The sequence below is a fragment of the Diorhabda carinulata genome, chromosome Y (genome assembly GCF_026250575.1).
Source record: "Diorhabda carinulata isolate Delta chromosome Y, icDioCari1.1, whole genome shotgun sequence".
NCBI lineage: Eukaryota > Metazoa > Arthropoda > Insecta > Coleoptera > Chrysomelidae > Diorhabda > Diorhabda carinulata.
The window spans coordinates 4605471-4677559 of NC_079473.1; the positions used below are offsets into that span (position 1 = coordinate 4605471).

Below are 72089 nucleotides of genomic sequence, written 5' to 3' on the forward strand. Positions count from 1 at the left end.
GTCAATAGATTTCGAGAATATGCAAGCAACACAAAGTGACAATCGATCTCAATTGGCTTGAATTCATCTATATCTAAAGTATCTGACACAAATTAACTCTAATATTCCCAAATATATGAGGAATGATGTGATTCGACTCCAATTGATGTCAATAGATTTCGAGAATATGCAATCAACACAAAGTGACAATCGATGACAATTGGCTTCAATTCATGTATATCGAATGTATCTGACACAAATAAACTCTAATAATTTCTTATATAGGAGGAATGATGTGATTCGATTTCAATTGATGTCAATAGATTTCGAGAATATGCAATCAACACAAAGTGACAATCGATCGCAAATGGCTTCAATTCATGTATATCGAATGAATCAGACACAAATGAACTCGAATACATCCAATTATATGAGAAATGATGTGATTCGACTCCAATCAATGTCAATAGATTTCGGAAATATGCAATCAACACAAAGTGATAATCGATCTCAATTGGCTTCAATTTATTTATATCGAATGTATCTGACACAAATAAACTCTAATAATTGCAAATATATAGGAAATGATGTGATTCGACTTCGATTGATGTCAATAGATTTCGGGAACATGCAATCAACACAAAGTGACAATCGATAACAATTGGCTTCAATTTATGTATATCGAATGTATCTGATACAAATAATTCTAATATTTCCAAATATATGAGAAATGATATGATTAGACTCCAATTGATGTCAATAGATTTCGAGAATATGCAATCATCACAAAGTGACAATCGATCACAATTGGCTTCAATTCATGTATATCGAATGTATTCGACACAAATAAACTCTAATAATTCCAAATATATGAGAAATGATCTGATTCGACTTCGATTGATGTCAATAGATTTCGAAAATATGCAATCAACACAAAGTGACAATCGATCACAATTGGCTTCAATTTATGTATATCGAATGTATCTGATACAAATAAATTCTAATATTTACAAATATATGAGAAATGATATGATTAGACTCCAATTGATGTCAATAGATTTCGAGAATATGCAATCATCACAAAGTGACAATCGATCACAATTGGCTTCAATCCATGTATATCGATTGTATCTGATACAAATAAACTCTAATATTACCAAATATATGAGAAATGATGTGATTCGACTTCGATTGATGTCAATAGATTTCGAAAATATGCAATCAACACAAAGTGACAATCGATCGCAAATGGCTTCAATTCATGTATATCGAATGAATCTGTCACAAATGAACTCGAATACATCCAAATATATGAGAAATGATGTGATTCGACTCCAATCAATGTCAATAGATTTCGGAAATATGCAATCAACACAAAGTGATAATCGATCTCAATTGGCTTGAATTCATTTATATCGAATATATCTGACACAAATAAACTCTAATAATTGCAAATATATAGGAAATGATGTGATTCGACTTCGATTGATGTCAATAGATTTCGGGAACATGCAATCAACACAAAGTGACAATCGATAACAATTGGCTTCAATTCATGTATATCGAATGTATCTGATACAAATAAATTCTAATATTACCAAATATATGAGAAATGATGTGATTCGACTCCAATTGATGTCAATAGATTTCGAGAATATGCAATCAACACAAAGTGACAATCGATCACAATTGGCTTCAATTTATGTATATCCAATGTATCTGATACAAATAAATTCTAATATTTCCAAATATATGAGAAATGATATGATTAGACTCCAATTAATGTCAATAGATTTTGAGAATATGCAATCAACACAAAGTGACAATCGATCACAATTGGCTTCAATTCATGTATATCGAATAAATTTGACACAAATAAACTCTAATAATTGCAAATATATGAGAAATGATGTGATTCGACTTCGAATGATGTCAATAGATTTCGAGAATATGCAATCAACACAAAGTGACAATCGATCACAATTGGCTTCAATTTATGTATATCGAATGTATCTGATACAAATAAATTCTAATATTTCCAAATATATGAGAAATGATATGATTAGACTCCAATTAATGTCAATAGATTTCGAGAATATGCAATCAACACAAAGTGACAATCGATCACAATTGGCTTCAATTCATGTATATCGAATAAATTTGACACAAATAAACTCCAATAATTGCAAATATATGAGAAATGATGTGATTCGACTTCGATTGATGTCAATAGATTTCGAGAATATGCAATCAACACAAAGTGACAATCGATCACAATTGGTTTCAATTCATGTATATCGAATATATCTGATACAAATAAACTCCAATATTTCCATATATATGAGAAATGATGTGATTCGACTCCAATTGATGTCAGTAGATTTCGAGAATATGCAATCAACACAAAGTGACAATCGATCTCAATTGGCTTGAATTCATCTATATCGAATGTATCTGACACAAATAAACTCTAATAATTCCAAATATATGAGAAATGATGTGATTCGACTTCGATTGATGTCAATAGATTTCGGGAACATGCAATCAACACAAAGTGACAATCGATAACAATTGGCTTCAATTCATGTATATCGAATGTATCTGATACAAATAAATTCTAATATTACCAAATATATGAGAAATGATGTGATTCGACTCCAATTGATGTCAATAGATTTCGAGAATATGCAATCAACACAAAGTGACAATCGATCGCAAATGGCTTCAATTCATGTATATCGAATGAATCTGTCACAAATGAACTCGAATACATCCAAATATATGAGAAATGATGTGATTCGACTCCAATCAATGTCAATAGATTTCGAGAATATGCAATCAACACAAAGTGATAATCGATCTCAATTGGCTTCAATTTATTTATATCGAATGTATCTGACACAAATAAACTCTAATAATTGCAAATATATAGGAAATGATGTGATTCGACTTCGATTGATGTCAATAGATTTCGGGAACATGCAATCAACACAAAGTGACAATCGATAACAATTGGCTTCAATTTATGTATATCGAATGTATCTGATACAAATAATTCTAATATTTCCAAATATATGAGAAATGATATGATTAGACTCCAATTGATGTCAATAGATTTCGAGAATATGCAATCATCACAAAGTGACAATCGATCACAATTGGCTTCAATTCATGTATATCGAATGTATTCGACACAAATAAACTCTAATAATTCCAAATATATGAGAAATGATCTGATTCGACTTCGATTGATGTCAATAGATTTCGAAAATATGCAATCAACACAAAGTGACAATCGATCACAATTGGCTTCAATTTATGTATATCGAATGTATCTGATACAAATAAATTCTAATATTTACAAATATATGAGAAATGATATGATTAGACTCCAATTGATGTCAATAGATTTCGAGAATATGCAATCATCACAAAGTGACAATCGATCACAATTGGCTTCAATCCATGTATATCGATTGTATCTGATACAAATAAACTCTAATATTACCAAATATATGAGAAATGATGTGATTCGACTTCGATTGATGTCAATAGATTTCGAAAATATGCAATCAACACAAAGTGACAATCGATCGCAAATGGCTTCAATTCATGTATATCGAATGAATCTGTCACAAATGAACTCGAATACATCCAAATATATGAGAAATGATGTGATTCGACTCCAATCAATGTCAATAGATTTCGGAAATATGCAATCAACACAAAGTGATAATCGATCTCAATTGGCTTGAATTCATTTATATCGAATATATCTGACACAAATAAACTCTAATAATTGCAAATATATAGGAAATGATGTGATTCGACTTCGATTGATGTCAATAGATTTCGGGAACATGCAATCAACACAAAGTGACAATCGATAACAATTGGCTTCAATTCATGTATATCGAATGTATCTGATACAAATAAATTCTAATATTACCAAATATATGAGAAATGATGTGATTCGACTCCAATTGATGTCAATAGATTTCGAGAATATGCAATCAACACAAAGTGACAATCGATCACAATTGGCTTCAATTTATGTATATCCAATGTATCTGATACAAATAAATTCTAATATTTCCAAATATATGAGAAATGATATGATTAGACTCCAATTAATGTCAATAGATTTTGAGAATATGCAATCAACACAAAGTGACAATCGATCACAATTGGCTTCAATTCATGTATATCGAATAAATTTGACACAAATAAACTCTAATAATTGCAAATATATGAGAAATGATGTGATTCGACTTCGAATGATGTCAATAGATTTCGAGAATATGCAATCAACACAAAGTGACAATCGATCACAATTGGCTTCAATTTATGTATATCGAATGTATCTGATACAAATAAATTCTAATATTTCCAAATATATGAGAAATGATATGATTAGACTCCAATTAATGTCAATAGATTTCGAGAATATGCAATCAACACAAAGTGACAATCGATCACAATTGGCTTCAATTCATGTATATCGAATAAATTTGACACAAATAAACTCCAATAATTGCAAATATATGAGAAATGATGTGATTCGACTTCGATTGATGTCAATAGATTTCGAGAATATGCAATCAACACAAAGTGACAATCGATCACAATTGGTTTCAATTCATGTATATCGAATATATCTGATACAAATAAACTCCAATATTTCCATATATATGAGAAATGATGTGATTCGACTCCAATTGATGTCAGTAGATTTCGAGAATATGCAATCAACACAAAGTGACAATCGATCTCAATTGGCTTGAATTCATCTATATCGAATGTATCTGACACAAATAAACTCTAATAATTCCAAATATATGAGAAATGATGTGATTCGACTTCGATTGATGTCAATAGATTTCGGGAACATGCAATCAACACAAAGTGACAATCGATAACAATTGGCTTCAATTCATGTATATCGAATGTATCTGATACAAATAAATTCTAATATTACCAAATATATGAGAAATGATGTGATTCGACTCCAATTGATGTCAATAGATTTCGAGAATATGCAATCAACACAAAGTGACAATCGATCACAGTTGGCTTCAATTTATGTATATCGAATGTATCTGATACAAATAAATTCTAATATTCCCAAATATATGAGAAATGATATGATTAGACTCCAATTAATGTCAATAGATTTCGAGAATATGCAATCAACACAAAGTGACAATCGATCACAATTGGCTTCAATTCATGTATATCGAATGTATTTGACACAAATAAACTCTAATAATTCCAAATATATGAGAAATGATGTGATTCGACTTCGATTGATGTCAATAGATTTCGGGAACATGCAATCAACACAAAGTGACAATCGATAACAATTGGCTTCAATTCATGTATATCGAATGTATCTGATACAAATAAATTCTAATATTACCAAATATATGAGAAATGATGTGATTCGACTCCAATTGATGTCAATAGATTTCGAGAATATGCAATCAACACAAAGTGACAGTCGATCACAATTGGCTTCAATTCATGTATATCGAATGTATCTGACACAAATAAACTCTTATAATTGCAGATATATGAGAAATGATGTAAATCGACTTCGATTGATGTCAATAGATTTCGAAAATATGCAATCAACAAAAAGTGACAATCGATCGCAAATGGCTTCAATTCATGTATATCGAATGAATCTGTCACAAATGAACACGAATACATCCAAATATATGAGAAATGATGTGATTCGACTCCAATCAATGGCAATAGATTTCGGAAATATGCAATCAACACAAGGTGACAATCGATCACAATTGGTTTCAATTCATGTATATCGAATATATCTGATACAAATAAACTCCAATATTTCCATATATATGAGAAATGATGGGATTCGACTCCAATTGATGTCAATAGATTTCGAGAATATGCAAGCAACACAAAGTGACAATCGATCTCAATTGGCTTGAATTCATCTATATCTAATGTATCTGACACAAATTAACTCTAATATTTCCAAATATATGAGAAATGATGTGATTCGACTCCAATTGATGTCAATAGATTTCGAGAATATGCAATCAACACAAAGTGACAATCGATCACAATTGGCTTCAATTCATGTATATCGAATGTATCTGACACAAATAAACTCTAATAATTCCAAATATATGATAAATGATGGGATTCGACTCCAATTGATGTCAATAGATTTCGAGAATATGCAAGCAACACAAAGTGACAATCGATCTCAATTGGCTTGAATTCATCTATATCTAATGTATCTGACACAAATTAACTCTAATATTTCCAAATATATGAGGAATGATGTGATTCGACTCCAATTGATGTCAATAGATTTCGAGAATATGCAATCAACACAAAGTGACAATCGATGACAATTGGCTTCAATTCATGTATATCGAATGTATCTGACACAAATAAACTCTAATAATTTCTTATATAGGAGGAATGATGTGATTCGATTTCAATTGATGTCAATAGATTTCGAGAATATGCAATCAACACAAAGTGACAATCGATCGCAAATGGCTTCAATTCATGTATATCGAATGAATCAGACACAAATGAACTCGAATACATCCAATTATATGAGAAATGATGTGATTCGACTCCAATCAATGTCAGTAGATTTCGGAAATATGCAATCAACACAAAGTGATAATCGATCTCAATTGGCTTCAATTTATTTATATCGAATGTATCTGACACAAATAAACTCTAATAATTGCAAATATATAGGAAATGATGTGATTCGACTTCGATTGATGTCAATAGATTTCGGGAACATGCAATCAACACAAAGTGACAATCGATAACAATTGGCTTCAATTTATGTATATCGAATGTATCTGATACAAATAATTCTAATATTTCCAAATATATGAGAAATGATATGATTAGACTCCAATTGATGTCAATAGATTTCGAGAATATGCAATCATCACAAAGTGACAATCGATCACAATTGGCTTCAATTCATGTATATCGAATGTATTTGACACAAATAAACTCTAATAATTCCAAATATATGAGAAATGATCTGATTCGACTTCGATTGATGTCAATAGATTTCGAAAATATGCAATCAACACAAAGTGACAATCGATCACAATTGGCTTCAATTTATGTATATCGAATGTATCTGATACAAATAAATTCTAATATTTACAAATATATGAGAAATGATATGATTAGACTCCAATTGATGTCAATAGATTTCGAGAATATGCAATCATCACAAAGTGACAATCGATCACAATTGGCTTCAATCCATGTATATCGATTGTATCTGATACAAATAAACTCTAATATTACCAAATATATGAGAAATGATGTGATTCGACTTCGATTGATGTCAATAGATTTCGAAAATATGCAATCAACACAAAGTGACAATCGATCGCAAATGGCTTCAATTCATGTATATCGAATGAATCTGTCACAAATGAACTCGAATACATCCAAATATATGAGAAATGATGTGATTCGACTCCAATCAATGTCAATAGATTTCGGAAATATGCAATCAACACAAAGTGATAATCGATCTCAATTGGCTTGAATTCATTTATATCGAATATATCTGACACAAATAAACTCTAATAATTGCAAATATATAGGAAATGATGTGATTCGACTTCGATTGATGTCAATAGATTTCGGGAACATGCAATCAACACAAAGTGACAATCGATAACAATTGGCTTCAATTCATGTATATCGAATGTATCTGATACAAATAAATTCTAATATTACCAAATATATGAGAAATGATGTGATTCGACTCCAATTGATGTCAATAGATTTCGAGAATATGCAATCAACACAAAGTGACAATCGATCACAATTGGCTTCAATTTATGTATATCCAATGTATCTGATACAAATAAAATCTAATATTTCCAAATATATGAGAAATGATATGATTAGACTCCAATTAATGTCAATAGATTTTGAGAATATGCAATCAACACAAAGTGACAATCGATCACAATTGGCTTCAATTCATGTATATCGAATAAATTTGACACAAATAAACTCTAATAATTGCAAATATATGAGAAATGATGTGATTCGACTTCGATTGATGTCAATAGATTTCGAGAATATGCAATCAACACAAAGTGACAATCGATCACAATTGGCTTCAATTTATGTATATCGAATGTATCTGATACAAATAAATTCTAATATTTCCAAATATATGAGAAATGATATGATTAGACTCCAATTAATGTCAATAGATTTCGAGAATATGCAATCAACACAAAGTGACAATCGATCACAATTGGCTTCAATTCATGTATATCGAATAAATTTGACACAAATAAACTCTAATAATTGCAAATATATGAGAAATGATGTGATTCGACTTCGATTGATGTCAATAGATTTCGAGAATATGCAATCAACACAAAGTGACAATCGATCACAATTGGTTTCAATTCATGTATATCGAATATATCTGATACAAATAAACTCCAATATTTCCATATATATGAGAAATGATGTGATTCGACTCCAATTGATGTCAGTAGATTTCGAGAATATGCAATCAACACAAAGTGACAATCGATCTCAATTGGCTTGAATTCATCTATATCGAATGTATCTGACACAAATAAACTCTAATAATTCCAAATATATGAGAAATGATGTGATTCGACTTCAATTGATGTCAATAGATTTCGGGAACATGCAATCAACACAAAGTGACAATCGATAACAATTGGCTTCAATTCATGTATATCGAATGTATCTGATACAAATAAATTCTAATATTACCAAATATATGAGAAATGATGTGATTCGACTCCAATTGATGTCAATAGATTTCGAGAATATGCAATCAACACAAAGTGACAATCGATCACAGTTGGCTTCAATTTATGTATATCGAATGTATCTGATACAAATAAATTCTAATATTCCCAAATATATGAGAAATGATATGATTAGACTCCAATTAATGTCAATAGATTTCGAGAATATGCAATCAACACAAAGTGACAATCGATCACAATTGGCTTCAATTCATGTATATCGAATGTATTTGACACAAATAAACTCTAATAATTCCAAATATATGAGAAATGATGTGATTCGACTTCGATTGATGTCAATAGATTTCGGGAACATGCAATCAACACAAAGTGACAATCGATAACAATTGGCTTCAATTCATGTATATCGAATGTATCTGATACAAATAAATTCTAATATTACCAAATATATGAGAAATGATGTGATTCGACTCCAATTGATGTCAATAGATTTCGAGAATATGCAATCAACACAAAGTGACAGTCGATCACAATTGGCTTCAATTCATGTATATCGAATGTATCTGACACAAATAAACTCTTATAATTGCAGATATATGAGAAATGATGTAAATCGACTTCGATTGATGTCAATAGATTTCGAAAATATGCAATCAACAAAAAGTGACAATCGATCGCAAATGGCTTCAATTCATGTATATCGAATGAATCTGTCACAAATGAACACGAATACATCCAAATATATGAGAAATGATGTGATTCGACTCCAATCAATGTCAATAGATTTCGGAAATATGCAATCAACACAAGGTGACAATCGATCACAATTGGTTTCAATTCATGTATATCGAATATATCTGATACAAATAAACTCCAATATTTCCATATATATGAGAAATGATGGGATTCGACTCCAATTGATGTCAATAGATTTCGAGAATATGCAAGCAACACAAAGTGACAATCGATCTCAATTGGCTTGAATTCATCTATATCTAATGTATCTGACACAAATTAACTCTAATATTTCCAAATATATGAGAAATGATGTGATTCGACTCCAATTGATGTCAATAGATTTCGAGAATATGCAATCAACACAAAGTGACAATCGATCACAATTGGCTTCAATTCATGTATATCGAATGTATCTGACACAAATAAACTCTAATAATTCCAAATATATGATAAATGATGGGATTCGACTCCAATTGATGTCAATAGATTTCGAGAATATGCAAGCAACACAAAGTGACAATCGATCTCAATTGGCTTGAATTCATCTATATCTAATGTATCTGACACAAATTAACTCTAATATTTCCAAATATATGAGGAATGATGTGATTCGACTCCAATTGATGTCAATAGATTTCGAGAATATGCAATCAACACAAAGTGACAATCGATGACAATTGGCTTCAATTCATGTATATCGAATGTATCTGACACAAATAAACTCTAATAATTTCTTATATAGGAGGAATGATGTGATTCGATTTCAATTGATGTCAATAGATTTCGAGAATATGCAATCAACACAAAGTGACAATCGATCGCAAATGGCTTCAATTCATGTATATCGAATGAATCAGACACAAATGAACTCGAATACATCCAATTATATGAGAAATGATGTGATTCGACTCCAATCAATGTCAGTAGATTTCGGAAATATGCAATCAACACAAAGTGATAATCGATCTCAATTGGCTTCAATTTATTTATATCGAATGTATCTGACACAAATAAACTCTAATAATTGCAAATATATAGGAAATGATGTGATTCGACTTCGATTGATGTCAATAGATTTCGGGAACATGCAATCAACACAAAGTGACAATCGATAACAATTGGCTTCAATTTATGTATATCGAATGTATCTGATACAAATAATTCTAATATTTCCAAATATATGAGAAATGATATGATTAGACTCCAATTGATGTCAATAGATTTCGAGAATATGCAATCATCACAAAGTGACAATCGATCACAATTGGCTTCAATTCATGTATATCGAATGTATTTGACACAAATAAACTCTAATAATTCCAAATATATGAGAAATGATCTGATTCGACTTCGATTGATGTCAATAGATTTCGAAAATATGCAATCAACACAAAGTGACAATCGATCACAATTGGCTTCAATTTATGTATATCGAATGTATCTGATACAAATAAATTCTAATATTTACAAATATATGAGAAATGATATGATTAGACTCCAATTGATGTCAATAGATTTCGAGAATATGCAATCATCACAAAGTGACAATCGATCACAATTGGCTTCAATCCATGTATATCGATTGTATCTGATACAAATAAACTCTAATATTACCAAATATATGAGAAATGATGTGATTCGACTTCGATTGATGTCAATAGATTTCGAAAATATGCAATCAACACAAAGTGACAATCGATCGCAAATGGCTTCAATTCATGTATATCGAATGAATCTGTCACAAATGAACTCGAATACATCCAAATATATGAGAAATGATGTGATTCGACTCCAATCAATGTCAATAGATTTCGGAAATATGCAATCAACACAAAGTGATAATCGATCTCAATTGGCTTGAATTCATTTATATCGAATATATCTGACACAAATAAACTCTAATAATTGCAAATATATAGGAAATGATGTGATTCGACTTCGATTGATGTCAATAGATTTCGGGAACATGCAATCAACACAAAGTGACAATCGATAACAATTGGCTTCAATTCATGTATATCGAATGTATCTGATACAAATAAATTCTAATATTACCAAATATATGAGAAATGATGTGATTCGACTCCAATTGATGTCAATAGATTTCGAGAATATGCAATCAACACAAAGTGACAATCGATCACAATTGGCTTCAATTTATGTATATCCAATGTATCTGATACAAATAAATTCTAATATTTCCAAATATATGAGAAATGATATGATTAGACTCCAATTAATGTCAATAGATTTCGAGAATATGCAATCAACACAAAGTGACAATCGATCACAATTGGCTTCAATTCATGTATATCGAATAAATTTGACACAAATAAACTCTAATAATTGCAAATATATGAGAAATGATGTGATTCGACTTCGATTGATGTCAATAGATTTCGAGAATATGCAATCAACACAAAGTGACAATCGATCACAATTGGCTTCAATTTATGTATATCGAATGTATCTGATACAAATAAATTCTAATATTTCCAAATATATGAGAAATGATATGATTAGACTCCAATTAATGTCAATAGATTTCGAGAATATGCAATCAACACAAAGTGACAATCGATCACAATTGGCTTCAATTCATGTATATCGAATAAATTTGACACAAATAAACTCTAATAATTGCAAATATATGAGAAATGATGTGATTCGATTTCGATTGATGTCAATAGATTTCGAGAATATGCAATCAACACAAAGTGACAATCGATCACAATTGGTTTCAATTCATGTATATCGAATATATCTGATACAAATAAACTCCAATATTTCCATATATATGAGAAATGATGTGATTCGACTCCAATTGATGTCAGTAGATTTCGAGAATATGCAATCAACACAAAGTGACAATCGATCTCAATTGGCTTGAATTCATCTATATCGAATGTATCTGACACAAATAAACTCTAATAATTCCAAATATATGAGAAATGATTTGATTCGACTTCAATTGATGTCAATAGATTTCGGGAACATGCAATCAACACAAAGTGACAATCGATAACAATTGGCTTCAATTCATGTAAATCGAATGTATCTGATATAAATAAACTCTAATATTACCAAATATATGAGAAATGATGTGATTCGACTCCAATTGATGTCAATAGATTTCGAGAATATGCAATCAACACAAAGTGACAATCGATCACAGTTGGCTTCAATTTATGTATATCGAATGTATCTGATACAAATAAATTCTAATATTCCCAAATATATGAGAAATGATATGATTAGACTCCAATTAATGTCAATAGATTTCGAGAATATGCAATCAACACAAAGTGACAATCGATCACAATTGGCTTCAATTCATGTATATCGAATGTATTTGACACAAATAAACTCTAATAGTTCCAAATATATGAGAAATGATGTGATTCGACTTCGATTGATGTCAATAGATTTCGGGAACATGCAATCAACACAAAGTGACAATCGATAACAATTGGCTTCAATTCATGTATATCGAATGTATCTGATACAAATAAATTCTAATATTACCAAATATATGAGAAATGATGTGATTCGACTCCAATTGATGTCAATAGATTTCGAGAATATGCAATCAACACAAAGTGACAATCGATCACAATTGGCTTCAATTTATGTATATCGAATGTATCTGATACAAATAAATTCTAATATTTCCAAATATATGAGAAATGATATGATTAGACTCCAATTAATGTCAATAGATTTCGAGAATATGCAATCAACACAAAGTGACAATCGATCGCAATTGGCTTCAATTCATGTATATCGAATGTATTTGACACAAATAAACTCTAATAATTCCAAATATATGAGAAATGATGTGATTCGACTCCAATCAATGTCAATAGATTTCGGAAATATGCAATCAACACAAGGTGACAATCGATCACTATTGGCTTCAATTCATGTATATCGAATGTATCTGATACAAATAAATTCTAATATTACCAAATATATGAGAAATGATGTGATTCGACTCCAATTGATGTCAATAGATTTCGAGAATATGCAATCAACACAAAGTGACAATCGATCACAATTGGCTTCAATTTATGTATATCCAATGTATCTGATACAAATAAATTCTAATATTTCCAAATATATGAGAAATGATATGATTAGACTCCAATTAATGTCAATAGATTTCGAGAATATGCAATCAACACAAAGTGACAATCGATCACAATTGGCTTCAATTCATGTATATCGAATAAATTTGACACAAATAAACTCTAATAATTGCAAATATATGAGAAATGATGTGATTCGACTTCGATTGATGTCAATAGATTTCGAGAATATGCAATCAACACAAAGTGACAATCGATCACAATTGGCTTCAATTTATGTATATCGAATGTATCTGATACAAATAAATTCTAATATTTCCAAATATATGAGAAATGATATGATTAGACTCCAATTAATGTCAATAGATTTCGAGAATATGCAATCAACACAAAGTGACAATCGATCACAATTGGCTTCAATTCATGTATATCGAATAAATTTGACACAAATAAACTCTAATAATTGCAAATATATGAGAAATGATGTGATTCGATTTCGATTGATGTCAATAGATTTCGAGAATATGCAATCAACACAAAGTGACAATCGATCACAATTGGTTTCAATTCATGTATATCGAATATATCTGATACAAATAAACTCCAATATTTCCATATATATGAGAAATGATGTGATTCGACTCCAATTGATGTCAGTAGATTTCGAGAATATGCAATCAACACAAAGTGACAATCGATCTCAATTGGCTTGAATTCATCTATATCGAATGTATCTGACACAAATAAACTCTAATAATTCCAAATATATGAGAAATGATTTGATTCGACTTCAATTGATGTCAATAGATTTCGGGAACATGCAATCAACACAAAGTGACAATCGATAACAATTGGCTTCAATTCATGTAAATCGAATGTATCTGATATAAATAAACTCTAATATTACCAAATATATGAGAAATGATGTGATTCGACTCCAATTGATGTCAATAGATTTCGAGAATATGCAATCAACACAAAGTGACAATCGATCACAGTTGGCTTCAATTTATGTATATCGAATGTATCTGATACAAATAAATTCTAATATTCCCAAATATATGAGAAATGATATGATTAGACTCCAATTAATGTCAATAGATTTCGAGAATATGCAATCAACACAAAGTGACAATCGATCACAATTGGCTTCAATTCATGTATATCGAATGTATTTGACACAAATAAACTCTAATAGTTCCAAATATATGAGAAATGATGTGATTCGACTTCGATTGATGTCAATAGATTTCGGGAACATGCAATCAACACAAAGTGACAATCGATAACAATTGGCTTCAATTCATGTATATCGAATGTATCTGATACAAATAAATTCTAATATTACCAAATATATGAGAAATGATGTGATTCGACTCCAATTGATGTCAATAGATTTCGAGAATATGCAATCAACACAAAGTGACAATCGATCACAATTGGCTTCAATTTATGTATATCGAATGTATCTGATACAAATAAATTCTAATATTTCCAAATATATGAGAAATGATATGATTAGACTCCAATTAATGTCAATAGATTTCGAGAATATGCAATCAACACAAAGTGACAATCGATCGCAATTGGCTTCAATTCATGTATATCGAATGTATTTGACACAAATAAACTCTAATAATTCCAAATATATGAGAAATGATGTGATTCGACTCCAATCAATGTCAATAGATTTCGGAAATATGCAATCAACACAAGGTGACAATCGATCACTATTGGTTTCAATTCATGTATATCGAATATATCTGATACAAATAAACTCCAATATTTCCATATATATGAGAAATGATGTGATTCGACTCCAATTGACATCAATAGATTTCGGGAACATGCAATCAACACAAAGTGACAATCGATAACAATTGGCTTCAATTCATGTATATCGAATGTATCTGATACAAATAAACTCTAATAATTCCTAATATATCAGAAATGATGTGATTCGACTTCAATTGATGTCAATAGATTTCGAGAATATGCAATCAACACAAAGTGACAATCGATCACAATTGGCTTCAATTCATGTATATCGAATGTATCTGACACAAATAAACTCTAATAATTCCTTATATATGGGAAATGATGGGATTCGACTTCCATTGATGTCAATAGATTTCGAGAATATGCAATCAACACAAAGTGACAATCGATCACAATTGGCTTCAATTCATGTATATCGAATGTATCTGACACAAATAAACTCTAATAATTCCTTATATATGAGAAATGATGGGATTCGACTTCCATTGATGTCAATAGATTTCGAGAATATGCAATCAACACAAAGTGACAATCGATCACAATTGGCTTCAATTCATTTATATCGAATGTATCTGACACAAATAAACTCTAATAATTCCAAATATATGAGTATTGATGTGATTCGATTTCAATTGATGTCAATAGATTTCGGAAATATGCAATCAACACAAAGTGACAATCGATCTCAATTGGCTTGAATTCATCTATATCGAATGTATCTGACACAAATAAACTCTAATAATTGCAAATATATGAGAAATGATGTGAGTCGACTTCAATCGATGTCAATAGATTTCGAGGATATGCAATCAACACAAAGTGACAATCGATCACAATTGGCCTCAATTCATGTATATCGGATGTATCTGATACAAATAAACTCTAATATTTCCGAATATATGAGGAATGATGTGATTCGACTCCAATTGATGTCAATAGATTTCGAGAATATGCAAGCAACACAAAGTGACAATCGATCTCAATTGGCTTGAATTCATCTATATCTAATGTATCTGACACAAATTAACTCTAATATTTCCAAATATATGAGGAATGATGTGATTCGACTCCAATTGATGTCAATAGATTTCGAGAATATGCAATCAACACAAAGTGACAATCGATGACAATTGGCTTCAATTCATGTATATCGAATGTATCTGACACAAATAAACTCTAATAATTTCTTATATAGGAGGAATGATGTGATTCGATTTCAATTGATGTCAATAGATTTCGAGAATATGCAATCAACACAAAGTGACAATCGATCGCAAATGGCTTCAATTCATGTATATCGAATGAATCAGACACAAATGAACTCGAATACATCCAATTATATGAGAAATGATGTGATTCGACTCCAATCAATGTCAGTAGATTTCGGAAATATGCAATCAACACAAAGTGATAATCGATCTCAATTGGCTTCAATTTATTTATATCGAATGTATCTGACACAAATAAACTCTAATAATTGCAAATATATAGGAAATGATGTGATTCGACTTCGATTGATGTCAATAGATTTCGGGAACATGCAATCAACACAAAGTGACAATCGATAACAATTGGCTTCAATTTATGTATATCGAATGTATCTGATACAAATAATTCTAATATTTCCAAATATATGAGAAATGATATGATTAGACTCCAATTGATGTCAATAGATTTCGAGAATATGCAATCATCACAAAGTGACAATCGATCACAATTGGCTTCAATTCATGTATATCGAATGTATTTGACACAAATAAACTCTAATAATTCCAAATATATGAGAAATGATCTGATTCGACTTCGATTGATGTCAATAGATTTCGAAAATATGCAATCAACACAAAGTGACAATCGATCACAATTGGCTTCAATTTATGTATATCGAATGTATCTGATACAAATAAATTCTAATATTTACAAATATATGAGAAATGATATGATTAGACTCCAATTGATGTCAATAGATTTCGAGAATATGCAATCATCACAAAGTGACAATCGATCACAATTGGCTTCAATCCATGTATATCGATTGTATCTGATACAAATAAACTCTAATATTACCAAATATATGAGAAATGATGTGATTCGACTTCGATTGATGTCAATAGATTTCGAAAATATGCAATCAACACAAAGTGACAATCGATCGCAAATGGCTTCAATTCATGTATATCGAATGAATCTGTCACAAATGAACTCGAATACATCCAAATATATGAGAAATGATGTGATTCGACTCCAATCAATGTCAATAGATTTCGGAAATATGCAATCAACACAAAGTGATAATCGATCTCAATTGGCTTGAATTCATTTATATCGAATATATCTGACACAAATAAACTCTAATAATTGCAAATATATAGGAAATGATGTGATTCGACTTCGATTGATGTCAATAGATTTCGGGAACATGCAATCAACACAAAGTGACAATCGATAACAATTGGCTTCAATTCATGTATATCGAATGTATCTGATACAAATAAATTCTAATATTACCAAATATATGAGAAATGATGTGATTCGACTCCAATTGATGTCAATAGATTTCGAGAATATGCAATCAACACAAAGTGACAATCGATCACAATTGGCTTCAATTTATGTATATCCAATGTATCTGATACAAATAAAATCTAATATTTCCAAATATATGAGAAATGATATGATTAGACTCCAATTAATGTCAATAGATTTTGAGAATATGCAATCAACACAAAGTGACAATCGATCACAATTGGCTTCAATTCATGTATATCGAATAAATTTGACACAAATAAACTCTAATAATTGCAAATATATGAGAAATGATGTGATTCGACTTCGATTGATGTCAATAGATTTCGAGAATATGCAATCAACACAAAGTGACAATCGATCACAATTGGCTTCAATTTATGTATATCGAATGTATCTGATACAAATAAATTCTAATATTTCCAAATATATGAGAAATGATATGATTAGACTCCAATTAATGTCAATAGATTTCGAGAATATGCAATCAACACAAAGTGACAATCGATCACAATTGGCTTCAATTCATGTATATCGAATAAATTTGACACAAATAAACTCTAATAATTGCAAATATATGAGAAATGATGTGATTCGACTTCGATTGATGTCAATAGATTTCGAGAATATGCAATCAACACAAAGTGACAATCGATCACAATTGGTTTCAATTCATGTATATCGAATATATCTGATACAAATAAACTCCAATATTTCCATATATATGAGAAATGATGTGATTCGACTCCAATTGATGTCAGTAGATTTCGAGAATATGCAATCAACACAAAGTGACAATCGATCTCAATTGGCTTGAATTCATCTATATCGAATGTATCTGACACAAATAAACTCTAATAATTCCAAATATATGAGAAATGATGTGATTCGACTTCAATTGATGTCAATAGATTTCGGGAACATGCAATCAACACAAAGTGACAATCGATAACAATTGGCTTCAATTCATGTATATCGAATGTATCTGATACAAATAAATTCTAATATTACCAAATATATGAGAAATGATGTGATTCGACTCCAATTGATGTCAATAGATTTCGAGAATATGCAATCAACACAAAGTGACAATCGATCACAGTTGGCTTCAATTTATGTATATCGAATGTATCTGATACAAATAAATTCTAATATTCCCAAATATATGAGAAATGATATGATTAGACTCCAATTAATGTCAATAGATTTCGAGAATATGCAATCAACACAAAGTGACAATCGATCACAATTGGCTTCAATTCATGTATATCGAATGTATTTGACACAAATAAACTCTAATAATTCCAAATATATGAGAAATGATGTGATTCGACTTCGATTGATGTCAATAGATTTCGGGAACATGCAATCAACACAAAGTGACAATCGATAACAATTGGCTTCAATTCATGTATATCGAATGTATCTGATACAAATAAATTCTAATATTACCAAATATATGAGAAATGATGTGATTCGACTCCAATTGATGTCAATAGATTTCGAGAATATGCAATCAACACAAAGTGACAGTCGATCACAATTGGCTTCAATTCATGTATATCGAATGTATCTGACACAAATAAACTCTTATAATTGCAGATATATGAGAAATGATGTAAATCGACTTCGATTGATGTCAATAGATTTCGAAAATATGCAATCAACAAAAAGTGACAATCGATCGCAAATGGCTTCAATTCATGTATATCGAATGAATCTGTCACAAATGAACACGAATACATCCAAATATATGAGAAATGATGTGATTCGACTCCAATCAATGTCAATAGATTTCGGAAATATGCAATCAACACAAGGTGACAATCGATCACAATTGGTTTCAATTCATGTATATCGAATATATCTGATACAAATAAACTCCAATATTTCCATATATATGAGAAATGATGGGATTCGACTCCAATTGATGTCAATAGATTTCGAGAATATGCAAGCAACACAAAGTGACAATCGATCTCAATTGGCTTGAATTCATCTATATCTAATGTATCTGACACAAATTAACTCTAATATTTCCAAATATATGAGAAATGATGTGATTCGACTCCAATTGATGTCAATAGATTTCGAGAATATGCAATCAACACAAAGTGACAATCGATCACAATTGGCTTCAATTCATGTATATCGAATGTATCTGACACAAATAAACTCTAATAATTCCAAATATATGATAAATGATGGGATTCGACTCCAATTGATGTCAATAGATTTCGAGAATATGCAAGCAACACAAAGTGACAATCGATCTCAATTGGCTTGAATTCATCTATATCTAATGTATCTGACACAAATTAACTCTAATATTTCCAAATATATGAGGAATGATGTGATTCGACTCCAATTGATGTCAATAGATTTCGAGAATATGCAATCAACACAAAGTGACAATCGATGACAATTGGCTTCAATTCATGTATATCGAATGTATCTGACACAAATAAACTCTAATAATTTCTTATATAGGAGGAATGATGTGATTCGATTTCAATTGATGTCAATAGATTTCGAGAATATGCAATCAACACAAAGTGACAATCGATCGCAAATGGCTTCAATTCATGTATATCGAATGAATCAGACACAAATGAACTCGAATACATCCAATTATATGAGAAATGATGTGATTCGACTCCAATCAATGTCAGTAGATTTCGGAAATATGCAATCAACACAAAGTGATAATCGATCTCAATTGGCTTCAATTTATTTATATCGAATGTATCTGACACAAATAAACTCTAATAATTGCAAATATATAGGAAATGATGTGATTCGACTTCGATTGATGTCAATAGATTTCGGGAACATGCAATCAACACAAAGTGACAATCGATAACAATTGGCTTCAATTTATGTATATCGAATGTATCTGATACAAATAATTCTAATATTTCCAAATATATGAGAAATGATATGATTAGACTCCAATTGATGTCAATAGATTTCGAGAATATGCAATCATCACAAAGTGACAATCGATCACAATTGGCTTCAATTCATGTATATCGAATGTATTTGACACAAATAAACTCTAATAATTCCAAATATATGAGAAATGATCTGATTCGACTTCGATTGATGTCAATAGATTTCGAAAATATGCAATCAACACAAAGTGACAATCGATCACAATTGGCTTCAATTTATGTATATCGAATGTATCTGATACAAATAAATTCTAATATTTACAAATATATGAGAAATGATATGATTAGACTCCAATTGATGTCAATAGATTTCGAGAATATGCAATCATCACAAAGTGACAATCGATCACAATTGGCTTCAATCCATGTATATCGATTGTATCTGATACAAATAAACTCTAATATTACCAAATATATGAGAAATGATGTGATTCGACTTCGATTGATGTCAATAGATTTCGAAAATATGCAATCAACACAAAGTGACAATCGATCGCAAATGGCTTCAATTCATGTATATCGAATGAATCTGTCACAAATGAACTCGAATACATCCAAATATATGAGAAATGATGTGATTCGACTCCAATCAATGTCAATAGATTTCGGAAATATGCAATCAACACAAAGTGATAATCGATCTCAATTGGCTTGAATTCATTTATATCGAATATATCTGACACAAATAAACTCTAATAATTGCAAATATATAGGAAATGATGTGATTCGACTTCGATTGATGTCAATAGATTTCGGGAACATGCAATCAACACAAAGTGACAATCGATAACAATTGGCTTCAATTCATGTATATCGAATGTATCTGATACAAATAAATTCTAATATTACCAAATATATGAGAAATGATGTGATTCGACTCCAATTGATGTCAATAGATTTCGAGAATATGCAATCAACACAAAGTGACAATCGATCACAATTGGCTTCAATTTATGTATATCCAATGTATCTGATACAAATAAATTCTAATATTTCCAAATATATGAGAAATGATATGATTAGACTCCAATTAATGTCAATAGATTTCGAGAATATGCAATCAACACAAAGTGACAATCGATCACAATTGGCTTCAATTCATGTATATCGAATAAATTTGACACAAATAAACTCTAATAATTGCAAATATATGAGAAATGATGTGATTCGACTTCGATTGATGTCAATAGATTTCGAGAATATGCAATCAACACAAAGTGACAATCGATCACAATTGGCTTCAATTTATGTATATCGAATGTATCTGATACAAATAAATTCTAATATTTCCAAATATATGAGAAATGATATGATTAGACTCCAATTAATGTCAATAGATTTCGAGAATATGCAATCAACACAAAGTGACAATCGATCACAATTGGCTTCAATTCATGTATATCGAATAAATTTGACACAAATAAACTCTAATAATTGCAAATATATGAGAAATGATGTGATTCGATTTCGATTGATGTCAATAGATTTCGAGAATATGCAATCAACACAAAGTGACAATCGATCACAATTGGTTTCAATTCATGTATATCGAATATATCTGATACAAATAAACTCCAATATTTCCATATATATGAGAAATGATGTGATTCGACTCCAATTGATGTCAGTAGATTTCGAGAATATGCAATCAACACAAAGTGACAATCGATCTCAATTGGCTTGAATTCATCTATATCGAATGTATCTGACACAAATAAACTCTAATAATTCCAAATATATGAGAAATGATTTGATTCGACTTCAATTGATGTCAATAGATTTCGGGAACATGCAATCAACACAAAGTGACAATCGATAACAATTGGCTTCAATTCATGTAAATCGAATGTATCTGATATAAATAAACTCTAATATTACCAAATATATGAGAAATGATGTGATTCGACTCCAATTGATGTCAATAGATTTCGAGAATATGCAATCAACACAAAGTGACAATCGATCACAGTTGGCTTCAATTTATGTATATCGAATGTATCTGATACAAATAAATTCTAATATTCCCAAATATATGAGAAATGATATGATTAGACTCCAATTAATGTCAATAGATTTCGAGAATATGCAATCAACACAAAGTGACAATCGATCACAATTGGCTTCAATTCATGTATATCGAATGTATTTGACACAAATAAACTCTAATAGTTCCAAATATATGAGAAATGATGTGATTCGACTTCGATTGATGTCAATAGATTTCGGGAACATGCAATCAACACAAAGTGACAATCGATAACAATTGGCTTCAATTCATGTATATCGAATGTATCTGATACAAATAAATTCTAATATTACCAAATATATGAGAAATGATGTGATTCGACTCCAATTGATGTCAATAGATTTCGAGAATATGCAATCAACACAAAGTGACAATCGATCACAATTGGCTTCAATTTATGTATATCGAATGTATCTGATACAAATAAATTCTAATATTTCCAAATATATGAGAAATGATATGATTAGACTCCAATTAATGTCAATAGATTTCGAGAATATGCAATCAACACAAAGTGACAATCGATCGCAATTGGCTTCAATTCATGTATATCGAATGTATTTGACACAAATAAACTCTAATAATTCCAAATATATGAGAAATGATGTGATTCGACTCCAATCAATGTCAATAGATTTCGGAAATATGCAATCAACACAAGGTGACAATCGATCACTATTGGTTTCAATTCATGTATATCGAATATATCTGATACAAATAAACTCCAATATTTCCATATATATGAGAAATGATGTGATTCGACTCCAATTGACATCAATAGATTTCGGGAACATGCAATCAACACAAAGTGACAATCGATAACAATTGGCTTCAATTCATGTATATCGAATGTATCTGATACAAATAAACTCTAATAATTCCTAATATATCAGAAATGATGTGATTCGACTTCAATTGATGTCAATAGATTTCGAGAATATGCAATCAACACAAAGTGACAATCGATCACAATTGGCTTCAATTCATGTATATCGAATGTATCTGACACAAATAAACTCTAATAATTCCTTATATATGGGAAATGATGGGATTCGACTTCCATTGATGTCAATAGATTTCGAGAATATGCAATCAACACAAAGTGACAATCGATCACAATTGGCTTCAATTCATGTATATCGAATGTATCTGACACAAATAAACTCTAATAATTCCTTATATATGAGAAATGATGGGATTCGACTTCCATTGATGTCAATAGATTTCGAGAATATGCAATCAACACAAAGTGACAATCGATCACAATTGGCTTCAATTCATTTATATCGAATGTATCTGACACAAATAAACTCTAATAATTCCAAATATATGAGTATTGATGTGATTCGATTTCAATTGATGTCAATAGATTTCGGAAATATGCAATCAACACAAAGTGACAATCGATCTCAATTGGCTTGAATTCATCTATATCGAATGTATCTGACACAAATAAACTCTAATAATTGCAAATATATGAGAAATGATGTGAGTCGACTTCAATCGATGTCAATAGATTTCGAGGATATGCAATCAACACAAAGTGACAATCGATCACAATTGGCCTCAATTCATGTATATCGGATGTATCTGATACAAATAAACTCTAATATTTCCGAATATATGAGGAATGATGTGATTCGACTTCAATTGATGTCAATAGATTTCGAGAATATGCAATCAACACAAAGTGACAATCGATCACAATTGGCTTCAATTCATGTATATCGAATGTATCTGACACAAATAAACTCTAATAATTCCTTATATATGAGAAATGATGGGATTCGACTTCCATTGATGTCAATAGATTTCGAGAATATGCAATCAACACAAAGTGACAATCGATCACAATTGGCTTGAATTCATCTATATCGAATGTATCTGACACACGTAAACTCTAATAATTCCTCATATATGAGAAATGATGGGATTCGACTTCAATCGATGTCAATAGATTTCGAGGATATGCAATCAACACAAAGTGACAATCGATCACAATTGGCCTCAATTCATGTATATCGGATGTATCTGATACAAATAAACTCTAATAATTCCAGATATATGAGAAATGATGTGATTCGACTTGAATTGACTTCAATAGATTTCGAGAATATACAATTAACACAAAATGACAATCGATCTCAATTGGCTTGAATTCATCTATATCGAATGTATCTGACACAAATAAACTCTAATAATTCCAGATATATGAGAAATGATGTGAGTCGACTTCAATTGATGTCAAGAGATTTCGAGGATATGCAATCAACACAAAGTGACAATCGATCACAATTGGCTTCAATTCATGTATATCGAATGTATCTGATACAAATAAACTCTAATAATTCCTAATATATGAGAAATGATGTGATTCGACTTCAATTGATGTCAATAGATTTCGAGAATATGCAATCAACACAAAGTGACAATCGATCACTATTGGCTTCAATTCATGTATATCGAATGTATCTGACACAAATAAACTCTAATAATTCCTTATATATGAGAAATGATGGGATTCGACTTCCATTGATGTCAATAGATTTCGAGAATATGCAATCAACACAAAGTGACAATCGATCACAATTGGCTTCAATTCATGTATATCGAATGTATCTGACACAAATAAACTCTAATAATTCCAAATATATGAGTATTGATGTGATTCGATTTCAATTGATGTCAATAGATTTCGGAAATATGCAATCAACACAAAGTGACAATCGATCTCAATTGGCTTGAATTTATCTATATCGAATGTATCTGACACAAATAAACTCTTATAATTGCAAATATATGAGAAATGATGTAATTCGACTTCAATTGATGTCAATAGATTTGGAAAATATGCAATCAACACAAAGTGACAATCGATCACAATTGGCTCCAATTCATGTATATCGAATGTATCCGATACGAATAAACTCTAATAATTCCTTATATATGAGAAATGATGGGATTCGACTTCCATTGATGTCAATAGATTTCTAAAATATGCTATCAACACAAAGTGACAACCGATAACAATTGGCTTCAATTCATCTATATCGAATGTATCTGACACAAATAAACTCTGATAATTCCAAATATATGAGAAATGATGTGATTCGACTTCAATTGATGTCAATAGATTTCGAGAATATGCAATCAACACAAAGTGACAATCGATCACAATTGGCTTCAATTCATGTATATCGAATGTATCTGACACAAATAAACTCTAATAATTCCTTATATATGAGAAATGATGGGATTCGACTTCCATTGATGTCAATAGATTTCGAGAATATGCAATCAACACAAAGTGACAATCGATAACAATTGGCTTCAATTCATGTATATCGAATGTATCTGACACAAATTAACTCTAATATTTCCAAATATATGAGAAATGATGTGATTCGATTTCAATTGATGTCAATAGATTTCGGAAATATGCAATCAACACAAAGTGACAATCGATCTCAATTGGCTTGAATTCATCTATATCGAATGTATCTGACACAAATAAACTCTAATAATTGCAAATATATGAGAAATGATGTGAGTCGACTTCAATCGATGTCAATAGATTTCGAGGATATGCAATCAACACAAAGTGACAATCGATCACAATTGGCTCCAATTCATGTATATCGAATGTATCCGATACGAATAAACTCTAATATTCCTTATATATGAGAAATGATGGGATTCGACTTCCATTGATGTCAATAGATTTCGAAAATATGCTATCAACACAAAGTGACAACCGATAACAATTGGCTTCAATTCATCGACATCAATAGATTTCGGGAACATGCAATCAACACAAAGTGACAATCGATAACAATTGGCTTCAATTCATGTATATCGAATGTATCTGATACAAATAAACTCTAATAATTCCTAATATATGAGAAATGATGTGATTCGACTTCAATTGATGTCAATAGATTTCGAGAATATGCAATCAACACAAAGTGACAATCGATCACAATTGGCTTCAATTCATGTATATCGAATGTATCTGACACAAATAAACTCTAATAATTCCTCATATATGAGAAATGATGGGATTCGACTTCCATTGATGTCAATAGATTTCGAGAATATGCAATCAACACAAAGTGACAAAATTCTTTGCTGGTTCAAATAAACTAATTGTTGATGTGTGGACTGTATTATTTCTAATAATATTAAAACATGTGTTAGTTGGGTTTTAATGGCGATATATCAACAGCACATTTCTTATAAATGTTGAGCGGCGTTGCCACGTTTTCGACTTATTTTAACATAATAAAAAATTATTTTAAAGATTAATTTTAACATAATAGCCCCCTCTTTGAAGGGATGCCTCCAAAACAGCTTATTGTAGAAATTTACTTGATAATATATACCTATGTTTACAAAGTCTATCATTGTATTAAGATTGCAATAAATCGATTTAATTTTCTATGTCTTCTTGTCTTGGTAATGGACACAAATGTCTGATGGAACGAATAATTAGTCCCTTATGGGTTTGGACTTCAGCAACTCTTGTAATGCCGTCTCTTCCGGGAAATAATTTCCTAATTATTCCCATTGGCCATTGGCATGGTGGATATAGGGTGTTTTTTATCAAGACTAAAGTGCCCACAGAAATAGTTGATGGGGCGTCTTTCCACTTATACTGCTGATGTAGCTGAGAAATATATTGTCTTGAAAATCTTCGCCAAAATTGTTGGTAGAGTTTCTGGATGTGTTCTAATCGAGTCAAACGATACTTGTTGGTATTAGTATAGTCAATGTTGGGAATGGAGGTCAGAACGCGACCTATTAAAAAATGGGATGGTGTAATGGGTGACAAGTCATTAGGGTCATTTGATTGCGCAAACAATGGTCGAGAGTTTAATATACTTTCGATTTGTATCACTAAGATGCACATTTCTTCGTAAGTATTATTAATAAGAGCTTTCAAATGAAATTTGCAACTTTTAACGGCTGCTTCCCACAATCCGCCATGATTTGGCGTGTACGGAGGAATAAACTTCCATTGTATATTATATTGACTGGTAGAATTGACAATAGAGGCCTGTTTGTTAAATAAAAATTTACTAAGATCTTTCAATAAGTTGTTAGTGCCGTGAAATGTAGTTCCGTTATCGGAATATATTATTTTGGGAACACCTCGTCTAGATACAAAGCGTTTTAAGCATGCTAAGAAATTGTTGGAAGTTAAATCAGTTACTATTTCGCAATGTATTGCCTTAGTGCAAAAACAAACGAAAATAGCCAAATAACATTTATTAAGTTTAGCTCCTTTACCTGGTTTGTTCAAAATATAGAATGGGCCGGCATAATCAACTCCGGTCACTTCAAATGAAAGCGTAGGCCTAATTCTTTCATTCGGTAGGTTTGACATTGGACAGGAAAATGGAATAGGATTGAACTTGAAACAATTCACGCAATTTCTCACTGTTTGTTTGGCCAGTAGAATTGTCGAACCGAACTTAATAATAGTTGTGGTCCTGGGTGTAACAATTGACTATGTTTATGATTAAAAATTAGCTTGGTAAAATTGTGTTTACTTGAGAGTAAGATTGGATGTTTGATGTTAAATGGTAAGTAAGTATTTTTTAATCGTCCCCCAACTCTGATGATTCCTTTCTCATCAATAAAGAGCGCTAATGAGGCAAATTTATGTTTAGCATCTAATTGCTTGTTTTGACGAAGTAATTCTAGCTCCTCGGAAAATGATTCCATTTGAGATAATTTAATTAAAATAGTATTGGTGTTTTCCAATTCTTCAACTGATAATGGGCCAATAACTTTGGTATCAGATTTTCGTGCATTATTGATAAAACGCATACAATATGCTGTGACTCTTTTTAATCGTTGTAAACAAGAGAATTTTGTAAATAAATCACAAATTTTTGTATGTTGTGATATGACCAAAATAGTTTTAGATTTTCTTAGTTCTGGGAGATCGTGTTTAGAAATTGAAAAATTAGTAATTGGCCAATCTGATGATTGTAACAATAAAAATTGAGGTCCTTTCCACCAAATTGCACTTGACATCAGCATTTTAGGCATTATAGATCGAGATGCTAAATCTGCAGGGTTTTCCTTAGTACTAACATACCTCCAATTTTCAATTTTCGTGAGAGATTGTATTTTAGATACGCGATTAGCAACAAAGGTCTGTAATAAATTGGGTTCCGTGTTAATCCAACATAGGGCGACTTGAGAATCGGACCACAAACAATAATGAATATTTTTTAAATTGAGGGCATTGACCACAGTATTTACTAGTTGTGCTCCTAGAAGACAAGCACACAATTCAAGTTTTGGAATTGTTATTGTCTTCAGTGGCGACACTTTGGTTTTGGCACATAGTAATTGAATGTTATAATTTCCGCTATCGTCAACACTGCGTAAGTATATGCAACATGAATATGCATCTCTCGATGCATCGCAGAAGCAATGGACATCTGTAAGTACATAGTTTAAATAAATAGCATTTCTAGGAATAGATAATTGATTTAAACTGCCAAGTTCATTCTGAAATCGATACCAAGTTTGTTCTATATCTTGTGGAATAGGCTCATCCCATCTAATGTGTAGGGACCATAATTTCTGTATTATTAATTTAGCAATAACTATTGAAGGGCTCAATAACCCTAAAGGATCGTAAATTTGAGCAATAATTGAAAGAATGTGACGTTTAGTAATTGTGTTTCGATGAGTAAATTGTTTAATTGTATATTTTAGAATGTCATTTTTATTGTCCCATTGGATTCCCAAAGTTTTACAACTTTCTTTATCACCTATATCTAAAATTGCATTTGAGATATTGTTATCTTTGAAGCCACAAACTACTTGAAAATTATTAGAAATCCACTTTCTTAAAATGAAATTAGCGGATGATAAGACATCATATATGTCTTTGCATAATTTTTGTAATTCTATTAAATCGTTAGAACCGGTCAACAAATCGTCCACGTACATGTCCTTTAGTATTGTTTCACAGGCTTTGGGGTATTGATTCATATTGTGTTCCGCTAGCGTCTTAATACACTTGATAGCCAGATATGGAGCTGATCGAGTTCCATATGTAACTGTATTCAAGTGATAAGTGCAAAAGTTACTTTTGGGGTTATCACGCCATAGTATCTGTTGTAAAGGTCTATGCTCTCGATCTATGAGAATTTGACGATACATTTTTGATATGTCAGCTGAAACCACGAATTTATATGTTCTGAATCGTAAAAGAATGTTTATAATGTCATTCTGAACTTTAGGGCCGATATATTGTAGATCGTTAAGCGACCACCCTGTAGACGTCTTACAGCTTCCATCAAAAACTACGCGTAAACGAGTTGTCGTACTCATTTCTTTTAAAATACCATGATGTGGTAAAAAGTATTTAATTCCATCGGGTTCAATAGTTAATTTAGTCATATGACCTAAAGTTTCATATTCTTGAATAAAATCGGTGTATAATTGTTTAAATTGAACATCCGCGAACCGTTTTTCTAATGTCTTAAATCTTCTAATTGCTTCGGGTTTAGACCTGCCCAATAGTTCTGGGGATTGTTTTAACGGGAATTTTACTACAAACTGACCGTTTTCTATGCGGAAAGTATTTTCGTTAAATAAAGACTCACACACAATATCGTCTTGAGATAAAAATTGATTTCTACCTTTTATTTCTTCAATTTCCCAGAATTTCTTTAACTGGTCATCTTCAGGAATATGACTTGAAAGGTTACACATGATTGTTTTATTATTATCAATTGGAAGCGCACCTGTTACTATCCATCCAAATACAGTGTTAACTAACATATTATTTCCCAATTTTATTTTTTCGTTTAATAACAAATCTCAAAATATATTGGCGCCCAACAATAAATCGACTTCTTGTGGACATCCAAAACTGGGATCAGATAATTGAACATGTTCCGGTATCTTTAATGTACTAGGATTAAAATAAGCAAATGGAATATAACCAGTTATTACAGGGACGACTAAACATGAAATTGTATATTCATGATCATTAACGCAAGAATAAAGAGAAATAGAACATTTTTTATTTATATAAGATACAGATTTACCTATTCCAGAAATTGAGACATTTGTAGGTAACAATGGTATATTTAGTAAACTACATAGCCTTTCAGTTATTATGTTGGATTGAGCTCCACAATCCAGCAGTGCTCTTATTTGATGAAAATTGCCTTGGTTGTCTTTAATTTGACATGAGACGATAGATAACAGTGAATTGGCGAAAGTTTCCGCTTTTAAAATCGTGTTTGAATTATTGTGGTTTACAACTACATTCATCGAAGTTGTTGGTTCATTAGAAGGATTATTTGCCGGGGGTACTACATTATATTGTTTGTGAAGCAGTGTATTGTGCTTCCATTTGCATATTGTACATTTGCCGTGTTTACAATTTTGTTTATCATGACCTGCAAGTAAACAATTTTCGCATAAGTGCAAATTTTAATTTTATCAATTCTTGTATCAACATTTAAAGCTAAAAACTGAGGACACTTATAAATTGTATGAGCTTGTTTACAATAATTACAGGACAATGATTTATTTGTTGATAAAAGCATATGTACTGGATTGTTCTTATTCTTACTTAAATTGCCTATGGATTTAGTTGATTGTTGAGACTCGTCCAAACATTGTAAAATGTCAGATTTGTCTTTCAAGAAATTCATAAATTCGTCCAAAGTTGGTAATTCAGAATGATATTTCATTTCTTTCCAGTCACGAATCGTATTTTTGTCCAATTTATTGGACACAATATAAATAATAAAGGAGTCGTATAAAATATCTTTAGTTAACTCTAAGCCTTCTAGCGATGTTAAATGTTTAGAAATTTCATCTAATAACTTACGGAATTGTATATAATTTTCTCTAACAATATTTTGCACACTTAGAATAGACTTGAAATGGCTATCGATTAAGAATTGTTTTTTATCAAATCTTTCACCTAAAAGGTTCCAAGCTCTTTCAAATGGTTTGTCTGTACTGTCTAAACCTTCAATAAATCGAGAAGCGTACCCTTCTAGAGACGCCTTTAAAAACTGAAATTTCTGATTCTCATTCAAATTTGTATTGTCACATATGATAGTTTTAAAATTGGTTTTAAATTGAAACCAATGATGAAACTCTCCATCAAAGCTAGGTAATTTTAACTTTGGTAATAAAACATTCTGAAGAGGATCAAAATTATTCGACGAAATGCTGTTAACTGAATTTTGTTCAACGCTTGTATCTAGACGTGGTTGTAAAGTTTGTATAAATTGTTTCAAAAAATCAAAAGCAGCATAATATCTATCTTGAAATGTATCGCGTTCATTGAATTGTTCATCTAAGTCATCCTCTTTACATTCAGACTCTATAATCGATTGGATTTTGTCAAATTCATCTAATAAATTTAAGTGATTGTCGTATCGCATTTGTATTTCATTAAATCCTGGAACTGATTCGTTAATTTTATCTATGAATTTTTCTAATAATGTAAGTTTTTGTTTAATTGTACCTCTTTTACGGTATAAAATTGTGAGGTCAATATTCTCTATTGGGGGCATTATTGCAGTTTACATTGTAATTTATTATCAAAAAATAACCTACGACAGAAAATTGCACCTTAATTGTGAAGAAATAGCTACTTCAATTGCTTAACATTGATTGTACCTTCTTACTAGGCTTAAAATTGTAAGTAAAGTAGTAATTTGTATCTTTTAAAATAATTGCATGTGATTTTTATAAATCAAACTAATGAAATTGTATTATAAATTGCCTAGACTGAATAGAAAATAAATTGTATTATTATAAACAGTTCAATTGAAAATTGTAAGAAAAATACGTCGCATATCTTGTTGCGATGTAAAATACCGCTAAAATTGTCTTAACACATTTAAATTGTAATTTTTATTGAAATAATTGAATCAATTTTCAATAGTTTATTGAAGAGTTTCGACCATTTTCTGATTAAATAGAACAAATGATCCTAAGATAAAGGAAAAAATAGAATAAAATAGGAATTGTATGGAAAAAGTACCTGAATTGCAGTCGTTCAGTCAGTTAGTCACTATCGCTTGTTACTTCGCTCGATATTTTTCTTCGCCTCTTCTCTGGGCCACTGGACACACTCGATTGTTGTTAAATTCCAGATAGTTTTTACACTGTTTAGATATTTTTCTATCTTATATTTATCCGGCTCGAAGGACCAAAATGTTTAAAATTCTTTGCTGGTTCAAATAAACTAATTGTTGATGTGTGGACTGTATTATCTATTAATAATATTGAAACATGTGTTAGTTGGGTTTTAATGGCGATATAACAACAACACATTTCTAATTAATACAAAAAATAGAAAAAACTTTATGTTGAGCAGCGTTGCCACGTTTTCGACTTATTTTAACATAATAAGAAATTATTTTAAAGATTAATTTTAACACACTCGTTGAAGTCGACTTTTCTCGATCTCTGAAGCTAGAATCAGTCGAATCAGTCAAAGCTTCCATGACTTCTATTTTACCTCTATAGTACAAACCCAAGTCAGTTGTTCCTCTAAGATATCGGAAAATTCTTTTGACTTCGGTCCAATCTCCTTTTGTCTGATTATTTTGTCTTCTAGACAACAAATTCACAGCGTAAGCTATGTCTGGTCTGGTTGCACCAGCCAGATACAACAAACTCCCTATAGCCTTTCTATAAGGTGCATCAGTTGGATCATCAGAATCATCTAATTTTGTTTTATTTTTGTTGTTTCTATTTTTAACTTGTCTAGTTATCATCGGAGTGTCATGAGTATTGCATATTTTCATGTTAAATCTTTCTAGGATCTTTTCGGTGTACTCAGGCTGAGTAATAGACATTTCACGTTTGCTTCTAACACGATGAATTTTCATTCCAAGACAATTCTCTGGTTCTCCCAAGATTTTCATCTCAAATACCTTGCTGAAATGATTGATGATTTCATCTAATTTTTCTGGATCATTGCTAGCTGCAATCATATCATCTACATATAGGATTACAACAGCAATTTTTCCATCTTTCCTCCAAGTAAATAAGCATGGCTCATTTAAATCATTCCCTAAACCCAGCTTCAGTACTTCTTCAGTGAATCTTTTATTCCATCTTTTAGGACTGATCTTCAATCCATATAAAGATTTCTTAAGCTTCCAGACTTTCGTCTTTCTAATCTCATCACTACAATCATAACCTTCTGGGATTTCCATAAAAACAGCTTTTTTTAAAGTACCGTACAGAAAAGCTGTTTTTACATCCATTTGTCTAGCATCTAAATCAAGTTTATTTATGATTGCTAGTGCTGATCTAATTACTGGAAGTCTTGACACTGGAGCATAAGTTTCTTTCAACTCGTACTCATTTTCATCTAAAAAGCCTCTAACAACCACTCTAGCTTTAAAGATGGTTTCACCTGTTTTGCCAATTTTAGTTTTCAGAACCCATCTAGAATCTAATACATTTGCATCTACAGGTCTATCTACAAGTTCATAGACTTGATTATCTTCTATTGATTTGAGTTCTTCTTTAATTGCTTTGATCCACTCTGCACTATCTTCACGCAGTAAACACTCTGTGTAATTACTGGGATCTTTGCTGACTGAAGCAAGCATAGCATGAATAAATTCTTCTTCGTCTATAATCTTGAATTTTTCAGCTGTTTTGGCATAAACAAAGTTTTCATCTATTTTAGGTTTCGACTTTCTCTTAGAAGTTCTAAGCTTCTTAGATTTTGTATCATTTGATACATTTTCATCTAATTCACGCTTTCTAGACTTGTCTGGTTTAACTAGTTGTTTACCTGAATCTTTTGTCACTGGAATATTCTCATCAGAAGATTCAGAATCGATTTTTCCATCAATTGAATCATCATCTACTTCAACTTCTTTTTGTTTTTCAACTGTCGGAGAATCTTCAACTTCTAAATCTTTAGTTTTGTAAATATCCTTATAAACTAGTTTTTCATTAAACCTGACATGCCTAGAATTTAAGAATTTACCAGAGGTTGGCTCCCACAAGACGTATCCCGTACGTGAGTAACCCACTAGTATGGTTCTTATTGCTCTTTCAGAAAACTTGATTTCTGATATTGGAAGTTTAACGTAAGCTAAACATCCAAACCTTCTAATTTTATTCATATGTGTGCTAACCTTTGCATTGAGTTTATTCAATGGTGATACAAAACCATTGGTTTTGTGAGGTGTACATATTAACAGCTGTTTCAGCTGCCAATATCCACATCCAACATTGTATAAAGAATATTCTTTCTACAATGGTATTACAGTATATGTTAGGCAACGTATTATAACCAAAATAATATTTTACAACGTTGCCTACAATATTTTTTGTATTGAAAGGGAAAACGGCAACATACTAGTACGTTGTGAAGTTGACTTGTAGTGTGATTAGACAGTTTAGGTTATTGCGTATCTGTCATTATATTGAGTTATAACAATAAAAAGGATATTTTTATTCTAATAATACCAAATACAACAAGTTATGGGTCCGAGACTTTTCACTGTATAAATAAATAATTCGGATTACGAAACTAAAAACGAAAATTCATTAGAACAAAAAAACTCTTTTCTGGAAACTGTAAAATAATTGGAATAACTATAAAAGCATATAGAATTATGGACTTGGTTATAAAACGCATAGGTACCGAGTAGTATTCATGATTATGAATTATAAAAACATACATATGTCAACATATATTATGAGCTGTACTGGTAAGTGACACGGAAATATTTGAAAAATTGTCTAAGCTGTATGAAGGACATACAGAACAATTAAAAGGTAAGTTCACTCAAAAATTTTTCAGCTATACCTATAAGAGAAATGACAATATATCTGTATTCATAAGCGATAATAATAACCACAATGAGAGGCGATGAGTACACATTTAAAAAACTAGAAGATCAAAGCATTATGAAATCTGCAAAACGTGACATAAGCGTAAAAGGTATTGGAAACATACATTTTGATGAATGCTTTCTTCAGAATGTTATAATATTTTCACTGGAACACAAAAGTTGAGTGTCAGACTGGATAATAGAATACATAAAAATGGTTGAAACTAAATTTGATGCAAAAGTTCATTAAGTAAATATGAAAAAATGAGGTACTATTCTTCATTATACTCCAGCAAACTTTCCATAACTTAATGGAAAAGTGATTGAGGGTAAACCACGGACACTAAATAATTCAAGTGTATTTGGCTCAGATGCTTATGCCAAACATTTAGAAAAAAACCTCAAAATTTGACAATAAAAATAAAAAACTTCAGGTGATAGGATACTCGAATGGATATTGGCTCTGGAATAAAATTGAAATACATGATAATTCCTCAAGAAGCTTGAACAATCTTGACAGCACTTTAACTCTTGATAAACACCGTACTTCACAATGAAGCAGGAATGCTTTGTGCTCACTTCCCATTTCATCACACAGAATAGCAAAAAGTCGGGATTGCTTGGGCCGTGACTTAATGAAAGTTACAACCTTCAGTTCATAGCATGAGCAGTCGTCTGTCCAATCCTTTTTTATTTCGTTATCTGTAATTAAATTATCAAGATATTTAAAAATTTTTCCCCTGTTGGTTTTGACTATAAAGACTTGCAAAAAAGCAGTTCTTCTTTTATGCTTTAATTGGGTTCGAAACCTAACAAAGGCTAATAGATTAGCTTAGCAAGCAACTTCAGTACTTTCATCAAGTTGATGTGAAAAGTTTGTTTTAAAACTGTAACTGTAAATTTGACCGATGTTTTTTGTTTCCCTTTTAGTGAATGAAACTTCAGATTCTACCCTACAGAGTGAGCTGTTCTATTGGAATATTGGAATATAATGGAACCGAAGATACCTACAATATTAAACTCAAACCTGAATGGATGCAATTATGGATTGAACGTTTGATTGGATTGCACAGTGACAAATTGAGAAGTGTCAAAGAAACATGAGGGAAATGAATGGCAATATTGAAAATTCCACATCAGATAATACTTTGAATGGCTAATGAAGATGCTAATAGAAAACAAAATGGGGAAAGTGAATCGAATAATAGAGGTAAATATTTAATTACAATAAATACATGTAAAAACTTATGATATACATGTTGTTTGGTTGATTGTACAATGAATCGACACTGAGAACATACACACAGCTGACGAAAATTTGTTGAATGAACATATTACAAAAGTAAAAGTGCTTAAAAGATACTATGAAAATAAGAAGAATATTCACATTGAGAAATCCAAGACATGTACTACTATTACCACACTCACCATTACACTGTCTGACGCCTGTTTCGATGTTCTCCGTTAGTCTCTATTTGTTTTGTACAAAACAAAAAAATATGACAGAGTATAATTTGATTTAAGATCGTCAGTTGATTGAAGTAGTAAACTCACTCTCTACTCAATAACAACATACTGAGAGCTAATGTAAAAGAATTTTCTTGGGGATGAGATGGTTAAAAAATGTTAAATTTGAAAAATCTGTCCCCACTTTCAAGAATAAATTCGACGCATTTTTTTATTAAATTAGTTTTTCGCTACCACAAAGTCCTTGCAAAATGAAGTACCCAAGGCCCCTTGCTTCGGGTAATTCATCAGTATTCATGTTTGATTCCTATTTCTTTTTTATTTGAACTTCAATACCAGTGACAACATTAGAACATTATTCTTGTTGGATACAAAAGTTAGTGTTACTCTTAGAAGCACTTAAAGTTTCAAATGAGTGTAATAATTCAATTTAGGAAAATTTAGATGAGCGGCTCTTTCAGACATAGTTGTAAAATACAGAATATGCAATAAATATGCATGTTGATGAGTATAATTTACACAATCTAAATGCTTTTTAGAGGTTGGTAATATCTAATACTAATGAATGAATCACCTATTCCCAAATAGTATTTACAAAGCCAGATCGATAAGTCCACTTTTTGAATTTCCCGCCTGCCAACTGAAACAGCAACACTGCACATATCAATATGCAGTGTTGTTTTATTACTATATCTATACACCAAAAAATTGCTAACAATAATTTATTCAAACTGCTTAAGTGAAGAAACTCGCGTGAAGAACAGCAAGGGCACGGAGGTAAACGTATCAATAGTATGGGAGCTCAACAAGATTTGACATTTTTATAAAAAAATTCATGTATATCTTATATGAAAGAATAATCTAAATCCCTTCAATTTCAAACACATATATAAACATTTTTCTTCAAAACAATTAGAAAACACAATTAAGATTTTTACTTCACCAAAGGGTTTGTGATTACCTTTTCAGAATGTAAATGAATGATTCTGTTAATGTAAAACGATTGGTTAAACTTACATTCTGATCCACATTTCTTAGAAGCACATTTTAATCATTCTCCAAAGCAACCATGGTATCTTAAATTCAAGCAGTCACAAAAATCTATTTCTAATTTATTTTCATAAGATGTTGAGGGTATTACCGCTACAAACGGGATTGATGCTATCGTTATTTTTCTGCAATTTGTACACTAGTGTCTCTGGATGGCGATAGACTTGCCGAACCATATCGAAATGGTTTTTATCATTTATTTCATTCGGTGTCTTATACTGATTCGATGTCGGTAAAATTGCGGAATCAAGTCGCCATGATCTTTCTCTATTTATATCAGTTTGTGGAAAATTTTGACTGGATGCTGTAGGTCTAAAGGATTTAAATCGGATAAATCTTTTTCTTAAAAGCATCTTGCAAGATTTTTCAGTTTGTGGTTTTGTTTTAAGTGAATATAGATATATTTTCGAGATCAAATCTTACTTTCTTCTTTTTTGGAGGGCTAACGTTTTCATTCAGTGCTCTGACTGACACTGGATATTGACGGTATTGCGGAATTATACTGATACATCTTAACTAGACATGATTTTTTCCTTGGAGGTTTATCGTTATTTTCCTAAATAAAAATATTTTCAAGACCAAGAAAATAATTTTGATGAAAAAGTTTATGAAAATATATAAGCTAGGCAACATCGCTATGTATCTGTATTCGTTTGCGATAAAATGGCTGCCTTTGTTCACTAAAAACTGAGAAAGCATTTTGAATAGATTTGTTGGAGTGAAATATTTTTGAGTGTTTAGATATTGTTCAAGTGACGTATTAGTCTTAGTTTTAATTTTTAGAAAAGCTTTTTATATTTCCCTATTCCAGTCATATGGTTAAATTAGTTACTTACAAAACTCTACAGAATGATAGATATGTAATCAAATTACATATTTTGTTCAATGCCTTTAGTGAGTTTACTAAGTCAATCAACTGACGATCTTAAATGAAATTATATTCGGTAATATTTTTTTGTTTTGTACAAAACACATAGATACTAACAGAGAATAGGAGAACATCGAAACCGGCGTCAGACATATAATAGTGAGTGTGGTGGTAGCAGAAGTAGTAAAAGCAGCCCACAAATTGCTACTTCAGTGTGTTTTATGTTTCGAAGTATTTGCTGATTCGAAGATTTGTTGGCACATTTCTATAGTAAATTTGTGTTCAAATAAAACTAGTATTTGATATTATTTCATTCACACATTCTATTCTAGATAAAACAAAAGCATAAACGAATACAGTTACATAGCAATGTTGCCTAGCTTATATTTTTTCATAAACATTCTCGCCAAAATTATTTTCTTCTTCTTTTTTTAGATCAATTGTGGGGATTATTGTCAATTAACCAAATTTAGTGAGAACTAGAGCCAGATTCTTATTGATTTTTAATAATATTACGATGTATGAATAAAAATTTTTGAAACGTAACATGCATCCAGCTAATAAATAAATTGTAAAATTTGACAACATTGAGGTTTACTGTAAGTTGGCTTCAATTATATTCAAAAATGTCAGCTGGGTTCATCTTTTTTATTCGTCCAAGGTCAAAGTAAACCGAAGTTTCAAACAAAAGAACTTCGTAATTCATTATAATGATAGGAACGGAATTGGTATCTAGTCGGAAAACTTATTTATGTTTAAGTTTTATACGTGAATATAGGTGAATACATTTTAAGTAATGAAGTAAATTTTGATTGAAAATGTATATTTTTAAAATTTTGATTCTTATAGTAGGTATGTACAATTATTTCTCACATTTTCTACACCTTTAACTAGGTAATTTGATATTGCATGTCGTATTCTTTCATCTGATTTTGCCATCATAATCATCATCTTATTGATGTCAGAGTTTTGAACTTAATATACCTTTACGTACATGTGTATTTGAAAACGCTCACATACACACCACAATGTTTTATGTTAATGAATATGATTTAAACAAGCTAAATGCTTTTAAGATGTTGGCAAGTATTTGAATATCTTTTTTAATAACAAGTATAAGCACTACACCAAAAAGAATTAGTTTATTGAAGTAGCAACTAGAGAACCGCATCTACCCGGTTTTGAAGATTTTTGCAGTGATTTTATTATTTAGGTAAAATTTTTGGAAATGTGATAAAACAATCCAGGACAACATTTTTTTTTAAATATTTACCTATATATAATGATTGATTTAATAGAAGCGTTTGGATGGATTCACATGAGGACCTTTAGTAGCTTTGCAGTACCTACCTTATGGAATTGCAAGATAAAGATCATTCAAGTGAACTGTGGTATTTCTGCACAATAAATATGTGATAGAAAAGATCCTCGTATTGTTCTGACCCATCTTACTTGTTTTATTCATATTTCTGAGGTAAGAAAATAATATATTGAGTAATTTTTGTTTGATTAAATTCTTTAAAGAAACTCTACCCCAATTGTGAAGAATAAGTAACTTGTAGTTTACAATGAATTGATGAAAAATGTTGCCAATGAATTGATATTTCTCTAAATATTAACATTTTTCCAATAAATTTACTCTTTATCAAAATAATTGGTAGTTGCTCAACAATATTTGATATAAAGTCATATAGTTTCTTAAGTATTTTAGGTGACTTTCCTTGAAAATCTCATACTAGTCTGAAAAAAATAACTTTAGCAATGTCATGTTTCCATAATTATTTCCAATTATTGTCTTACCAGTTTTTAAATAAGAACTTTCAAGTCACTTACCATTTCATCACTTTAATCACTTTGTACAAATTCAACACTATATCTGCCAATGAAACTGAATGATTAATGAAGAATTTTCTTGAAAAGTCCTGCATGCATATGACATGGCGAGTGTAAATTTAGCTTAGCAAATACATTTTAATGCAACTTAATGGTTTATTGTACTCCATGTCAAAGGTATTTTAAAGTTGTTGAATATTCAAGAAACATGTTTGTTTGAATTGGGTGAGGTAATGCCGTTTCTACTGACACATACCCACACACTTATGTTTTATTTTTTTAGCTCTTCAACAACCAGTTGAAAGTATATTGTTATCAAATCATTCTAATAGAAGCAAAAACGTTGAGAGAACGAAAAGGGTACAGTATTCTTTTCAAAAAAAGTCCTAAATATCAAAATGTAGGCTTACAGCTGTCGTATGGAAGGTATCTATTTGATATTAATTATATGTATTTCTAAATGTTTTCACACATTTTTTCTTTGCTTTTCAACTCTATGTCACCCTTTACTGTTATGAGATATATAGAATAATTGTAGATAAGTATAATTTTGAATATGCCTCTTTCTGTTACTCCTTTTAATTTTTTTAGTACATGTCTTCTTTTTCCCTCGATGTATTATTTTTAATGCAGAAGATCAAAATTCATAATTTTCATTACTAAAGTGGAGTTTATCACTTCATTGCATCATAATCCTTTTTTTTTTCGTGTTTAATACTCATCGGATTGATTCCTTAATAACATATATAGCTGTCATAAAAACTCCCGATCTCATTTTTTACATTGCTGACTTGCTATACTATTATGACAAAAAATTTTTGTAAATTACTGACATCCAATCAAATTTTACTTTGAAAATTTCTGAATTGTTAAACAAGATATTTTCTTCCATTTTCCTGATTTCCATGTCTCTTCTTATTTTAACTTATGCAAGAAGTTATAACTTCATAACTTTCACAGTATGTAATGTATCTTAAATATTCATATTGTTCTAACAATTTATGCGTTTAAAAAAAAGTAAAGGTGATAGGAAGCTTTTGTTTTTTTATAAACATCGCTAGAGTGAAGATTTTTTAATGATATATAATTTGTTTCGATATCTTTTTGCTAACCAGAGTTGTAATTAGACCATTTCGACGAAATTCCAAGTGGCATGATTTGCGAAATTTATCAATGCAAAGGTGAAAACAATGTAAGGGCTTTTTGTGATGGTTACTGAGCAGATAGATTTTTTTTTATTCTCTCTCAACCATAATAGCTATGAAAGTTAAGTTGGCAACCCAAATTTTAAGTACAATACAGGTGCATTTCTACTAATTTAAATATTTTAAAAACCACTTAGTTCAAAAACAAAATATTTAATTGCATCAATTTACTATTGTGAGTAATTCACATTATTATTGTTACATGTTTTATAACTTGTTAAATTATAGTCAGAACTTATTGAATACTATTTTATTAAGAAATTATATATGTTTTATAATATCTCTGATAAGCGCAGGAGTACCACTGACGTTTCTACTTGACGTCCGTTCTGCTGCCACCTAGTGGTCATGTGTAGTTGATATAGGAGACCATAAACTAGCCATCTAATGCTATCTTATGTAACAATTATAATGTGAAGAGCCATGATGAGGAAAATGATGTTGACAAGAAGTAAAAAATGCTTATCGTTTGAAACGTAAATGAGCATGATTTCTTTCTGGACTGGAATGGTACAATCATACATAATTTCGAATTGTATAAGTATGAAAAAGAATCGGAAAATGGAGCCTTAGATACCTTCAATAATGATCTCAAATCTGAATATATATAATTATGGAATTAACGGTTGATTGGATTGCATAGTGACAAATTGAGAAGTGTCAAATACGCATTAAGAAAACGAATGACAATATTAATACTGACAATTCCAGATCAGATAATACTTCGAATGGCTAATAAAGATGATGATAGTGAACAAAAGGGGAAAAGTGATGATTATTTCATAAAATACGTGAGAACAATTTGTGTGCTGCATTTACTACTACTACCACGCACACTCACTATTACACTGTATGACGCCTGTTTCGATGTTCTCTAGTTTAAATGTGTTTTGTACAAAACAAAAGATATTACCGCGTATAATTTGATTTCAAATGGTTAGTTAATTGAATTAGTAACTCACTAAAGGCATTGAAAAAAATATGGAATTTGATCCATTTGGTCGAAAGATACAAAAAACTACAGGAAGAGGTGATTCAACTGTTTTTGGTATTTGTAATAACTGCAAATCATCAATGGATTATTTCTTGTAGGAAATACTAGCTATAATAATTCACACTGATTTAGAACAATTTTCAAATTCAGTGGTAAGTTCAGTAATTACTCATTTTGTACTGGATATTGTGAACAATTTAAAATTTTTGTATCTCTTAGATAAACCCCAACAAATTGGTATTGTGTGTTACATAACCCTAAAGTGATGAAAACGTTATTTTGGAGTAGGTAACCTCAAATATTTGAGAATCCCAAAGTGGGGGGGTTATTGTCTTCCCCGATTTGAACTATACGACGATGTATTTATAAGTTGGTAGCCCAGACCAGTTCCATGCATAAACAAAATATTGCGTTACCATAGCATACCGAACAATAACTTATTAAGTTATTAATAAGTTATTAAGTGTCAGTGTTAAGTTTTACGTCAAAAACGTAAACCAGAGTTACGCAATAAATTGAAAGAAAAAATATGTCCACCGAAAATGTGAAAATCGAAAAATTGGAGTATCGAGCCATCATCAAGTACCTGTATTTAGAAGCGTGAAGAGGTGAGCAGATTTACGAGGTAAATTTTCCATTGAAGATGATGACCGATCGGGAAGGCCAGCCCTGTATAGGTCCTCGAAAATATCGATACAGTTTATGACAACAAAGCAACAATGGATGGAATGGCGACACTCTGGTTTTCCCAGACCTAAGGAGTTTCGTGTTCAAAATTGTGCTAGAAAAGTTCTTACTCCAGTTTTTTGGGATTGCCATGGAGTAATCATGATTGATTTTTTTAATAAGGGTAGAACAATAACTGGAGATTACTATCCGACATTACTGATCACTCAACTGAAAAAAAGTTCAATAGGTCGTAAATTTTCTCCCAACGATGAGGTAATAAAAGGTGTGGAGGTCTTGTTGCGTAATAAAATATTTTGTCATTGAAATTTTGTTTGGTTTTATAGTAGGCTAAGAATTTTTCAATACATCCTCGTATCACCACAGAACTTCATAACGCAATAAATAACTAAATGATTTTCTTGGTTGTCTAGGGTTCTTTTCTGCTTAAAACGCCGGTTAGAAAGAAAACACTGTTATTACAGAATTTGCGCCTCGCCGTAGGATGGAGTAGAGCAATAATCTCGATCCTACATTGGGCCATTCTGCTCAGAATCCGCCTCGGAATCGTCTCTTTCATAGCTGACCCATGGATTTATATATTCAGCGCATGTTGTCGTTCGATTCGTGATCTCCGATTTTAACAACGTCATATCTATCATTTTCTTTAACCTTAACAATTTCGTGTGGATCTAAAAATTTTCTCTTTAATTTGGATCAGATGTATATACTTCAAAGGGTGTGGTAGTTATGCTTCGCTGATAGGTCGAATTAGAGGCAGTCTGTACTTTGTCAACGTATTTGTACCACTTTCCTGGCTCTTCAAAACTGTGATTTGTTAAGATTGGTATAAGGGTCCTATTTGCCCTTTCCGCTTGTCCATTACCTCGTGGGACTCCACAAGTTGTTGACGCATGTTTAATATTTTCTTCTCGGCAATATAATTCGAATTCTTCAGAACGGAACGCGGATCCTCTGTCAGATATTATCATTGACGGGTTTCCAAATATTTTACGCTCACAACATATCACTTCTTTCGTCGTCGTTGATTTTGTTGATTTTAGGATGAAGCATTCCTTCTTTCTTTCGTACAGGACGAAGTGATATATTTTACGCTATTTTTCAAGACAACATGTCACTTCTTTCGTCGTGGTTGATTTTGTTGGATAAAGCCACACAAATTTGAAAAAGTCATCAACTATCACAAAAATGTGCTGATAATTTTTTTGTTCACTTCATTGGTCCTATTTGGTCGACGTAATACGTCTCTAGCGGACCTTTTAGTTTTTGTATAGGATGAAGCATTCATTCTTTCTTTCCTTCCTTTTTATTCCATAATATACAAGGTATACAGTTATTTTTAATCGTTTCTATTTTGTCTTTTAGTCTTGGTATGTAAAATTCCTTGTTTACTACTCCTTGTGTTTTTTTCTTTCAAAAATTTCCTATCTCGTGGACTTTTATTATTATTTTTTAAGTCTGCATGTTCTTTGGAATGACAAGTAATTTTAATCCATTATCGTATTTATACAATATATCATGCTCTAAATAAAAATCTTCATACTCTTCGGTAGTCAAAATCCTTTTTATCGCCATCTGCCTACATCGTCTATACTCAATTTCATACTGAAATTCTTCTAGCATCAGGGCCCATCGTGCAACTCCTGTTGTAAGGTCCCTTTTCTCCATGGTTTTTATGAATGCATTACAGTCTGTAACTATTTTAAATTTCGTTCCTAGCAAGTAGATTCGGAATTTCTTCACACTTTTAATAATGGCGAGTATTTCGAGCTCATAGCTTGTATACTTCATCTCTGCAGGGGTCGTCTTTCTACTCATGTAGTATATCCGGTGAAGCTTCGAATCGTCACTAGATCGCTGCTAAAAGAATGCTCAATAACTATGTATATTTGCATAGGTGTGTAGTTATGATTGGACTTGTTTGTCACTTACTATGTATCCTAAAAATTTTACCTCGGTTTTCAACAGTTGACACTTTTTCTTTTTCATTTCTAGTCCATATTCTGCAGCTGTCTTTAATACAAGTTTTAGTCTTTCTATCCCCTCTTCTTCGTTCGCACTCAAGATGATAACATGTAGTATATAACATACATTCCTGCAGTCAACTCCCTGAAGACATGAGCGATGAATCGTTGGAAAACTGCTTGACTACTACTTCCAAATGGACATTTCATAAACTCGTACTGACCAATCGGCGTTACAAAAGAAGTATATTTTGTGCTCTTGCTTCAACAGGTACATGAAAAAATCCATTTTTCAAATCAAGGGTGCTGAATATCCTTGCTCTCTGTAAGCTGTCTAGGACATCTTCAATAAGGGGAAGTGGAAATCTATCGCGTATTATATTTTTGTTTAATTTTCGATAATCGCAACAAATTCTGGTTCGGCCATCTCCTCGGTTCGCCGTCATAAGAAAAACAAATGTAAAACTTTTATAACTTTGAGTTTTGCCTGCGTAATGTTGTGACCAATTCTATCTACAGAACTTAACGTTGTCATGATTAAATTAAAAGATTTATTCTATGCAAAATATATACATTTTGAAAAAAAAATAGAAGAAAATAACTCTTTGTCTTTCGTTTATTAAAACTTAATCCTCTACCTTTCTACTCAGAAGACAAATATGTCGTTTTTACAGCAAAAGAAAAAACAAAATTATCATCTGGACTTGGAATAATAAAAGGAATATGAACAGTGTAGTCTTCTTTAAATTAGCAGGTTTGTCGTAACACTTTATTTTACAATGTTCTGCTATTGCGTACAGCTCTAATGATCAATTTAACAACGGAAAGTATATTAGAAGAAGAGCAATCACAAATTGAATGTAGTGGAAAAGCCAGTCCTTCATCAAGTGGTTTTGAGGATAAATTTGCGAATGAAGAGGTAAGATGAAAATACCAATTTTAAATATAGTAATTTTTAAATTTGTCTGTAGGAAAATGTTGCATCTGGTGATCTGATAGAAAAAACCAATCGCAATCAAGCAGAATATAAGGATACAGAAAAAAATTAAAAAGTAGCAGAATAAATAATAAATGAAATTAGTGATTCTAGAACTACTGAGAATATTGACAATACTCCATCTATTAGTATAACAATCAATAATATGAGTAGTTCAATTGATTCTCCGCTAAATTGGACATTGATCGCTGATTCCTCACAATTGTAACCAGATTTTGTGAAATTAGGATAAAACAATTGGATTATTTATGGAAACTCTAGTTCGAAATACACTTTGATTAGATAATGTTCGCCAAAAGCTCCGGGATTAGAATGTTCTATGACTTTGTTCAATAACCGTCGATCAGATCCGGGTATTTAAATTTCCATAGATAGTGAATATTCATATCATTATATTTGTAATTTGGATTGTAAATAAAGTGAATTCGACTTATATTTTGGATTGATTGATGTCTTATACCTAGTTATTTTCAAACTAAAACTATTTAGATAATGTTTCTGTTTGCCATTGAATACGAGAATTATTCAGAAAATGGGAAAGTTATGAAATTAAGAAAAGTTACTTCACACACTGACGCTAAATATCCATAGGCTTCTTCAAGATTTTTGCCAACAAAAACCGTTTCGCAGATTGTACCTCAATTAAGCTTATTCCAATTATTAAATGATGGTTTCATGTTGTGTCCAAAACGTATCATATAGAACATGAAATTATAGATGCAACTGGGAGTTGTTTCGTCCAAGGAAATTTTATAGTAAATCTAGCTTCAGAATTCGCGCTGAAGTAAATCGAATCGAAAAAAGTCTAGAGTTTTTCACAATAATGGCAGATGAAAATGAGTGGAATAATTAAGAAAGTCCAAACCGGAATTTCCAAGATGTAACTTCTTGCAGTATACAGCAACTTTCCATATCTCCGATTGAATTGAGCCAGGTAAATATAGTTTTCAAAGACACTGTGTAAAACAAGGTGTATAGAAATGCTCGAAGCAGTGTTGACCTTAATGAAACAACTTCCTGCATTCCCCGCTCTTCTAGAAGCTCTTGATAGTTCAACGGAAGGTAGAGGAAGTAATGAATGTGCTTTCCTGCACTCTATTCTGTCGTAAGAGTTCTCATTCGGTGTCTTAGTTCTGTCTGAGAAACTTGGAATAACTTTACCTTCAATTCCAAGCAGAGTACATAGATATGCACATAGCTTCTTAACTCAGATACAGAGAATTCAGGAAAAACGAGTCAACAGTTGTTCATACTTTTATCCGTTACATCCACAACTTTTCTTGAAATAGGTGTTCAGTAGAAATTGAAAATCAAGTACTCGTCTGCTCCCGATTTTTCCAGGTTGGTTTTCACATTTTCCCAGTCGAAATTTGGTCAATTTACTATCACTCTTCTATTATGATTTATATTAATTTTAGAAAATACAAGAATCAAATTTTTTTAGTTTAAGTAATTCTTCGCTCACTGCTGTTTTTCTTTTCTATACTTTTTACGATACACAACAATATTCTAAAAAAATGTTGAGAATCTTTGATTTATGCATCGAAATTACGCGAAAAAAAATTGCTATTTTCAAGTTGTTTTATTGGAATTTATTGAAATTGATAGACTTGAGACATAAGAAAAATTATCGGCTTGATAGTTGAATAATAAATTAAGTCATATTTTTGAAATTTTTGTGCCAAATGGAATTGGGCATCAAATTGACGGAAAGGGGCATAAAAATGATTGAAATTTATTTAAATTTAAAAAATAGGATTTTTTCAACAAACTTTATTGAGAAAATTAACAAATTTTTACAAAAATTAGAACGGAAATTTGAATTCCGATAGAAAATTTTTTTAAAAATCACGACACCGCCACTCAAAAGTATTTTTCTGCTATTCTCCTTATACTTCGTCCTCCTTCTCTTCTTCTACTTCTTGCTTCTCCTCTTCTTCTTCGTAGTCTTCGTTTGATTGGATTGCACAGTGACAAATTGACAAGTGTAAAAGAAGCATTAAGAAAACGAATGGTAATACCAATACTGACAACTCCACATCAGTTAATACTTCGAATGGCTAATCAAGATGCTAATAGAAAACAAAATGGGGAAGTGAATCGAATAATAGAGGTAAATATTTAAATACAATAAATATATGTAAAAACTTATTGTATAAAGTACAAATCAGCTAAGAAAAGGCCAGACGCGTCATAACTGACAAAGTCTGCAATAATTTCCTTCTGGCATTTTTTTACGATTGTTCGGTATTTTTCATATAGAAATGCAAGTGCTAAATAGACGCAAAGCTGCACGAATGCCGCATGGTCCAAATCAGAATTCGAAGGTAAGTCGTAGCGTAACCATGGATCTATGGAGTGTAGAGAAGGAGGAACATCTCTGGGTTAAAAAATGTGAGCTGATTTTTGATGGGAAAATAGGTGGCGCTGATTATAGAGGGTATTCGCTTGAATTTTACGCGCTGATTTGAAAATAACTGTATAGTAATGCTTTAAATAATGCACCGTGATAATGAATCTCGTTAAATTAACTTTATTATTTAGCTATTTATTTGGTTTAGATAATACATATATTCTAATATGAAAAAAAAGTAGAATCATGTAACAATAATGAAATAGTATAAAAAAACATTTTGGTTGATTAAAATAAAATATTGAATTTTATCCGTAACTAATATAATAATTATAGCGATATAATTAGATCAATAAAAATAATAGAATAATAAAAAAAATATTTCGGTTCATAAAAATAAAATATTGAACTTCATTAGCAACTAATATAATAGTTATAGTCATATAAAAATGAATTTTGCTTTCTAAGAGATTCAAACATGACTTACCTTTGGTATTCCAAAGAGACTTGCTTGTTTTATATTTTGAGATGAACGAATACCACAATCTTTTAAAGAACCACTTATACATCCAGAAATACAACAAGTTTTCACCATGATTTTTTTACTATTTTTTTAATATTTTTAAACGTTGTTTAATTCTTTTCACCACCTACATAATATTCTGTTTTCGTTAGTTTATAGAATCTAAAGCTAGTTTCAGATATAGTAAGTGTTTAACTTCAGATCTCAATCTCATAGTACAATCAGTGCCACGTATTATCCCTACAGAATTCAGACCATATTTTAAACGTACCGTCCATAAGAGATGTTACTCCTTCTCTACACTCCATACATGGATCTATTACCATCCCGAGCCTCTCTTCGATATTGCCAAGCCTTTACTTAGGAAGGAAAGTACGGTAATATTATAAATAATTTGCGCTTATAGTCAGATGCATAACCGACCGAACATCGGACATTCAGCATTTAGTATTATTCGTTGTTCAGTAGATAGTGTGATTTATTGTGTTCGGTGTTATTTTTTAATCTGTGCCATAGTTTATTCTACAGATAGCGCTGTTTTTGAACATTAGGGACAAAATCGTTTTAATAATGTCCGCAAAAAAAGTTGGAAAGCAAGGTCTTGGTTGGATATCTTGATTGAAAATGTTTTAAAGTGGACTGTATACAATGTGAGAAGCACAATAAAACGATTTGTTTCGATTTTCACTTTATTGTACAAATGCTTTGTGTGCCTGAACAAAAAATGCTGTTGGCCTCGTGGCTCCTTGATGATTGATGTCTGTCTTCTTCTGCGCAAGCCCGGTTACTCTAGGTAGGCGCATGTGCCAAGTTCAGTAGCGCACTCAACATAATTTAAATATATACATTAAATGGTTAAACATACCGGCCTCCTTGAAAGGCTCGACTTTCAAACGACAAATAATATAAAAAATTATGAAATTTATATGTGTTTTCAAATAACTTAAAAGTAAAATGTCAAAATAAATGTCAATCACTAAGAAACACTTTTTAAACGTCTATGGGTAGGACGCAAATTTCTGACACCGCCCTCTTCGGGATTCCATTCTTCGCACGGAGGGTAACTACTCTAGTGATGCCATCGCTGCCTGGATGCAGCTTAACAATGCGAGCTAAAGCCCAATACAATGGCGGCAATTTCTTATCCTTCAATAAGGCGAGAGCTCCTATATTGAGAAGTTCTTTACTTGCAGTTTTCCACTTTACACGTTGCTGCAAAGTTGAGACGTATTCGGAAGACCAACGTCGCCAATAATGATGATACATTTGCTGCAGTGCATGATACGTTGATAGCCGGTTAACTGGTATTTGCTGAACGTTTGATTGAGGTATGGCCTTCAACACGTCGCCAATTAAAAAGTGACTGGGAGTTAAAGGACAAAGGTCGTTGGGATCATCGGTTAATGGGATGAGAGGTCTAGAATTAAGAGTGGCCTCCACCTGAATGCATAGGGTGGTAAAATCTTCCAAAGACAAGCAGTTTAGACCTATCACTCTTTTTAGATGATATTTGGCCGATTTCATAGCCGATTCCCACAAACCACCCATATGCGGGCTGTTCGCAGGGTTAAAATGCCACCGAATTCCTTGTGTGTCACAAAATGTAGAAAATGAATTGTCTTGTTCTAATGTTTTTAGGAACGATCGCAAATCATTGTTTGCTCCAACGAAACATCCCCCATTGTCAGAATATATATCACTGCATAGACCGCGCCGTGAAAAAAATCTTTTGAGGACGTTTAGAAACGAATTTGCAGTTAAATCAGTTGCTACCTCTAAATGCACAGCCTTGGTAGTCATGCAAATAAAAATACACAAATATGCCTTTATAAATTTTCTATTTCTGTGCTTAACTTCCTTGACCGAAAATGGCCCCGCGTAATCGATGCCACTGCTTAAAAACGGTCTAGCTTGTGCGAAGCGTACGCTAGGTAAGTTTCCCATTTTTTCATTGTAAGAGCGAGGCTTTACTCGAAAGCAAGTTATACATTGATGTAAAATCTTTTTGACAATTTGTTTACCCCGCAATGGCCAAAAGTTATTTCTGAAAGAGGCCAAAGTTGCTTGAGCACCAGCGTGTAATAATAATGTATGCTCTCTTTCGATTAGAAGGCGCGTGACGTGACCATTATGAGGTATGACGTAAGGGAATTTTTTGTCAAATGAAAAGTTTGAATTGACAATTCTCCCCCCTACCCGCAATAAATGATCGCTATCTAAAAATGGGTTTAAAGTTAACAATTTTGAATGAGCGTTTAGCGGTTTATTTTTAATTAAACATTTTATTTCTTCCGCAAAATGCACTGATTGCGTTGCCCTTATAATACTTTGTTTTGCCAGTTTTAATTCGTGCACTGTGAGTTTTGTACCGTATATTCTATCATGTTTTGCACGTAATGTGTTACCTTTAAATCGTAAAATCCACGCTATGACTCTGTTTAATTTGTCGAAATTAGAATATCTCTCGAATATCGTACTATCAGCTATAATTACATTTTGTGTTAACGCGGAATTTTTTACCTCTGGTAATTCATTGAGTGGTAAAAAATTATTATTCGTGACCGGTCGATTAGGATTGCTTAGAAAGAATGGCCCGTTCCCCCACATGTCGCATTCGAGCAGCTGACTGGGTAGTGATCCTCTCGAGATGATGTCAGCCGCGTTATGTTCGGATTTTACATGTTGCCAATTTTCGATTTTGGATTTTCCTTGTATGTCCGCTACGCGGTTTGCTACAAATGTTTTTAAAAGTGCGGGTTCCGTATTTAACCACGATAAAACGATGGTTGAATCAGTATAATAAAAAATGTTAGATATACGACAAGTAAAAGCCTCCATGAGCTTAGCTGTCAGATTCGTTGCTAATAAAGCTGCGTTTAGCTCCAAGCGTGGCAACGTGACAACCTTTAAAGGTGCTACTCTTGATTTAGCACAAATTAAACGTACAGAGCATTGTCCGGAGTTATCTACAGTTCGTAGGTATGAACACGCACCATACGCGATAGTAGATGCATCGCTGAAAGTGTGAATTTCAATAATATTGGCATTGGGAACTGTTATTTGTCAAGGAATTTTAATTGTAGCCAAAATAGGTAATTCCTTTTGTAAATGAATAAACTCTGAAATTATTGGTGAAGGAGCAATTTGATCCCAATCTACTTTGTGCTGCCAAAGTTTTTGCATGATAACCTTGGCTTTAACAATTACTGGACCGACCAAGCCCAATGGATCGAATAACTGAGCAATTACGGAGAGTATTTCGCGTTTTGTGAAATTGTTATTTTCAATTTGTATTGAATCTGTGCTGAAATGTAGCGTGTCTGATTGAGAGTTCCAGACAAACGCTAAAGTTTTTGATTGGTCATCGGTTGATAGATAATGATCTGGTAGATCTGAAATGTTGTTAATATCGTTGAAAATGTTTGGTTTGTTAGTTTTCCACTTCCGAAGAGGAAAGGATCCACTTTCTAAAATGTTGGTGATGTTGGTGTCTGTACCAGTGATGAGTTCATCAACATAAAAATCGCCAGTTATTACTTGTGATGCTACTGGGTACTTTTTACTGTTTTCTAAAGCGAGTTGGTGCAAGCATCGTATAGCAATGAATGAAGCTGGAGCTGTGCCGTATGTTACGGTGTTTAATGTGTAGACTTCTAGAGGCAGGTTTGGATCCGAACGCCACATAATTCGCTGTAAATCACGTTGCTCTTCTACAATTTCCACCTGCCGATACATCTTCTCTATGTCCGCTACCATTGCTACATTGTGTTGTCTAAAACGAATGATGATAGCAAAAAGATCTTCCTGTATTGTAGGACCCACCATTAGCGTATCATTCAACGAAATACCGTTTCCTGTTTTGGCGGATGCATCGAACACCACTCGTAGTTTAGTGGTTGCACTATCCTTCACGACACCATGATGTAGTAGGTAAAAAACTCCCTTTCCATCCACTTCCGTTGCCCACGTCGGCACCTTGGTCATGTGCCCGAGTTTTTCATATTCCCTCATGAACTCCGAATATTGTTGACGTATGACTGTATCATTGATCAGTTTACATTCTAATTTGTGAAACCTTTTAATCGCATTCATCTTAGAATTCCCCAAATCGCCTACATCTTCGCGAACTGGCAACGTCGCACGAAATCTGCCAGTTTCAGTCCGCTGAATTGTTTTTAGGAAATGTTCTTCGCATTGTTTTTCTTCAATCGTCCGTTTGGTTTTGTTATCGTCTTGGTATTCCTCGATTTTCCAAAATTTCTCAATTGCGTTTTCAAGCGTAGTTGTGATTAAATTACATGATATGGTATTACTACTGTTATTTTGAATTGAATAATTTTGATATATGGGTCCCGATATGACCCATCCAAATAATGTTTTCTGAAGTATCGGTTTACCGTCGCCGAGCTTAAATTGCCCATCCGCTAAAATATCCCAAAAGACACCTGCGCCTAAGAGAATATCCAGTTTGGCGGATTTATCGAATTCAGGATCCGCAAGAGTAATGTGTTTCGTTTCGGAATATTTAAATGTTGACAATCGATTTTGAAGTTTGGAATATTACCCGCTATTTGGTTTATAACTAAAAATGTAGCATTTTGTTGAAAAGAATTGTTTTCTCTTGAAATTATATCAATATTTAATTGATCTGTGATATTAGTAGTAACCTGATTAACACCGATCACTGGTAAGTTTATTTTGGTAGTACCGATATTTAATTTTCGCGCAAGGTCAGAGGTTATTAGATTTGATTGAGAACCCGAGTCTAACAATGCACGTGCTTTGATTAAATTGCCTGATTTGTCTTTGAGGAATACAGCCGCTGTGCTAAGAAGAACATTTTGTTTTTTATTATTTAGATGATGTGTGATTGATGAGAGTTGGATAGTTTCTTGAGGTGCGTCTGTGTTTTGTATATTTTTAACTGCCAAATGTGTGTTTGTGGCTAATGAAGGATTGCTGTGATTTTGTGTTTGAATGTTGTCTCGATGAATTAGTGTGTTATGTTTCTTTTGACAAACCTTGCAGGTTCCACGAGTGCAAGAATCTGACCTATGATCACCTCTGAGACAATTAAAGCATAATTTTAGTTTAATTACCTCGTTTTGTCGCGTTGAACTTGGTAACTTAAGGAATTTTTTACATGAATAAATGTAATGATCTTGATCTTTGCAATAAGCGCATTGCGCCTGCGTGACGGCACATGTGATTGTTTGACCTTCACCTCGTGAGGGATATTTAGAATTAATTTTGTTTGTTTGTATACTGTTATTTGCATTTTTGTGCGTGTGATTATAATAGTTAGATTTTAACATGGTTTGCTGATTATCAGTTTTTTCTTTGCTTTCTAAATATTCACAACGATTTACTAAAAAGTCGAGAAATTCTGACAATGGTGGAGGTTCTCTTTTATTTTGTAAATGTAAATGTTCATGCCAACGTTCCCTAGTACGTGCGTCTAGTTTAATTTTTAATAGTTGAATTAATAGGCGATCCCACGAATCAGTTGGTTCACCTAGAGCTTTGAGTGAAGTAATTAGTTGTTTGAATGTGTCAGTTAAATTTCTTAAAAAAGGAGCTGATTCCTTAGTAATTACTGGCATGTTAAATAATTCTTCTACATGTTTGTCTATAATATTTTTTTTGTTTTCAAATCGTTCTCGCAATATACGAAAAGCTACTAAATAATTCTCATCTGTCAACTCAAGTTGCTGAATTAATTTTTCTGCCTCACCCTTAAGTCGGCCCTGTAAATAATACAACTTTTCTACTTGAGATAACTGCTGATTCTGGTCAACTAATGCCTGAAATCTTTGAATGAAAATATTACACTCAACACGTGCAAACACTGCGTTTATTATAAATATACCATGCACACCAAACCTCTATGCAATAAACAGTTGCTATTTCTATAAGATAGTAATAACTAAGTAATATCCTACTGTAATATATGTTTAAATCTTTAAAATATATTTTTTTGTAAATAAGAAATAAGAACCTACGCCACTGGTATATCAGTCTGAAGCGACAGAGAGGGAATATTTTAAAGTGAGGCAGACGATAACTAGTTGATGACGCCTGTGGCATTTTCTTAGTTGATTCGTACTTTACATGTTGATTGGTTGATTGTACAATGAATCGACACTGAGGACATACAGACAGCTGCCGAAAATTTGTTGAATGAACATATCACAAAACTAGAAGTCCTTAAAAGATACTATGAAGATAAGAAGAATATTCACATTGAGAAATCCAAGACATGTACTACTATTACCACACTCACTATTCGACTGCCTGACGCCTGTTTCGACGTTCTCCGTTAGTCTCTATGTGTTTTGTACAAACCAAAAAAATATTACCGAGTATAATTTCATTTAAGATCGTCAGTTGATTGAATTAGTAAACTCACTAAAGGCATTGAACAAAATATGTAATTTGATTACATATCTATCATTACTCAGATTGAATTAGAACAACTTCCAAATTCAGTGGTAAGTTCAATAATTACTCATCTTGTACTGATTACTGTGGACAATTTAAATTTTGGTATCACTTAAATAAATACTAACAAATCATGTGTTTTTATATAAAACATCGTAGTTATGAAAAAGCTACTTTCGAGTAGATAAACTCAAATATTTGAGATCCCTAAAATCCTTTTCGTAGAAAATATGTATTGTTTTAATTTTTGTTTCCGCTCAACTCCTTCATTATCTCGAAGTCGAGCAACATTAAGTAATAACTAATTGAACCATACGATAGGATCGGGAAATATAAAAAGCTTTTCTTTGGTGATGGGATGGTTGAAAAATGTTTTTAAAGAATTTAAATTTTAAAAATCTGTCCCCACTTTCATGAATAAATTCAAGGCATTTTTTTTGTAAATTAGTTTTTCCTTGTCCTTGCAAAATGAAGTAACCCTTGCTTCGGATAATTCATCAGTATTCATGTTAATTTCCTGTTTTTATTTTTTATTGGAACCTCAATATCAGTGACATTATTAGAACATTTTTCTTATTGGTTATAAGAGAGTCCTCACTCTTGGAAGCACTAAAAGTTTCAGATGAGTATAATAATTCAATTTAGGAAAATATAGATGGAGCGGATCTTTCAGACTGATGTAAAATACAGAATATGCAATAAATATGCATATTGATGAGTATGATTTACAGAATCTAAATGCTTTTAAGAGGTTGACAATATCTAATATTAATGAATGAATCATCTCTTCCCAAATAGTAATTACAAAGCCAGATCGATGTGTCCATCAATTTTTGAATTTCCCGCCTGCCAACTGAAACGGCAACACTGCACATGTCAATATGCTTCGTGGAAGAATATCGTTATTTTTCTGCAATTTGTTCACTAGTGTCTCTGGATGGCGATAGACTTGCCGAACCATATCGAAATGGTTTTTTTTATTTATTTTAATCGGTGTCTTACACTAATTCGATGTCGGTAAAATTGCGTTATCAAGTCGCCATGATCTTTCTCTATTTTTATCAGTTTGAGGATAATTTTGACTGGATGCTGTAGGTCTGACGGATTTAAATCGGATTAATCTTTTTCTTGAAAGCATCTTGTGAGATTTTTCAGTTTGTGGTTTAGTTGTAAGTGGATATAGAATTGGAGGACTAAAGTTTTCATGTAGTGCTCTGACTCCACTGGATATTAGCGGTATTGAGGAATTATACCGAGACATCTTATGTATCTGTATTCGTTTGCGATAAAATGGCTGCCTTTGTTTGAGTGTTTAGATATTTTTCGAGTGACATATTAGTCTTATTTTTTTTTTCATTCCATAGGGGAGTATCAGTGGAGTAACGCAAACTTATTTGTTGATAAATCGATAACTTTTTACAATATAAAATTGTAGATTTCGTACGAATGTAGAGCAAAGACAAAAGTAGCTAGATGCATTGAAAATACAGGAAAAAGATTTACCAGAAGAAGTTTATATTTGTGGATCTCATTTCAAAGCAAACAATTTTCAATGGAAGAAAATCCTGAAAAAATATTTTTGAAAAAGAATGTGTAATTGATAAAAGAATTAGCTTATTTACAAAGAATATTGCTTTCCGGCAAAAAGTTATGTTAAATTTGGGGATATTAAACCGGGTACTTCTTAGCAGTGTTTAGACTTAACATCTGAAAGGTATTTATTGTCTGTTGGAAAAATGTTGTTAATGCATACTTATTGCTGATTTTGTAGTTTACATCAGTCTGAAAGATCCGCTTCATCCAAATTTTTAGAAATTTAATTATTTCACTCACCTGAAACTTTAAGTGCTTCTAAAAGTATTGATAAATTTGCCACTCAGAAAGCCAGAAAGATTATTTTATAATTAGGTAATTATAATGATTAGGTACCTAGTCTCTAAACTGTAGAACAACTGATTAATATACTTTTCGTTGAGTATTGAGTTGGTACATTTTTATGCAAAAGTGATATTGTTTGTTTTTAATTTGATGAAGTATTTTGTTGGTATTATATAAGCTGGCCAAAAAAATGAAGTTTTCAAATTTTATTTGCATTTTTACTCATGAATCACTTCTTCACAACGATGTGACGTAGGAATACGATAAAAATATGTAACTATCTAATCTATTTTTTCCATAAAACTGAAAAACGACAAAACTACAGATTAACTATCAAGTTAAAGGTATTTGACCTTGAACAGAAAAAGAATATACAATTTTTGAGTATCCTATTCTGTAGAGTTTTGTAAGTAACTAATTTAACCATATGACTGGAATAGGGAAATATAAAAAGCTTTTCTAAAAATTAAAACTAAGACTAATACGTCACTTTAACAATATCTAAACACTCAAAAATATTTCACTCCAACAAATCTATTCAAAATGCTTTCTCAGTTTTTAGTGAACAAAGGCAGCCATTTTATCGCAAACGAATACAGATACATAGCGATGTTGCCTAGTTTATATATTTTCATAAACTTTTTCATCAAAATTATTTTCTTGGTCTTGAAAATATTTTTATTTAGGAAAATAACGATAAACCTCCAAGGAAAAAATCATGTCTAGTTAAGATGTATCAGTATAATTCCGCAATACCGTCAATATCCAGTGTCAGTCAGAGCACTGAATGAAAACGTTAGCCCTCCAAAAAAGAAGAAAGTAAGATTTGATCTCGAAAATATATCTATATTCACTTACAACAAAACCACAAACTGAAAAATCTTACAAGACGCTTTTAAGAAAAAGATTAATCTTATGAAAATAAATTAGAAATAGATTTTTGTGACTACTTGAATTCAAGATGCCATGGTTGCTTTGGAGAATGATTAAAATGTGAGTCTAAGAAATGTGGACCAGAATGTAAGTTTAACCGATCGTTTTACATTCACAGAATCATTTATTTACATTCTGAAAAGGTTATCACAAACTCTTTGGTGAAGTAAAAATCTTAATTGTGTTTTCTAATTGTTTTGAAGAAAAATGTTTATATATGTGTTTGAAATTGAAGGGATTTAGATTATTCTTTCATATAAGATATTAATGAATCTTTTTATAAAAATTTCAAATCTTGTTGAGCTCCCATACTATTTATACGTTTACCTCCGTGCCCTTGCTGTTCTTCACGCGAGTTTTTTTTTACATATAGTTATTCAGATTTAATCAATATATTTAATATTAATAAAAAAAAGTTGTTTAAATAACTTAAGCAGTTTGAATAAATTATTGTTAGCAATTTTTTGGTGTATAGATATAGTAATCAAACAACACCGCATATTGATATGTGCAGTGTTGCTGTTTCAGTTGGCAGGCGGGAAATTCAAAAAGTGGACTTATCGATCTGGCTTTGTAAATACTATTTGGGAAGAGGTGATTCATTCATTAGTATTAGATATTGCCAACCTCTTAAAAGCATTTAGATTGTGTAAATCATACTCATCGACATGCATATTTATTGCATATTTTGTACTTTACAACGATGTCTGAAAGAGCCGCTTCATCTAAATTTTCCTAAATTGAATTATTACACTCATTTGAAACTTTAAGTGCTTCTAAGAATAAACTAACTCTTGTAACCAACAAGAAGAATGTTCTAACGTTGTCACTGGTATTGAAGTTCCAATAAAAAAGAAACAGGAAACAAACATGAATACTGATGAATTACCCGAAGCAAGGGGCCTTGGGTACTTCATTTTGCAAGGACTTTGTGGTAGCGAAAAACTAATTTAATAAAAAAATGCGTCGAATTTATTCATGAAAGTGGGGACAGATTTTTCAAATTTAAATTCATCAAAAACATTTTTTAACCATCCCATCACCCATCACGCTAAAAATAGAACAGAAAAGCCTTTTACATTAGCCCACAGAATGTTGTTATTGAGTAGAGAGTGAGTTTACTAATTCAATCAACTGACGATTGATGAATTTTCGGCAGCTGTGTGTATGTTCTCAGTGTCGATTCATTGTACAATCAACCAAACAACATGTATATCATAAGTTTTTACATATATTTATTGTAATTAAATATTTACCTCTATTATTCAATTCACTTTCCCCATTTTGTTTTCTATTAGCATCTTCATTAGCCATTCAAAGTATTATCTGATGTGGAGTTGTCAGTATTGGTATTGCCATTCGTTTTCTTAATGCTTCTTTTACATTTGTCAATTTGTCACTGTGCAATCCAATCAAACGTTCATTCCATAATTGCATACATTCAGGTTTGAGTTTAATATTGTAGGTATCTTCAGTTCCATTTTCAATTTCTTCATACCTATACAATTCGAAATTATGTATGATTGTAACATTCAAGTTCAGTTCAAATGATAAGCATTCTCACCTCTTACTCGAACTTATTCTTAAAGTCACACCCAGTAATGAAAACATCAATTTCTGGTGAGCAAAATAGACAAGCTATAATTGCATCATATCGCCTATTCGTATTGATAGCTAAAAATAGAACAGCTCATTCTGTAGGGTAGAATCTGAAGTTTCATTCACTGAAAAGGAATTTTTAAAACAAACTTTTCACATCAACTTGATGAAAGTACTGAGGTTTCTTGCTAAGCTAATCTATTAGCCTTTGTTAGGTTTCGAACCCAATTAAAGCATAAAAGAAAAACTGCTTTTTTGCAAGTCTTTATAGTCAAAACCAACAGCGGAAAAAATTTTTAAATATCTCGATGATTTAATTACAGATAACGAAATAAAACGGACAACTGATGGTGCTCGTGCTATGAACTGAGGGTTGTAACTTTCATTAAGTCACGGCCCAAGTAATCCCGACTTTTTGCTATTCTGTGTGATGAAATGGGAAGTGAGCACAAAGCATTCCTGCTTCATTGTGAAGTACAATGTTTATCAAGAGTTAAAGTACTGTCAAGATTGTTCAAGCTTCTTGAGGAATTATCATGTATTTCATTTTTATTCCAGAGCCGATATCCATTCGAGTATCCTATCACCTGAAGTTTTTTCTTTTTATTGTCAAATTTTGAGGTTTTTTTCTAAATGTTTGGCATAAGCATCTGAGCCAAATACACTTGAATTATTTAGTGTCCGTGGTTTACCCTCAATCACTTTTCCATTAAGTTATGGAAAGTTTGCTGGAGTATAATCAAGAATAGTACCTCATTTTTTCATATTTACTTAATGAACTTTTGTATCAAATTTAATTTCAACCATTTTTATGTATTCTATTATCCAGTCTGACACTCAACTTTTGTGTTCCAGTGAAAATATTATAACATTCTGAAGAAAGCATTCATCAAAATGTATGTTTCCAATACCTTTTACGCTTATGTCACGTTTTGCAGATTTCATCATGCTTTGATCTTCTAGTTTTTTAAATGTGTACTCATCGCCTCTCATTGTGGTTATTATTATCGCTTATGAATACAGATATATTGATTATCATTTCTCTTAGAGGTATAGCTGAAAAATTTTTGAGTGAACTTACCTTTTAATTGTTCTGTATGGCCTTCATACAGCTTAGACAATTTTTCAAATATTTCCGTGTCACTTAATTACCAGTACAGCTCATAATATATGTTGACAAATGTATGTTTTTATAATTCATAATCATGAATACTACTTGGTACCTATGCGGTTTATAACCAAGTCCATAATTCTATATGCTTTTAAAGTTATTCCACTTATTTTACAGTTTCCAGAAAAGTTTTTTTTTCTAATGAATTTTCGTTTTTAGATTCGAAATCCTAATTATTTATTTATACAGTGAAACGTCTCGGACCCATAACTTGTTGTTTTTGGTATTATTAGAATAAAAATATCCTTTTTATTGTTATAACTTAATATAATGACAGATACGCAATAACCTAAACTGTCTAATCACACAAGAAGTCAACTTCACAACGTACTAGTATGTTGCCGTTTTCCGTTTCGATACAAAAAATATTGTAGGCAACGTTGTAAAATATTATTTTGGCTATAATACGTTGCCTAACGTATTATTGCTTAAAGAATATTCTTTATACAATGGTAATACTATTAATACTCATATAGGTAAGACTCCTATTTGGACAGTTGGTATTACATATATGTCTACATATTTTCATTTTATTTGTTTCAGATAGTTAAATCATCGTAACTACAGCGGTTTTGTTTCGTGATGTACAAGGCGAAAAATCGTTTTTTTCTTTTTTTTATTTCCGATATGTAAAGATATCATCAATTGATGATTTCGATTAGTTAAAGAGATAAACATTTGAAAGTGTTTGAATTTCAAAAGTCAACAATTGTCAAAAATATTTTTTTAGGTGAATGAAAGTAAGACGGTTAATAAGTGTTATTCGTATATTAAAATTATAGAAGTTTTAAAATGCCGTCATCTTTGAGTAAAGAAGTCAATTTGTATTACAAAAATTTGGTAGTGACAAAGTTTAATAACTGGTTGAAGTTGGTTAAGGAGAAGAAAAAACAAACTTATCAAGACCAAAACTCAACGGTATCGTTCCAAGCTCCAAGGGAGGAAAAAGATGCTAACGGTAAGAAGATTATCGTGACTCCTGCAGATAAGTTCGATTCACCACCACCAATGAACTGTAGCGACGCCAATTGCAAGGAAGTTCTAAACAGAACAGACGTGAAAGAGGAGGAACATATGAACTTTTCGAACGAGAGCTTCTACGAGAAAATGAGATCACTTCAAGAATTTAGAAACGTCGGTCTGTACGTGTATTGCGACTCTTGCGACAAGTATAGATACCTACCCGACGTGAAAGATCCCCTGGATCTATCTGACAAATGGTATTGTTGGATGAATCCAGATGGGAGGTATAATAGATGCGAAATCAAAGAAGAATCGATAGACGATAAAGAAAAGGAGCTGATGATATTTAATAAATATAACGCGGGTAGCATCGTCTGGGCGAAAATCGAAGGTTATCCATGGTGGCCGGCTATGGTGGAAGATGATCCTGATATCGAAAATTATTTTTGCTTGAAAGATTCCTTAGAACCGGTAAGTCTAATATTTCTCTTGGTCACTTTCATTAGGTTAGTGTAGTACCATTTTTTTAGTTCATGAAACGAACAGGATGATTTTGTTTTAATATCGAAATTATTAAGTTACCTTATATACAGGGTGATTTTTTTACTTATTCCAATATTTCATTTGGAGTGAAAATCGAAATAAATTTCAAGTTACCTTAAATAGAGTGCGATTTTTTTTATCAATTGAGAGTAGAGAGTGGGAAATTTGTAAACTCATATACAGGTTTTATTATTTTTGTTGTGATACTTAAATGTAATGCTTCCCTTATACTTAAGAAAAAGAAGAAGATTGTAAGTGGTTAAGTTGAAGAAAAATGCACGTGTATGTCGTAGAATGTATTGTATGAGCTACGATGTAAAATATATATTATAAATATATCATCAAGACAAGAATAGTTTGATTTTCACGTAATAACAACAGGTTATGGGCCCAGGCATCCAGTAAGTTAATACTAAATTTTGTAAGAAAAAAAAAGGAGAAGGGTAAAAAATGGCAAACGATGGAACATTCAAGAATAGTTTTAATATTGAACCACTGAACAGCAATAACTTTCACACGTGGAAATTTAGGATGCAGACATTATTTATGGAAAAAGAAGTTTTAGATTGTATAACTACAGAATATAACTCTAACACAGATGTTCAACAAAAAGAAGAAGCCAGAAAACGAGACAATAGATGTAAATCTTATATTGTACAATGCATGAACGATGCACAAATTGAATTGATTCGAGAACAGAATACTGCTTATAAGATGTGGGCCACTTTAGAGATGAGATATGAGAAAAAAGGTATACCAGGCCAAATGGTATTAAGAAGGAAACTCATGGGTATGAAATTAAAAGAACCAAGTAATCTAGAAATATTTCTAACGGAATTTGATGAAACAGTGCGTCAGTTGAAAGTTACAGGAGCAGATTTGAAGGAAGAAGATTTAGTTTGTACCCTATTAATGGCAATGCCCCATACATTGGAAACAGTAATCACCATTTTAGAAAATATACCACCTGAAGACTTAACATTAGATTTAGTAAAAACAAAATTACGTGCTGAAATAGAAAGAAGAAAAGCAAGTAGTGATACAGAATTGAACAAAAATGGAAAAGAATATGTAAAGCCAGCAGCATTTATGGCAAACACAGGAGTATGTTACACCTGCGGAGAAAAAGGGCATTATAAAAGAGATTGTGGAAGAAATAATAATGGAAGTAATGTATACAGAGGAAGAGGTAGATACAGAGGGTTTTCGATCAATAAAAGGGGACATTATAGAGGAAGCTTTAATAACCAAAGAGGAAATTTTAACAACTATGGAAATGGATCAAGAAGTACTAGAGGTAACAGAACAGGATATGGCAATATAAGAGAAACAGAAGAGCCTAGAGGTAATTTAGCTGAACATGAAAAACACACTGACACAGGTATATGTTTCATGACTCAAAATAATACTGAAGAAGACAAATCTGTAAGTAACAGAAACATTTTATTTTATATCGATAGCGGTTGTACAAATCACTTAGTGAACAGCAAGGACTCATCATCATCATCTATCAGCCATCTTCCATCCACTGCTGGATATAGGCCTCCTCTAGTTTAAACCATCTATCTCTATCTTGAGCTGTATGTATCCAATTTCCTACAATTTTCTTTACATCGTCACTCCATCTTGTTGGCGGCCTGCCGCAAGCAAGGACTATTTTTCTGATTATATGATTTTGAATAACCCTATTAAGATAGCGGTTGCCAAAAGTAATAATTTTATTGAAGCAATAGGTGTAGGAAATATTAAAGTATTTAGTAATGTATATGATAAAAGAATTGAATGTACTATTAAAAATGTATTTTATGTACCAAATCTTAGACAAAATTTGATGTCCGTAAAACAGTTGGAACTTGGTAACATCAAAGTAGTTTTTGAAAGGGGTAAAGTATTTTTATATAGTAATGAAGAATTAGTAGGGATTGGAAAACAAATTATATGAAATTAGTTTTGAGGTAAATTTTAATGAATGCTTAAACACTGAAATAGAAAATAATGAATTAAAACTATGGCACAAGAGATTAGCACATATCTGTAATGGAAATTTGGAAAAACTAAATAAAGGAAATATGGTCAATGGCTTAGAACATTTGAAAATCAATAAAATCAATTTTTCTGAATCTTGTATACAGGGTAAGATGACGAGTTTAACTTATAACACCAGGATCAGAGCAACTAGGATATTAGGCATAGTACATTCAGATGTGGTAGGTCCAATAACACCCATTAGTCATGAGGGAGAAAAGTATTTTGTAACATTTAAAGATGACTATTCTAATTTTGTTCAAGTTTTTATGATTAAAGGTAAACATGAAGTTTTTAAATGTTTTAAGGAATTTGTTAATGCTGTACAGGCTAAGTTTAACTTAAAATTGTCAGTGTTAAGATGCGATAATGGTCGTGAGTATATTTCAGGTGAATTTAATGATTTTTGTCGTGAAAATGGAACAGTGATAGATTATTCTACGCCATATTCTCCTCAACAGAACGGGAAAAGTGAAAGATATAATAGAAGTCTAGTAGAAAAAGCTAGAGCTTTATTAGAAGAAGCTGGTTTATCAAAACGATTTTGGAATGAGGCAGTTAGAGTGGCAGCCTATGTATTAAATCGGAGTCCACACAGTAATTTAAACAATAAAACTCCAGCTGAGGTTTGGAACGGTATAAAACCGAACATTAAAAATATGAGAGTATTTGGATGCACAGCATTCTCCCATATTCCGGAACAGTTTAGAGATAAATTTGATGGCAAAGCAGAAAAGTGTATAATGATGGGATATACCAACACTGGATATCGTTTGTGGAACATAGAAAAAGAGAAAATCATTGTATCAAGAAATGTAGAGTTTAATGAAAATGAGTTCTATTTTAAAACCAAACATATAAGTATCTGCATTGATGATGAAGAAAATAGAAAAGATGTTGAAGACTTCGATGAGGAATATAATATGAAGAAAAATGAAGAAGCAGAACTAGATCTGGATGTAGATGGAAATAATAGTAATGTAAAGGAAAAAAGGAGAATAAAATTGCCAGAGAAGTATTCAGACTTTGAAATGTTCATGGCATTTGATGCTATATCGTACATAGAAAACGCTCCGCAGAGTGTTGAAGAAATAAACGAAAGACATGACAAACAAATGTGGATAGAGGCAATGCAGAGAGAACTGGACTCAATAAATAAGAATGAAACATGGAAAATGGTCAAAGCACCAGTAGATGCAGAAATATTGAACACAAAATGGGTATTTACAAAAAAGCCACTAGAAGAGAAAATGCAAGACAAATATAAGGCAAGGTTAGTTGTGCGTGGGTTTGCACAAAAGAACACATTTATTTATGATGAAATATATTCACCAGTTGCTAAGATGTTTACTATTAGAACCCTATTATCCATTGCTAATCAAAACCATTACTTTATTAAGCAATTTGATGTTAAAACAGCATTTCTGAATGGTGAGTTAAAAGAAGACATTTATATTACACCACCCGAGGGCGTAAAATGCGAGAAGAATAATGTTTTCAAGTTGAACAAGGCACTTTATGGTTTAAGGCAGGCAAGCAAGTGCTGGAATCAAAAAATCAATAATTATTTAATAAATTTGGGATTCAAAAGATCAGAAGTTGACTATTGCCTTTATACAAAAGAGGATGGTAACAATTTATTATATCTATTAATATATGTAGATGATATTATGTTCGCAGGACCGGACTTGCAGACCTTGGAAATATATAAAAATATGTTTATGAAAGAATTTGACATGAAGGACAAAGGAGACTTGAAATATTTTTTAGGGCTTGAAATTGACTACAATATGGAAAAGGGCATTTTAAAGTTGAGTCAAGAAAAATATGTGAAGGGAATTCTGAAGCGTTTTAATTTTGACAATTGTAAACCATGCGGAACTCCAATGGAAGCAAAATTTAAAATTAGCACATGTGAAAATGATGAATTAGTTACTAAACCTGTAAAACCTTTAACTGGATGTCTAATGTACTTAATGTTGGGCACACGCCCTGATATATGTTTCTCAATCAACTATTTTAGCAGATATCAAGATAAAAATATTAATGAAACTTGGATTGGACTGAAGAGATTGTTGAGATACCTAAAGGGTACTGTGAGTGTTTATTTAAAATATGAACGAACATGTAGTCAAACACCATTGGTTTGTTTTGTAGATTCAGATTGGGGAGGAGATATTTTGGATAGGAAGTCAATTACAGGGTTTGTTATTAAAGTATTCGGGAATATAGTTGCATGGGTAACTAGAAAACAGAACTGCGTTTCACTTTCCAGCTCTGAGGCAGAATTAATTGCTTTATGTGATGCAGTTCGGGATTGCTTATATTTTAAAAGACTATTAATAGATTTTAATGTAGTTACTGACAGTTTCAAGGTATACGAGGATAACTTGGGTTGTATATCATTAATAAAAAATCCTGAGAACAACAAGCGATTGAAACATATAGATCTCAAATACAATTTTGTATGTGATGTTGTTAATAAAAGGCATATGACATTGGAGTATATTAATAGCAAAAACCAATTGGCAGATATTTTAACAAAGGCCCAAAACAAGGACCAATTTTGTTTGAATAAATTAAGATTAGGATTGGTTAATTAAGATAGGAATTGCAAAGTTTTGTATGTAGATTTAGGATGATTATTTTGTTGGTAAATGTGGGATAAAATTTTTATTTGTATAATCTTTTAGAAAAGAGAGGGTATTGATTTAGTATTCATTTCTAATAGTTTGCCGATTTCCAACCATTTAATACATATTTATAAATGTTTAAGAATAAGGTCAGCATTAAGAGAGGGTGTTGTGATACTTAAATGTAATGCTTCCCTTATACTTAAGAAAAAGAAGAAGAAGATTGTAAGAGGTTAAGTTGAAGAAAAATGCACGTGTATGTAGTAGAATGTATTGTATGAGCTACGATGTAAAATATATATTATAAATATATCAAGACAAGAATAGTTTGATTTTCACGTAATAACAACATTTTTTATATTAAGTTTTTAAATTCTGATGGTCATATACAGGGTGGTTAATCGATTATTTTTTCGTAATATATTTCGATAAAATTCTTGAAATGACACAAGGTATTCAATCTATGGAATTAGTCACACTGTGTATTGACGGTTAACGATTATTTTCAGACGCACTACCACGTGACATTTTTCGATTCCGACGCGGTGACTAGATCTTGGGTAAAGACCGAAAATTTGAAACCGTTCTTGAAAAATATCGACGATAACCTTGTGCTGAACGATAAATTCAATAAACTCAAATTCAGGATGGACGTAGCCGTCAAACAGGCTAAAGAAGCCGTCGAAATGAAGCTGCTCGACAGACTGAAAATGTACAGCTTCATATATAGATATGCGAAATCTTCCAGAAAGACGAAGCGACAGAGATACGCGAGTGAGGATGGAGGCGGTAAACAGAAGAAACGTGCGAAGTTGGGTGATGAGACGGAATCTTCGGCGGGAGACTACGAAGAAGAAGAAGAAGAGAAGGTGGACGAAATATGAGGAGAATACCAGAAATATACTTTTGAGTGATGGTATCGTGATTTCAAGGAAAAATTCTCGTTCTAATTTTTGATAAAAATTTGTTAATTTTCTCAATAAAGTTTGTTGAAAAATCATTTTTTTTTAATTAATTTTATGCAAATCATTTTTTATGCCTAATTTAAACAGTTTCATGCCTTTTCCTTAAATTTCTGAAAAAAATTCAATTATATTTTTATTAAAACGTCATAAATATGAGTAACTCCATGATTAACGCGTTATCCGCCGAACCAATCATTTTTATGCTCCTTTCCGTCAATTTGATGCCCAATTCCATTTGGCACAAAAACCTAACCTAACCACCATAGGGGAGCCCAAGACGATAGTGACAAAAATTTCAAGCTGCTTATACAATAAAGGAGTAAACAGTATAAAAAAGAACAACATTGAAATTGTATTAAAACATACATATAGAACAAACGAAGTAAAGCTAAATCCTAAAATATACGCAGAACTTCTTTGAAATAAACAAATTTAGTTCTGTCTAGAGGTTGAGTAAATACATCAAGATTATTATCTTTGGAATTTACATAATCTATATATAACTTAGTAAATACTGGGTGTTTCTATATTCGACCGACAATGCTTTACCACAGAGAGATCTCAATGAATGATTCATTTTGATATAGAAATACGAACCATTACGGGGCTTAGTTGTTGAGACTGAAGCAATTTTCTTTTAAATTGCCTGAATATTTCTAGTTGAAAAACTAATAACCTTTTATGCAACTAAAATGATCTTTTTTTTCTTTTTTATAATTTCAAAACTTTCCCATTTTCTGAACAATTTTCGTGTTCATTGGCAAACAGAAACATCATCTAAATAGTTTTAGTTTGAAAATAACAAGGTATAAGACATCAATCACTAAACAATATAAGTTAAATTCACTTTATTTACAATCCAAATTACAAATATAATGATATGAATATTCACTCTCTTGGGAAATTTAAATTCCGGGATCTGATCAAAGTTTATTTCGAACTCTATTTTCCATAGATCATCCAATTGTTTTATTCTAATTTCACAAAATCTGGTTGTAATTGTGAAGAATCAGCGTTCATGTCCAATTTGATGGAGAAGCAATTGAACTAATTGAACTATTCATATCATTTTATAATTTCAGTAACTGTGTGTCCTCAAAAGTATATTATTCCTCTTCTAAGCCTATCCAAAACTTTATATCTCCATTTTTTGATTCTGCTTGATTGCGATTGGTTTTTTCTATCAGATCACCAGATGCAACATTTTCCTACAGACAAATTTAGAAATTACTATAATTAAAATTGGTATTTTCATCCTCAAATCTACTTGATGAAGGACTGGCTTTTCTACTACATTCGCTTCAGTATTGTTATTTGATTCTGAATTTGGACTTAAATCAACAAATTTTCTCACTTTTTCTATACACTTCCTGGCTCTTGCATCTTCATTAATATCAAGTTATTTATTGAGTTATGCATTTCTATGATGTATAAATCTTAAAAAATTTTCAAAAGCGTTTGTAAATGAAAACCTGACAAATTTTCTTCAAATTCAATGGCATCAACAATTCTATAACTATATTTCAAAATCCATGTTGTTCGCTTTGGATGTTTTCACCAGACCTACCTGAAAACTTTTAAAATTTCTATACAAAATCTGTTACACTGGAATTTTCTAGAAAACCAAAATAACTTCACATTTTTCAATAATTATTTTTGTCCTCACTTCAAAATTAGGAGTTGGTTACATATTCATTGGAAAGTTTAATCAAGACAGATAAAGTGTGTTAAGTAAATGGATTACAAAAAAATCTGAGTGAAGATCAATTATAGAAACGAACACTATTATACCAACTCGAAAACAATCTTTCTATATAGAGAAAATTCTAATTTCAAATTAACTTCTGTTAATAATGTGACTTTTCATTATAAGAAACTTTTTAATCAAGAAAAATGGCAAGTAACAAAAGCAGTTCTATACGAATCCCATTATATTATTATCGAAAAAATTTGAGAGCATTCAATTGCTATTTTTCAAAGACCATAAACTAGAAAATAATTATAATAATAATAATTTCAAATTGTTCACAGTATCCAGTACAAGATGAGTAATTATTGAACTTACCACTGAATTTGAAAGTTGTTCTATTTCAGTCAAAGTAATGATAGTCTTTCCTTTAAGAAATAATCCTTTGATAATTTGCAGTTATTACAAATACCAAAAACAGTTGATATCTTATAAATAACCTCTTCCTGTAGTTTTTTGTATCTTTCGACCAAACGGATCAAATTACATATTTTGTTCAATACCTTTAGTGAGTTACTAATTCAATCAAATAACCATCTTATATCAAATTATACGCAGTAATATTTTGTTTGTTTGTTTGTTTTGTACAAATCACATAGAAACTAGAGGTGAACATCGAAACCGGCGTCAGACATATAATAGTGAGTGTGGTGGTACTGGTGGTAGCAGAAGTAGTAAAAGCAGCACACAAATTGCTACTTCAGTGTGTTTTATGTTTCGAAGTTTTGTTGGCACATTTCTATAGTAAATTTGTGTTCAAATAAAACTAGTATTTGATATTATTTCATTCACACATTCTATTCTAGATAAAACAAAAGCATAAACGAATACAGTTACATAGCAATGTTGCCTAGCTTATATTTTTTCATAAACATTCTCGCCAAAATTATTTTCTTCTTCTTTTTTTAGATCAATTGTGGGGATTATTGTCAATTAACCAAATTTAGTGAGAACTAGAGCCAGATTCTTATTGATTTTTAATATTACGATGTATGAATAAATATTTTTGAAACGTAACATGCATCCAGCTAATAAATAAATTGTAAAATTTGACAACATTGAGGTTTACTGTAAGTTGGCTTCAATTATATTCAAACATGTCAGCTGGGTTCATCTTTTTTATTCGTCCAAGGTCAAAGTAAACCAAAGTTTCAAACAAAAAAACTTCGTAATTCATTATAATGATAGGAACGGAATTGGTATCTAGTCGGAAAACTTATTTATGTTTAAGTTTTATACGTGAATATTAGGTGAATACAGTTTAAGTAATGAAGTAAATTTTGATTGAAAATGAATATTTTTAAAATTTTGATTCTTATAGTAGGTATGTACAATTATTTCTCACATTTTCTACACCTTTAACTAGGTAATTTGATATTGCATGTCGTATTCTTTCATCTGATTTTGTCATCATAATCATCATCTTATTGATGTCAGAGTTTTGAACTTAATATACCTTTACGTACTTGTGTATTTGAAAACGCTCACATACACAC

General features: G+C 31.4%; 2 protein-coding genes and 1 long non-coding RNA gene across 3 annotated transcripts; all 3 read right to left on the reverse strand.

Annotated features, from left to right (window-relative positions):
• Positions 1-27317: 27317 nt before the first annotated feature.
• LOC130903114 (uncharacterized) lies at positions 27318-28274 on the reverse strand. Its single transcript, XM_057815374.1, has one exon. It carries the CDS (start codon positions 28272-28274, stop codon positions 27318-27320), a length of 957 nt encoding a protein of 318 aa, XP_057671357.1.
• Positions 28275-28324: 50 nt separating this feature from the next.
• Positions 28325-30313, reverse strand: LOC130903115 (uncharacterized). Its single transcript, XM_057815376.1, has one exon. It carries the CDS (start codon positions 30311-30313, stop codon positions 28325-28327), a length of 1989 nt encoding a protein of 662 aa, XP_057671359.1.
• Positions 30314-60198: 29885 nt separating this feature from the next.
• LOC130903054 (uncharacterized) lies at positions 60199-60544 on the reverse strand. The gene is made up of 2 exons (XR_009060534.1): positions 60512-60544; positions 60199-60445 (listed from the first exon to the last, which is right to left on the reverse strand). It is a non-coding gene; the product is annotated as an uncharacterized LOC130903054 (long non-coding RNA).
• Between the last annotated feature and the right edge of the window lie 11545 nt (positions 60545-72089).

What these genes read in the sequence shown, in the direction of transcription:
- LOC130903114 (XM_057815374.1), bottom strand. Translation starts at nt 28,274, where the DNA reads ATGTCAAACCTACCGAATGAAAGAATTAGGCCTACGCTTTCATTTGAA.
- LOC130903115 (XM_057815376.1), bottom strand. Translation starts at nt 30,313, where the DNA reads ATGACTAAATTAACTATTGAACCCGATGGAATTAAATACTTTTTACCA.